The following is a 72,089-nucleotide window of genomic DNA, read 5'->3' as shown; positions in this document are numbered from 1 at the left end:
AAAGGGATAAGCAGCCTTTCCTCCTTTCTCCCTGAATTATTGGGATGAATGTGGTTCTAGATAGGTGGTTCTGCCTCGATCTGGGTCAGCTGCCTCTATACCTGGTTCTGGAGTCTGAATCTTGTAGGGTGAATTTTGAATGTTGAATATCCCTGTGCCTACCTGTCTACCCTTTAAATATCCAGAGTGACTTCATAGAATTTTTACAATGTGGGCGGAAATATCTTGGATTTACCCCCTGAATGGGATGGCCAGGCTATTGGGGTCGCCGCCTCACTCTGGGCGGATTGGTCCAAGGAGGTGACATCAGTTTAAGTGTGTGCGTTTTATGACTTGCTTTGGCTCACCACAGTTACTTTTTACCAAAATAAGTTATGCAACAAAAACCTCATATTTACAATGGTCACCATCATAAAAATCAGATAGGCAGATCCCATATTTTACAAGGAATATGCCAGTTTGAATGCCAATTCTGTGCGATGTTGCCTCACCCTTGGGCACAATTTTGCCGTTTTCAGGTGAAACATATAATAAATTCTGCAAATGGCTATACATAAGCATAATATGATTTGGCATATTTTCCCCAAGTTTAATATCTGTGCCATCTATGCATTTTTTCTGCCATTTTATTTCCCCACGTGCCAGAAAGATGCACACAGTCTTATTATGCTTGTCCACAAATTACATTAAAACTGTCATAACATCACATTACTGCTTATTCAGAATGCAGAGAAAAATGTCTGAATATGAAAAGGTTTTTAAGTCAAATGGGCTGGATTTGTCCTCAAATGTGGCCGGTCTTTCCAACCCCCCAGCCAAAATGTCTTCCCTGGGTCAGCTTGCACAAGGGTTGCTATGATTCCCCCGTTGAAGTCCTCCAGTGGATACTGGCAATGAATGGAGAGGAAATCACACTTACGGGGCAAAACACAGGGTTTTCCCACATCCTTTGTCCTTGGGAGCAGTTCTGCCTGACAGCCTGGAATAACCTGAAATTATCACACAGACAGGTCCATGGGAACAGGGCCCCTACCCTTGCACTATCAGTTCACGGGGAGGTGCGACATTTGCCTTGCTGCAAAACTGGTTTGACAGAGATTCTTGGCCTCAGCCAGGCTGCTTGAAGTCCTTTTTGGTGGGGGGGGGGGGGGTAGAGCGCAATATGAATATCTTGCAGCACCACTCCCCCAATGTACAATTGTGTTTCTGTGCGAGCTACAGTGTTTTTCCACATTTAGCTTTCCCAAGGTCATCTTCTGCTTTGCAACAACGGATTAACACATGTGCATTTTTTGCTCATGTTCATTTCACTAAATGAGTTTTTTCCCTGCACACAGCTTCCCTTTGCATTTACTTTCTAAAATGCCTTTTATAGATGATCTGGTCAGTTTCAAGAGATTTGTTTGAAAATGGTTCCTTGGTTATTGACACAAAGCAAGAGAGCATCTTTCTTTTGAATTAAAACAAGGGGGGGGTCTGGGAATCTCTCTACCAGCACGAACACAGCCCATTGACCTGTTCTTAGGTGAATAACCCCTGGGAGAGACTCTACCAAGTCTTTAGCTCACAGTCCCTTTCACAGAGAAGAAACTTCCCTGCATATCAGCCTTTGCCCTGCCCATGGGCGGTCCAGCGCCGAAATTCTAGGCAATTCTCCTCTGAACAAGAGTACCAACAGCAACCCCATACACGTGTTTCAGCCTTGTTGGGCATCATCAGTGAGGTGAAGCTGTGCCTCTCTAAGAACAGTGAGCAAGGGTTCCACGTCTGGATCGCCCTGGTAATTTAGGGTGAGACCCAAAGCTAATTTATGCAAAACAAGGGATGGGGGGGTCTTGGAATCTCTCTACCAGCACAAACACAGCCCAATGACCTGTTCTTGGGTTAATAACCCCTGGGAGAGACTCTACCAAGTCTTTAGGTCACTGTCCCTTTCACAAAGAAGATATTTCCCTGCATATCAGTCTTTGCCCTGCCCAGAAGTACTTTGCGTGTGTTCGTTTATTTCAAAAAGGCAAATCCATGCCGTGCAAACTTGAAGCAGAATTATTTTACTTTTCATGGGCCTTACTGATGAAACTATGCTGTTCTGGGAAGGATGACCTTATCTGATGGTGTTCAAAATGAAATACACGGCCATGGCTGTGTTTTAATAGAACAAAACGGTGTGATATTTGACATGAAAGCAGGCACCAGTGCGATGCTGTTTGAAATGCAGGTCATTTTCTTGTGCAGCCTTGAATGTTTAAATGACAGAACAGCAATGCACAGCCATTCTGAATTTGATTTGTTTTCTCGGGATTCACATGAATGAAACAAAATGCAGTTATTCTTGGGGTGGCTGTGTGCAACTCTCACCGCATATGTGCTCAGCAGACCAAAAGCACAGCCATTTTTTGTAACTGCTAAAATGCAGTTTTTGTTGTAGGGAATGTGTGTGGGGCTGGTAAATGTACCCCACAGACAGAGCTCGGACAAAGGTGAGCGCTGGTGTCTAATTTTCTCAAATGATGCGCGTTGGAATTCGCTGAAAAATAACGAATGCTGGCAGCTGAAGTACTGGGGCAGACATAAAGTGGCCTGGGGCCCAGAAGCGCCTTGTGAAATGTGAGTTCATGCTGGGGTGTGTTGGCGGCCTGTGACGTCAATGGAGTATACGTTCTCTGGGAGGGATGGTAAGGAGTGGGTGAAGCTCTGCAGGGGGTTATAATGAAACGCATGTCCCTGTGAGAAACCTCAAGATAAGAGCCAGCGGCCTACGACATTGGTGGTCCTTCCCACCTGACATGGATAGCATATGAAGGGTGCTTGACAGTGGTCCTGCAGACACATTGACTAAGCCGCCTCTCGCACTGGACACCAAAGATGCTGTCCCCGTATTGTGGAGTTCCCGAGTCAGTTTGAGAGCACTACAAGCGCTGGTGGCCCCCCACCGCTGCAAGGAAGGCACAGGCCCCCACAGGGTGTTGGAGTTGTGGGGTTATGCAACAGGTCACTATTGATCCTGCCTCGGATAGCTAGTGCTTAGGTGCAGCGCATATCCCGCAGGTGAGACAGGATGGACATCCAGGCCCAGCTGCAAGACATACTGGCCGAAATTAAAGTAATAGGGCAGGGGATGCAGGAAACCAACAGCGCTGTTCAAGACATCAAACGGGTCCTGCAGGAGGTGCACACCAGGCTGAATGCACAGGTGGAACACACAACTGACAATGAGCGCTTCATCAGCGCATTGGAGGACAACTATTGCATGACATCCACCGATCTTGGTGTTGCTGATGAGGGAGGTGCCGCACCTAGGGGCTTAAATGGAAGATCAGGAAAATAGGAGATAGCGTCCCAGCTAAACTAGTGAAAGATTGTGCATCTACCCTCAACCCCATCATTACCAACTTTGTCAATTGCTCCTTCAACACAAACTCAGTCCCAGCCAGCATTAAAGAAGCCTGGGTCAGCCCACTGCTAAAAAAAAACAACACTGGACCCTGCAGTACCCACCTACTATCGACCAATAACAACGGTCCCTTTTTTACTTAAACTCATAGACAAAATAGCATACACACAAATTCAATCTTAATCTCGAACAGAACCAACTCGTAGGAACCAGACAATCAGGATTCAGGCCCAATCATAGCACGGAAATGGCCGTCCTGGATCTCAAAATCCACAGGGACACTATCAGAGATTCAGGGAAATTCTGCATTCTCTTGCTGTTAGACCTATCTGCAGCATTTGACCTCGTGGGGACCACGATAAACTGTGCACATCACTAGCCAATGATTTCAACTTCTCTAATGATTCCACTATGTGGGTGAAATCTTTTCTTGCTGAACGTACCTCTAGAGTGGCTATAGGTAAGGAAGCTGCTGATATCATACCCGTACCCATAGAAGTACCCCAGGGCTCATGCCTCTCCCCAACACTCTATAATGCCTACACAAAGCACCACTTCTCTGCTCTTGATGATATGGGTGTCATCTACACCAACTTTACAGATGACACTCAGATCCTCATACCTATTTCAGGGGACTGCAACCAGGACACCTTAACCATTAACAAAATATACTCCATCATCCAAAACTGGATGGCGCTAAATAGCTTCTGTCTCAACGATGAGAAGACAGAAATTCTCATTGTGGGATCACCAACTAAAATAGCAGCCCTTCATTCGGATTACACCGCTATCAACATTGACGGCACCTTGATCCGTGCGGTATACGCCTAAAGTCAAAACATTAGGCGTATACCTAGACGCTAACCTCACGATGACTAAACATATCAGCACGCTCTCATCTTCCACAGCTTACACATCCAAACGTATAGCACTAAGTCGACAATTCCTGACCCCGACCAACTGCCTCACCTTGGCTAGAGCCTTGGTATTATCCAAGCTAGACTATTGCAACATGTTGCTACTAGGGATCGACAACATTAACCTCAGCAAAATGCAACTATTGCAAAACAAAGTGTTAAGGGCAACATTAGGGATAAAAAAAAGTCTGATTACATTTCCAAAATCAAGAAGGATGCCTACTGGCTACCCATCAAAGCCAGAATTATGTTTAAAACTCTCTGCATCACGCCTAAATGTCTGGCCAAAAAAGACCCAATCTATCTTAACAACGCCTTACAGAAAAAAAGAAAACGTTAGAACACTGAGATTTAATGACAGTCAATATTTAGGGACACCCCCGCTTTAGCAACACCAGAGCAGGGGGAAGCAGCTTTCAAGTCTAAGCCCCCAAACATTGGAACACCCTCCCAAACAATATCAAAAATCAGACATCCTTCCCCGGCTTTAAAAAGCAGCTGAAAACATGGTTGTTCAACCAAAACTAGTACATTGCTGAATCTATACTAGTGCAACCTTCATCTGCTGAATCTGTAATTATTGTTTTTAGTTCTGGAATGATCTGCTGACTGTAAATAATTTCTGTACGCTTCTTTCTTCCTCAAATGTAAATATTTTCTGTATGCTTCTTTTCTTAAATGTAATTTAAAAAGAAATTCTCAAATGTATGACTAATCACCAAGATGTCTATAACCGCGCCATGATACCCCAGGGTCTGGGTGTGTAACAAATGAAATAAATAAATAAATACGTCCCAGTGCAATAACCTTGGCTTGATGGGCCTTCCGGAACAGACCGAAGGCAGCGACCTGGAGGCATACATGTATGGCTTCCTCCAGGAACAACTCCACATGGATAACCCGAGGAAAGAGTTCACAGTGCCCCGGTTCCCAAGCCCGCTGTTGGCAAACGTCCTTGCATTATAACCATGCGCCACCTTAACTTTCAGCACAAGCTCACAATCTTGACGGTGTTCCGGCTGGTCTGACATCCGGCTGTTCAATGATTATTCTATAGTGGTCTCCCACTGCAAGAAGGGATTTAACCCCCTGTCCAACGCATTAAAGGACACGTCCTACAGATTTTATCTGAAGTTCCCAGCCATCTGGAGTATCCAACTGGATCGGCACTGGCACTCATTTTAGGATGCAGAAGAGGCCTGCCACGTCCTGAAACAGTCTGACCTTGTGGCCACCGACTTCCCGAACATGGATGGCGGGGCGGGGCGCATGCGGGCTATGTCTCGCGGCCACCGCAGTGCTAGTTGCGGCCGAAGAGAAGATTGAGGAGATGGGGCAGAGGGCTGGCGGTGCCAGATGGCCATTTTGAGAGGTCAGTTACTAGAAGTATGGAATTACTGTGCAAGGAACGTTCAATTCCGATTCGGCTCATTCCAACGGCCACAAACACTGGACACTCTGCCTGACCACTGCCCAGATGAGGGATGGTGGGGGCACCTGGAGAGCTATTCATCACAGAAGACGAGAGGCTCTTCTACCTACAGCGTGCTGATTATTGCACAGCTAATTCACCATTTTTTACCGCGATCCTTCTGCACAGGGAGGACACATGGCGCATTGCTCGCCACCCTGGGCTCCTCTGATTCTCCCTGAGGCCCATTGTGAAGCGCTGATGCACTGGTTTGGCGTGATTACCAGCGCCCCCATGGTGGGGGCGCTGAGATGTGTTGGGAAAGGAGATGGTCCATTAACCTTTCCTATTAGGCCCCAGACATGGGCTACCCACGCTGTGTATTGGGATGTAGATTCCCATTCCCAATGTTTTTTTGTTGGATTGTCAGGGGTGTTTTTCTTGTTGGGGTTCATAGTACGTGTGGTCCTGGGCTGCTCTGGAGGTCTGGGTGGAAGTATGCGTGTCCCACACCACAGCACCCATGTAATAGAGTCTGGATTAGAACGCGATGGCCACAGTCACTTTTATTACACTTAACATCCAGGGGCTAGGCCACCCCTTCAAAAGGAGGCAGATGCTTAACTTCATGCGGGATGCCCAAGGGGTCATAATATTCCTCCAAAAGACACACCTCAATGCAGCTGAATCAAGGAAGCTAAGCCGGGGCTGAGTTGCTGCTGCATAGCATTCCCCTTGTCAGGGGAAAAGAGAGGTTTCAATATTGATCAGCAAGTGCATGTACAGGCGGAAAAGGAGGGGAAATGCATCCTGCTCCAGGGCCGCATTCAGCAACATCCCATTACACTGCTCAATATATATGCGCCTAGGGCTGACACACAGTCCTTTATCTCACAGAGCCATATGGGGGCTCTGACAGTGGTTGCGGGTGATCTGAATGTCATTTTAGACCCGGAGCTAGATCGCCAACGCTCACGGATAACGTCCTGCAACGTGCCCTGTCAAATCACCACCCTAAGTGCGTTGATGGAAGATTTTAGCTTAAGGAAGCCTGGTGGTTCACACACGAGGGACGGAGGAATTGAACCTTCTTCTGTAATCCGCACTGCAGTTATTCCCTAATAGACTACTAGTTGGTGCCGTCAAACATCACCCCGCAGACCCAGAAATGTGACATTCTCCCCACGACTCTGTCAGATCATGTATCGGTTCTTCTCTGTCTATCGCTGCCAGGTATCCCACGTAAAGCACCGCCCTGGCCATTAAACCTCGGAGACCTTTATCTAATGTTTAGGGGAGGGTGCAGATGTCTTTTGGCAGACCAATCTATCCCTGGGGTGTACTGCACATGCTTGCTGGGATGTGTTCAAGCATATCTGCGTGGCAATGCATCTCTAGGTGGTCACGCAAGCTTAAGGCATGGGAAGAGGGAGGCGCAGATTAGGGATGGCATACTGGACCTTGAGAAGCACCATAAGAACACATAGGAGACTCAACTATATACTTGTCTGCTCAGCCTTTGGGCAGAGTTTAAGCAGGTGGTCATCACCCGGGCTCAAAAATCTTTTACGGGTTGGTCAGAGATGTTCCATCAAGAGAGGGGTAGGCCCTTGCACCTCATGGTGCTTGCATTGCACAACAGGCAAACGTAACAGATTATAGACTCCATCTGGGGTCAAGACAGGACCTTCTTGACGGGAGGCAGTAATATCAACTCCTGTTTCGCAGAATATTACTGTGCTTTATACAGCAATCACGACCATTATGTGGCACAGCGTACTGACAAATTCCTTGCCACAGTCACACTCCCCAAGGTCACATCACAGCAGCAGAGATAATAAGGGTCATCCAGTCCCTTGTCACAGGTAAGGCATCCGGCCCAGATGGGCTGCCAATAGATTTATATAAGGTGTTGGTAAAAAGGCTGGTGCCAGTCCTAGAGTCAGAGTTTTCTAAAGCGTGAGAATGTGGCAAGCTTCCAGCAACAATGTTGGCAGCTAATAGAGCCCTGGTTCTCTCCAGGGTGGACTACTGCAACAGCCTCTTTCTCAATATACCTGCCTACACTCTCCAACCCTCTACAACTCATCCCTAACAGGACTGCAAGACTTATCCTTGGCCTGAAGCCCAGGGACCATATCTCTCCAGCACTGGAATCTCTCCACTGGCTTCCTGTGGTTGCAAGGAAAGGAACAAGTTCAAGACCCTCTGCATCATCCACAAGGCTTTCTGGGACGGGGCCCGCACTACATCCAACTCTCTGCCAAAATACCTTCTGTTTAGAGCCCTTCGCTCTGCTACCTCCAACTCTCTAAGGGTCAGACGCTTCTCTGGACAGAGAGTGGGGCATAGATATCTCTCCTCTGCAGGTGCCTTCCTCTGGAATAGCCTCCATGCTCCACTCAGACTTGAGCTGGATCTCCTTAAGTTCTGGAAGCAGCTCAATTCCTTCCTTTTTAACCCCTGACTTCTCTCTCTCACTTCCCTGCTAACTTACCTATCTGCTGCACCGACTGGTTGCCTGGTACCCTTAGAGGCTCACTGCATACCAGTCTCCTCCTAGACCAGTCTTCCTTGCACTGCCTCCTGGCCTACCGCACACCTAGGGGCTGTAAGTTGTTACCCCAACAGCCCCCCTGACCCCTAGCACTTACCTAGAGCCGTGCTGCCCTGGCTGCACTTGCTCAGAGTCAAGCTTCCCTGTTCGCACTTCCCCTTCCCCTCTCCCTTGCACTTTTCACTCTCCCCTCCCCTTGCACTTCTCGTGTCCAACTTGCATGATCCGAATGACACAAGTCCTAGTAGGATTGTTTGTCTTGTCTTTCCTCTGTGTTCCCGCCCTTGTATTGTGGCGCCTAGAAACACTTGTTTACAGGCATACTTTAAATGCCATATCATATCAATAATGTGGTCTTCCACAAAAAGGGCTGGGACCCTGAGGCCTTAGTGTCCTCCCGACCTATCTCTTTGATCAACGCTGACGCCAAGAGCTATATATATTTTTTTTTATCTATTTGTAATGCACCAGCAGCCTGCGGGCATCGGGCAGCAGCCAATAACACAGAAGGACGGAACAGATAGAGAAAGGACAGTAATGCCTAGGAAATTGGCTGTTAGGAGCTGAATTCACTTGAATGGAAACGTTTTCAGTAATTTCCTGAATGATTTTATATCAGGTTCAAGTCTGAGTACATGTGACAGTGTGTTCCAAAATGAGGCTGCTTTGACGGAAAAAGATCTGCCTAAGCCTCTTGTGCGTTTGGCTTTTGGGCCCTGAATCTGACCTTGATGGAAGAGCGAAAGGTTCTGGTGGGCTGGTACGGGGGTACCAATGATTTGAGATAAAGACTTGGTAGAGTCTTCAAAGGAGAATGGCCTAGCATTCCGGTACTGGACTGCCCCTGGACAGGACAAAGACTGATATGCAGGGAAATATCTCCTCCTGAAATGGAGAGTGAGCTAAAAACTTGGTAGAGTCTCTCTCAGGGGCCATCCACCCAAGAACAGGTCAATGGGCTGTTTTCGTGCTGGTAGAGGGATTCCCAGAACCCCCTTGTTTTGCAAATTAAGTAACTTTGGGTCTCACCCTAAGTTACCAGAGGAATCCAGACGTGGACACTTTGCTCACTGTTCTTAGAGAGGCACAGCTCCACCTCACTGATGATACCCAACAAGGCTGAAACATGTGTATGGGATTTCTGTTGGTACTCTTGTTCAGAGGAGAATTGCCTAGCATTTCGGTGCTGGACTGCTCCTGGGCAGGACAAAGACTGATATGCAGGGAAATTTCTCCTCTGTGAAAGGGACAGTGAGCTAAAGACTTGGTAGAGTCTTTCCCAGGGGCCATCCACCCAAGAACAGGTCAATGGGCTGTGTTCCTGCTGGGAGAGGGATTCCCAGAACCCCCCTTGTTTTGCATATTAAGTAACATTGTGTCTCACCCTAATTTACCAGGGGAATACAGACATGGACTACTTGATCACGGTTATTAAAGAGGCACAGCTCCACCTCACTGATGATGCCCAACAAGGCTGAAAAACGTGTATGGGGTTGCTGTTGGTACTCTTGTTCAGAGGAAAATGGCCTAGCATTTCGGTGCTGGACTGCCCCTGGGCAGGACAAAGACTGATATGCAGGGACACTTCTCCTCTGTGAAAGGGACAGTGAGCTAAGAACTTGGTAGAGTCTCTCTCAGGAGCCATCCACCTAAGAACAGGTCAATGGGCTGTGTTCGTGCTGGGAGAGGGATTCCTAGAACCCCCCCTTGTTTTGCATATTAAGTAACTTTGGGTCTCACCCTAAGTTACATGGGGAATCCAGACGTGGACCCCTTGCTCACTGTTCTTAGAAAGGCACAGCTCCACCTCACTGATGATGCCTAACAAGGCTGAAACACGTGTATGGGGCTGATGTTGGTACTCTTGTTCAGAGGAGAATTGCCTAGCATTCCGGTGCTGGACTGCCTGTCACGGTCCATTTCCCCACACATCAGGTGCAGACCAACCTGCCCAGGATTTCCACTTCAATGAGGGCCTTTAAAGCCCCAAAGACTCTCGCAGGGGCCTCCTGGACTTGGTCTTGGCGCCGTTGGCACCAGGCTCATGCTGCCATTACCAACATGGCAAGTTTCAAACAAGGTAAAGCATGTGTGGGCCAATCTGAGGCAGGCTGAAGGGACTACTTGCCTAGGGAACTATTTACTTGGGTGTGGTTGCTGGGACTACTTTACCTGGGGACTACTTTTCTGAAGCTATATAAACCACACCTTTAGTACAGAACACGCTTCACGTTATTCTGCACTCCTGCAGCGTAACGCTCACCGTGTCTGATACCTCCAGGCCAGTCAGCTACAACGCCAGTCCAGTTCCTTCTCGAGCAACCTGCAAAGGAAGAAAAGGCATCAGGTTAGCCGCGCTGACCAAGGATCCACATCCCTACCCAGCGCTTCATTTGTACCTACCTGAGAGCTGCTCTTCCCGGCGAACCAACGAACCTCGATCCCGCGTCCGCTCCATCGTTCGCCCACCACGCCCTGTCGGACGAAAAGAAGAAACATCAGGTTAGCGCAAATTGGGAAAAACATAATTCGAAACAGTTCAGTCAGCGACATACTCACCTGAAGGCCGCTCCTACTAGCGATCCACTGATCTTCGTCACGCGGCCCTATAACACCTGCAAAATAAGAGAGCAGCAGGTCGGTCGCACAGAAGAGTCATAGCGCATATACAGACTTATCACAGAACGCTGGTGCGAACTACCTTTTCTTGGAAAAACAACTCTGCATTCTACGAACTTTCGCATCAGTAAGAAACCTACAAAGGAAAGACAACAAAGGGAAAACCTGAACAATTTGAACTCTTTGGCTAACCATTTTAATGGTAAAGACTTACTCATTGAGTCAATGTTGTCTGAGACTCGACAGGATCGGTGAAGTAACTGGATCCTAGAACTCTACGCGCCCCTGCATACAGCTGCAGGACGGAGGGCCTGCCATCCTTAAAGCAAAGGTGAGACATAGCAGAGGGGCTGTCAGAAGACCACGGGAGGCGGGTGTGGGTCTTCCGCCTCACAGTTGGATAACACTTCATTTAACCCTTTAGGCGCACCATCGTGGAGGCACAGATACAGAGAAGACACGTGAGCCATCTAACAGCAGTCCTGCCAGTCCCGATCGGTACCCCTGTGGAGACCAGGTGAGCGTAACACTGCCCCTGGGTAGGACAAACACTGGTATGCAGGGAAATGTCACCTCAGTGAAAGGGACAGTGAGCTAAAGACTTGGAAGAGTCTCTGCTAGCGGCGAGCCACCCAATAACAGGTCAATGGGCTTTGTTTGTGCTGGGAGAGGGATTCCCAGAACCCGCCTTGTTTTGCATATTAAGTGACTTTGGGTCTCACCCTAAGTTACTAGAGGAATCCAGACATGGACCCCTTGCTCACTGTTCTTAGAGAGGCACAGCTCCACCTCACTGATGATGCCCAACAAGGCTGAAACACGTGTATGGGGTTGCTGTTGGTACTCTTGTTCAGAGGAGAATTTCCTAGCATTTTGGTGCGGGACTCCCCCTGGACAGGACAAAGACTGATATGCAGGGTCATTTCTCCTATGTGAAAGGGACAGTGAGCTAAAGACTTGGTAGAGTCTTTCCCAGGGGCCATCCACCCAAGAACAGGTCAATGGGCAATGTTGGTGTTTGTAGAGGGATTCCCGGAAACATCCTTGTTTCACATATTAAGTAACTTTGGGTCTCACCCTAAATTACCAGGGGAATACAGGCGTGGACCCCTTGCTCACTGTTCTCAGATAGGCACAGCTCCACCTCTAACAAAAAAAACTCAGCATTTCGGCAAACTTATCTCACTCAAAGATCTCACACAACCATCTCTCGCACAACAACCCGCACGCACTTCGCAACACTGCAACAACACATAAGCAACACCAACAGCACACGAGGACTGGCATCGACCCAATACTCGCACCAAAGCTCAGCACCCGGCGTATACCGAGTTGAAGTTGCCAACAGAACACCACTCCTCTCACTATCCTACTCCCGCTTCACCTTCTAACCCATCCCACCTTCTCATTTACAGATCCGCCAGAGCGCCTGGGGACCAACTCCGTTGATTACGGTGCGCGGCACAAATACCTTTAACATTTAACATTTAACATATTCTGGTGTTGTACCAAGGAGGCAACGATGAACCATGGTGCCTAATTTAAAACAAATACGTTCCTGTGTAGGTAGCCAGTGGAGTTTTCTTCTGTGAGATCCTGGCGAAATGTTTTGCGCACCGAATAGAAGAGATATTGCCGCTTCGGATACAAAGGGTCCAAACAGGCTTTATCTGCCAAAGACATTCTGCTGACAATGTGCAACGTTTGTTTCATGTTATTGCCGCCGGGGGCGAAACCGGGAGATGCAATCTTAACCCTTGACGCCGAAAAGGCATTCAATAAAGTCCAATGCGGCTTTATGTTTCGCGTCCTAGACAAATATGGGTTCTAGCCCTCATTTACCCACCTAATCAAACTCTTTTACGCCAACTCAGTGGTCTCAGTGGTCAGAAACGGGATTACATCAGCTCCCTTCTCCCTTTACAATGACAAGCGTCAAGGGTGCCACCTCTCCCCTCTTCTGTATGCCCTTACTGTAGAGCTCCTAACGAGCATGCTTTGCGCTCACACAGAGTGAACGGGCTTGCAGAGGGGGGATGAGGACCACTGTGTATCCTTATATGCAGACGACTTGCTAGTCTATGTCGGGATTTGTGCAACCTCGCTCCCACGAATAAGGTGCCTGCTGCAAGAGTTTGGTACAATGGCGGGGTACACAATTAATAGGGATACATCTGAGCCCCTGCCATTATGGCTGGAAATTACATGGTATTCAGGAGGGGTCGCTCCTTTCAGGCTTCAAATGCATAGCATCAAATACTTAGGTGTCAACATCAGCGCTGCCATGGGCGAGTTGCTTGAATTAAATTACCCCCCCCCTGTTCTCTATAGAACTGAGGCAGACCTGACCAGATGGGACTCCCTATGGCTGTCCCTGATGGGTAGGATCAATACGTCCAAGAGGAATTTCTTACCTAAGCTGAACTACCTAGTCGCCATGCTCCCTGTTACTCCCACCCCACCAATGTTCAAAGAACTGGACGCACAGATTACCAAATTAATTTGACAGGGTAAGAGAACACGGCTCAAGTTGGAGGTGCTGCAGGCCGCTAAGGTGGATGGGGGTCTGGCCCTTCCCTCCTGGAAACTGTATTACCAAGCCACTCAAGTGTGCTGGGCTAAGTGGTGGCTTCATCCGGATGACAGGGCTAGTTGGAGGAGGGCAGAGCTGTCCATATTGTCTCAGACTCCTTTGTTATACTGTTTTGAGAAAGAAATGTGTTGCCATGAACTTGAACCTCTATCAAAATCAAGCAATTGACACTTGGAGTTTAGAAGAAGAGCAAACCCTGCTCCTTCTGATGAGACTGGCATATCTAATAATAGAAGATAAAATGTTTGTGTTTTTTCTCTCTGGCTAAACATTTTTTCACACCTTAGGATATTGATAGAATCTTACCTATGGGTTTTGATATATCTCTGAAATCTATCTCTAGATGTTCACACTCAAAGTGTTTGGGATGTGGAAGTTTTGAACAGCATGAACATGGGTGTAGACCTCAGCGTCCATATAGTGTTTTAAAAGAGGAGTGGCAAGAAGAAAATCAAGCAGTCTCTGAGAAAAGTAGGTCATCTGTAGACTTGTCTAAATTCAGACTGGAAGATCAATCAGGTAACATATTCTGTACTGGAGAGAAAACCAATTTAGACTACGTGGTATTTCAGGGTGAAACTATTTGGGCACAGTTAGACACTGGAAGTACATATTCTGCTATATAAGCTAGTCTTCTTCCATCTAGTAGGAAAACTATGGGATACAAAGAAATACATTGTGTACATGGTCAAATAGAGAGATATCCCTAAACCATTTATTTTATTTATTTATTTTATTTATTTATTTGCATTTTTAAAGCGCTCACACAGCCCGGGGGCATCGAGGCGCTATAACAGGATTTTTTTTGTCTTAGTTGCGTATTCATAACGTGCTTATTAACCAGCGGTTTCTAAGGGCAGTCCTGGGGATCAAACCTGTGTTGCTTCATGGCGTCTTGTTTCCAAGGCGAGCACGTTGCTGCTGAGCTATCCTCCCAGGATGTTCTCGATTGTTAGAATTCTGGGAAAGAACTGTTCAGTATTAGTGGCAGTAATAACTGATCTTCCTACATCTTTGGTTTTGGTTAGTGAAATTCCATGGTTTAATTAATGGTTTTTTTCATCAGGCACAAATGAAAATAAAAACTGAGGCAAGTCCTATCATTCACAAAAAAGGAAAGAAAAGTTTCATATTCTCCCTGTGATTTGTGGGTCTGTCGGGAATTCTTCACAATGATCCCGTCTGGGACTGGGAAGTTAGTGAACCTGCAAAGAATGCGGGGGAGGTACGAGTAGTAGAGGAACAGGGACCTGGACCGGGAGGTCAGGTCTTTAGGGGAAGGGTATGTGAAGAATCCTATGGATCCCTCACTTAGGGGCCAATTCATAGAATTCGGCGCACAAGTGGCGCACGCGGCTGGCGCACAGTGTGCGCGTGCGGTAGGCTGCGCCAGCCGCGTGCGCCGAAACACATTCAGGCGCACAGCGTATTCATGGATTCCAACATCCACAACCAGCCGTGGCGCAGAGTGGCGCAGCGACCCTGCAGCAGCGTCAGTTACGCCCCCAAGAACGCCCCTTGCGCAGGAAAAAGCCATCAAAATCCCCAATCCAGCGCAAAGGGCAGCAGCAAACGCAGTGCGGGGAGCGTGTATTTCAGGGGTGTGCGGGTGTCCCCACACGCGATAGGCCTGGGTACGTGTATTACAGGGGTGCGCGAGAAAATCTACACGCGATTGGCCTGGGTACGTGGATTTCAGGGGTGCGCGAGAAATTCTACACGCGATTAGCCTGGGTACGTGTATTACAGGGGTGCGCGAGAAAATCTACACGCGATTGGCCTGGGTACGTGGATTTCAGGGGTGCGCGAGAAAATCTACACGCGATTGGCCTGGGTACGTGGATTTCAGGGGTGCGCGAGAAAATCTACACGTGATTGGCCTGGGTACGTGGATTTCAGGGGTGCGCGAGAAATTCTACACGCGATTAGCCTGGGTACGTGTATTACAGGGGTGCGCGAGAAAATCTACACGCGATTGGCCTGGGTACGTGGATTTCAGGGGTGCGCGAGAAATTCTACACGCGATTGGCCTGGGTACGTGTATTACAGGGGTGCGCGAGAAATTCTACACGCGATTGGCCTGGGTACGTGGATTTCAGGGGTGCGCGAGAAATTCTACACGCGATTAGCCTGGGTACGTGTATTACAGGGGTGCGCGAGAAAATCTACACGCGATTGGCCTGGGTACGTGGATTTCAGGGGTGCGCGAGAAATTCTACACGCGATTAGCCTGGGTACGTGTATTACAGGGGTGCGCGAGAAATTCTACACGCGATTGGCCTGGGTACGTGGATTTCAGGGGTGCGCGAGAAATTCTACACGCGATTGGCCTGGGTACGTGGATTTCAGGGGTGCGCGAGAAATTCTACACGCGATTGTGCTGGGTACGTGGATTTCAGGGGTGCGCGAGAAATTCTACACGCGATTGGCCTGGGTACGTGGATTTCAGGGGTGCGCGAGAAAATCTACACGCGATTGGGCTGGGTACGGGGATTTCAGGGGTGCGCGAGAAAATCTACACGCGATTGGCCTGGGTACGTGGATTTCAGGGGTGCGCGAGAAAATCTACACGCGATTGGGCTGGGTACGGGGATTTCAGGGGTGTGCGAGAAATTCTACACGCGATTGGCCTGGGTACGTGGATTTCAGGGGTGCGCGAGAAATCCTACACGCGATTGGGCCTGTGCGAGTGGGGCAGTGTATTACGTAGGTGTGCGGGAAGTTGAAGAGGTGAATTGCCAGTGTGGGTCCTCCCAGGTCTCCCCTCTACCCCCTCCACGACCTCTGCAGGCAGCCCACACCACAGGGGACTACCCTGCACCCCTGGTCATGTCCCGCAGGCAGCCCATCCACCATGGGCATGCCCCCCAGCCAAGCCACATGTCCCCTTGCACCCCCACCCCCCAGCAGGCCCCCACTCATGTCCCCCTGCACCCCCACCCCCCAGCAGTGCAGGGGCAGCCTCCACCAGGCCCCCACCCATGTCTCCCACCACCCCCAGTCACCAGCCACCAGGGGCAGCCTCCACCAGGCCCCCACCCATGTCCGACTCATGTCTCCCAGCACCCCCACCCCCCAGCCACCAGGGCCAGCCTCCACCAGGCCCCCACACATCTCACAGCACCACCACCCCCCAGCCACCATGGGCAGCCTCCACCAGGCCCCCACCCATGTCTGACTCATGTCTCCCACCCCCCCCCCACCCCCCCAGCCACCAGGGGCACCCTCCACCAGGCCCCCACCCATGTCTCCCAGCACACCCACCCCCCAGCCACCAGGGGCAGCCTCCACCAGGCCCCCACCCATGTCCGACTCATGTCTCCCAGCACCCCCACCCCCCCAGCCACCAGGGGCAGCCTCCACCAGGCCCCCACCCATGTCTCCCAGCACCCCCACCCCCCAGCCACCAGGGGCAGCCTCCACCAGGCCCCCACCCATGTCTCCCAGCACACCCACCCCCCAGCCACCAGGGGCAGCCTCCACCAGGCCCCCACCCATGTCCGACTCATGTCTCCCAGCACCCCCACCCCCCCAGCCACCAGGGGCAGCCTCCACCAGGCCCCCACCCATGTCTCCCAGCACCCCCACCCCCCAGCCACCAGGGGCAGCCTCCACCAGGCCCCCACCCATGTCTCCCAGCACCACCACCCCCCAGCCACCAGGGGCATCCTCCACCAGGCCCCCACCCATGTCTCCCAGCACCCCCACCCCCCAGCCACCAGGGGCAGCCTCCACCAGGCCCCCACCCATGTCTCCCAGCACCACCACCCCCCAGCCACCAGGGGCATCCTCCACCAGGCCCCCACCCATGTCTCCCAGCACCACCACCCCCCAGCCACCAGGGGCAGCCTCCACCAGGCCCCCACACATGTCTCCCACCACCCCCACCCCCCAGCCACCAGGGGCAGCCTCCACCAGGCCCCCACACATATGTCCCCCTGCACCCCCACCCCCTAGCATCCAGGGGCACCCTCCACCTGGCACCCACACATGTCTCCCACCACCCCCACCCCCCAGCCACCAGGGGCAGCCTCCACCAGGCCCCCACCCATGTCCAGGAACAGAGACTTCCATGCTGTCATGTGTGCAATCTGCACAGGGCTCCCCATGTCACATTCAAACACATGCAACAACCATGCGGTTCACACATTACAGGTCGCACATGCATTACCATGATGTCCCTGCACACATACATGCGTACATGGCCTATGTCACACATACAGGCAGGTATCAGACAACCAGCACACTGCAACATGCCCTGTCTCACACAGCAATGCTTGGCCACTTACCGCTCAACTCCAGACGGGTCTCCCTCTCAAGGACCTGGGCGTGGAGCGCTGGGTGTATGCGTTCCAGGACCCTCAACTGGATGGAACTCATGCGGCCCCGGCCCCCCTCCACAAGGCGCCGGGCCTTCATGAGGGTCCTTGACCTCAAGTCCTCCCAGCGCTTCTTGACCTTCTGGATGGTGCGGGTTGCCACCCCCTCCGCGTCCTCTCCCGTCCTTCCCTCTTGGCGCGGGACGATCCGAAGAGGGCATCATACTGCCCCAGGACTTGCTCCACCAGGACACCAACTTCGGTGGCAGTGAAGCTGGTGCCCCTCTGCCCCTCTGCCCCTCTGGCCGGGGGTTGCAACTGGTGTCAGATGTGGATGTGCTCCACATGGCAACCCCAGGGGCAGGAGTGGGTGACCAACTGGGTCCTGGGGCTGGGCTGTGGAGCGATGTCATTTGAGTCGGGACTCTTCTGTACCAGCAGGGGTGGACACAGCAACTGGACCCCTGCAGATGGCTGATGTGCAGGCACCAAATGGCAGGGCACGGTGGCAGCAGGCAGGCAGGCAGGCAGCAGCAGATGGCATGTGGGAGGCTGCTTGGGGCACTGGGGGCCAGTGAAGTGTCCTTCTGGGCAGGAGCGTGGTCTTCCGTGCGTTTTCGCGTGGCCAGCTTCATACGGAGTGATTAGGCACGTGAAAAATCTGCACGCTGCGTGTAATGCGCGTAAGCGCGCGTGAAAAACTGCACGTCCGCGTGTAATAGGAGGAAAGGGCCCATGCATAAGCGTGCGCGCGTGAAAAACTGCACGTCCGCGTGTAATGCGCGTAATCAAACGTGAAAAAGTGCACGTCCGCATGTGACTTGACGCGCGCGTGCGTTTTCCCTCAGCACGGGTTAAAGGTGAGCGGGCCCAGCAGTTCGCTGTACGTGCCTTTCGTGGAGACCGACGTGTGTTGCTGCTTCCAGTTGTTTCGCGCGCCATCTACTTCACAGCTCTCAAGGACGTATCTCTTCTTTTGGCGGGGGTATTGGCTACGCGTGTTTTTCTGCATCGCGCTAGTCAGACGGTGAGTCGCAAACGCTCCTTTTCCCACTGCGGGTGCCCCTGTGTATCGCACCCATTTTCGATGTCATCGTAGCCTGCGTGTCCCACGCGTACGCGTTATACGTGTTACTGGGTGCCACCGCGTACTGCGGGAGGTTTAATCCACGCACGTAGGCTGCAGGGTTGCGTGCACGGTTTTACTGCAGTTTTGGGGTGCCTGAGCGTTGCGTGACCCGTCAACACATCACCGGGGTCACATACAGCCTTGCAGGTGCAGGGGGGCTGTTAACATCTTGCTTCCCACCCCCTTCACCCCAATTGCCCAGGTCAATTGTGCTGTACACCTCCCATTGGCACCACTCCATCTGTGCCAGCACTATAACATCTGTGCCATGGTAGGGAGGCTACCAAAGGTGAGGGGCGCCTCAGCTGGGCGTCCTCCTCGTGGTGGGCGTGGTCGGGGACGTGGCCGTGGTGACCAGGGAGTAGGGGGACTCCAGGGTGTCCAGGGCAGCCACAGAGGGGGAAGAGGCAGGGGTGCGCCACTTGAGCACAATGTTGTGCCATGTGTCGGTGCAGCCATGCCACCACCCCCTGTGGTTCAGGGGGATGCAGCTCCTGCATCTGGCACTGGCACCCGTATGACCCGGCAGTCCGTTCCATCGACTGCCACGGGCCCAAGGGTAGCGGTAGCTGCAGGTGCAGTTGTGGACACCGCCACCCAGGCTCAGGGTCTGCCAGCGCAGGCTGCGTTGGCACTTGAAGAGCCCTTGGTAGATCTCCAACAGGCCAGGGGGGAAACCATTGGGGCAGGCCGGGCTGCTCAGACCAAGACACGTGTCCCTGGGGCAGTCATGTCATCTGCTGCCCCGAACAGCCGGGTGTTGGCAAGTGCAGGGGCAGATGCACCCAACAGCACCCCGGTTGTGAGTCTGCCAACCAGGACCGTTGCGGTCAATGACCCTGCCACAGCTGATGTTGCTGCGCAGGGTCCATTAGTGGGCACCCAGCTGCCACTGACACAAGTCAGGCCTTTGGTCATCCCTCCACCTGCCACTCCCTCGGCTCAATCCACCCAACCCACTGGCCATACTGGTCAGGGCGGCATTAGCCAGCCAGGGTCTGCGCCACAGTCCAAGAGGAGGAAGGTTGCATCTGCAGCACAGGCTGGGACCCCACACACAGCCACGACCTCCTGCACGTCGAGGAAGAAGCCTTTCTGTAAGCAGGAACTGGACTTCCTCGTGGACTACGTGCGGGGACACAGCCGTGACATGCTAGTGGGTGCCAATAGTCAGACTACGGCTGCCCAACGTGACACCCACTGGAAGCATGTGGCGGAACATGTCAGTTCATTCGGCCATGAGGTGCGCACGGCGCAGGAGTGCAAAAAGCGCTGGAATGACATCAAGCGCAGCACTAAGGCCAAGCGTGCCTCAAATTACAACTTGACTCTGGTGACTGGCGGTGGGCCTGCACCAGAGGAGGAAGAACTCACTCCGCATGAGGCTCTCGTTGCGGAGTTCATACCACCAGAATTGGTCGAAGGTGTGGGAGAGATGCTGGACTTTGATGCCCAGTCCAGTGAGTGTTGATGCGTAGTTGTTGAGGACGTGTGTGTTTCACATGTGGGATGTGTTGTGCATGATTGCTGCTACATGTGACCTGTACATGGTTCTGATGTGTAAGTAATGCAATGCCACCGTCATGCATGTCTCCTCTGCCTGCATGCGGGACTCCATGTGGCCATGCTCCCTTGCCCCTCCTCCGCCACTCTGCACCCCAGTTCCACCTTTGCACTGGTCTGCTACATTCTTGCCAATGTGTAGTTTCATGTTCATGTGTCCTGTGTAGATGCTAACTTCCAGCTTAGAAACTGCCAGACATATGCCGTGTGGTACAGCCTTAGTACTCGATGCAGGGCATCCCACTTGTACTGTGCATGGGTCAGATGTCCCGCAGGGACATGAGTGCCCATTCATGCTCCATGTGCATTGCACACATGCCCCTATGTGTCCTTGACTGGATGATCACTGTAATATGAGTCCTTGGTTACATACATTGCCTGCCATATTATCGGCCTCCCCATGTCAACTGTGGCTCAGTCCTGCGTTGCACACATGTTTAGGCTCTGACAATCTGTGTGGCTCACAGGCCTCAGCCTGTTCAATGGCCAATGACTCTGTCCAACTCCTGTCGTGTCTTCTACACACGTGGCCGGCCTCCGGATCTTCCATCATGTGTCCTGCCCACTGTCCCAGCATCATTTGCAGTGTTGTAATTGAAATCACATTAAGCTGTTGATGCCAGTCAACACTGCTTGTCAATACACAGGTGTATGGTCAGCCTTTTGATACCATGCTAGGCATCCCTGCTTTGGTACTGGGGTGGAGGGGTGCTTGCCTTCTAGACATGGTACACATTGAATACACAATGCACGTGATGTCTGATTTTGACATTGCACTGCCTTCACATTTCCTGGCACACACCATGGAGTGCTTGTACATGTAGGTAGTGAGTGGCGTACACATTTTCTGCACTGCATAGACCCACTTCCATGCAAACTGCCACCTTTCAACAGGTCTGATCACAGAAGCTATTCTAAGTAGACCCAGCATGCATGCAAGGTCATATGTTGTGTGTCACATGTCTGCCAGATGCCTTTGCTGTCGGTGTGTGTGTGTGTGTTGTGTGCTTCTGACATGTGTACTGACCCTTTCCTCTCTATTTTTCAGGTGATGACGCAATGGATGCAGAGGATGGTGTTGTCATGCCAGACACAGGGTTGGTAAGACCACATCAACCCGGCACTAGTGGGGGTCGTGGGGTGGTAGGCCACGAAAACCCCCAAGTGCTGCAGTCCATCCTGTCTCTGGCTGTCTATGAGTCCAGCCTTGATGACGACTCTGACGTCCATGTTGAGTTGGATGACCATCAAGTCCATGTGTCAGGGGTGAGTGATTCTGATGTGGACACTCCTCTGTCTGCGACCCCTGCACTGAGGGATCAGACAGTCTTGGTTCCTCCGCCCGTGGTGGATCGGGATGCAGGGTCACCCTCCACACCAGTCACTGATGTGCCTGGGACATCACGTCGACGGGGGCATGTAGTCGTGCAGCCGCAGGCGGTGCCAACACAGCGAGGACCCCCGGTCCTTGGGTCCCGCAGGGGTCAAGCCCGGCAACGCGGTCGCCGCGCGCAACCGCTGTATACTGAGTGGGAGCAAGACATGACTGCCAATTCAGAATGGCAGGGGGCAGCAATGGAGAACATCGCTGACAGCATGGAGCGTGTGGCCCGATCTGTGCTCCCCCCTGCTCGGCAGGTGCTACTCCAGCAGCAGGCGGCACGGTCCACGGCCCGCTCACTCAGGCTGGGCATGGCGGCCTCAGACAGGGCACGCCAGGCTGAAATGTCGTCTCTGCGTCAAGCAATTGCTGCTCACGCAGAGGCGCACATGGATGCCCTGAGGGAGGAGTATGCCTCCCTCAGATCCACTCTGGGTGTCCTTATGATGTCCCAGAGGCAGCGGGCAGAGGAGAGGTTTGCACAGCTTGAGCGCACCATCTCGGCTGAGCTACAGGCTTGCCGGGAGGTGCAGCGGTTGTCCAGCCAGGCCTTGCAGGAGGAACTCCGTGTTACACGTGCTACCTTGCAAGAGGAAGCACGTGTATCACGTGAGGTCCTGCATGCAGACCTATGTAACATCGCCACACAGAACCAGGCTCACCTGTCCGGCAGACTTGCTGCCGACGAGGGGCAAGCTGCGGCTAGGCGTGGCCAGGCTACTGTGCCACGTCCTCCTTTCCAGGATGAGCCAGACTCGGACGACCATCTATCTCCCACATAGGTCGTGCTGTGAAGGCGTTGAGCCCATGGAGGTATTTTTTTTTGGCTCAGCATCATCGCATGTGGATGTTGAGCAGCACCCTGTACCTCCCCCCTCCTGGGTGCCTCCCCTCCCCCCCGGGTCGTATGTGGCCATTTTTGATTTTTCTTTTAGTTTAGTTAGTTAAGTTTCTGTTTGATAGTTAGTTTAAATAGGTAATGTAGGTTTTCCTTAGTTAGTGTAATTAGTTAATAGTTGAGTTAGTTTAAAATTTGTAGTCTATTGTGCTTACATGTGACAGTGCGGTGCCTTGTGGTTTTTGAAGGCATCCACTGTCTGTTCCAGCTGGGCCCTTCATGGTTGTCTTGTGTATGTGTTTGCTGCTTGGGTTCCTTGACTCACATATGCCACTCCTGCCTCCCTTATCCATGGGCTCGCAAGGATGGTTCGGTGTAACAGAATTTTACACAAGGGCTTTGGACTGTCATATCTGTGGCATGTCTGGTGCTTTTTGACTTGTGTTGACACCCCTAGTGGGGATGATTTAGGTGTAATTGTCCACTGTTCAGCTTTTGCTAGATGGGGCGTGTCATGATTAATGTGGACATTGATTGCTATGCATTGTGTATTATGTTTCATATCTTTCCTGTACACGTGCTTGTTGCAAATCATGCTGTAGATAGTGTTCCACACTTTGGAGGTGAAAGACGGACTGATGGTGTGATTTGTGATGTGACTCTCTGACATGGTCAAGTAATGAGATGCCTGATGAGACACACACAGATCACTTTGATGCATTAATCATGTGTTTCATGCACTTTCTGCAGGGGGATGAGGCATCAGAGCACCTTTGCCAGCAGACATGGCCCATTGGACGACCTAATTCCTGACCCGTTTGTTGGTGCCCACATGCACATGTGTGCACAAGCAGAGCCACAGTGATTGCAGACCCACATCCTAGAACTGCTGACATGTTCCAAGCAACTCCAGGCAAGGTGAGCATCACAGGGGGGCCACGAGACAGCAAAGCTTGCACCAGGCGAGTTGCACGTGCAGGCTTAGTCACAGCACTGAGGGTGAGCTTAGACAAATATTGGTGTTGAAGCACAGAATGCAGCTCAGATGTGTTTGTGGACTGATGGCTGTTGATAGTAGGGTTGTCTGGGACACATGCGGGGGCAGTGGCACATACCCTGCGGTACACCAAGGTTCATTGAGGCACTTGTATCAACCATGTAGCCTTCCAAGACATGGAAAGGGGCAGCTCACAGGGACATACAGCAAGGGACATACTCGGGTGCAGTGCATGTCTATTCCACGTACTTCATGATAAATGCACTGGCAACTTTCTTTTGGTCATGGTGGTATGCAACTTGATCTGTAGTCATGGCTTGCCATATGGGTCTGTCTGCTTACCCAGGGAACATTGCATGTTGTGTGAATTGTGACACATTGGTGTTCCATTTGCCACGCACCCACCAGCGGCTGACTTACTGCATTGACTGTGAATGACCCGTCACAGGGTTGATATTATATATGGGTACGAAGCATGGAGCACAGATTTTCTGTTTGTAGAGGTGTATGTTGTTATGGGGCATGTTTTGTGTTGTGTTTTTGTGCAATTGGCATGTACTGGTTGCTGACTGTGTCTCTCTTTGCAGCATTGCAGTGCTCCTGTAACCGGACCTGAGAGTGCGCAGGCAGGAGGCCAGCACTCAAAACCAGAGCTAAGTGTCTTGTTGTATTTTCTTACAAACTGCCCTGCATAGGCTTGCTGGGGAGTGTACTGATGCATGGATGTATGTGTGGTCCTATTTGGTATGTTTTTTACCCTAATCACCCTTGATCCTATGCAATTTCGAAACCTGTACCCTCTACCCGGTGTTCCTGCTTCCCATGCCTATCCAAGCAATGTTCCCTGACCCTCTTTCCCCACTGGGGTTGCGGATGCCTGTGTAAGCCCCGAACTTGCAGGCGCCAAAACCCTAGAGGGGGTGGTTGGTTCGTACCACTCCTGAGCCTGGACTACAGAAGGCCATGACAATGATGTCCAAGTTTGTTTGTATTGTGCATGTGTTCATGCAGGTTGTACATTTTCGTGCATTCCCTGGTTTCATGTGTCATTCCTGCTCCCCTCACCTGCCACGCATTCCAGTCATCCAGTGTGTCTACACCTGTCCAGACTGCATATCCCTGAACCTCTTTCCCCACCAGGATCTCAGGGGCCTGTGTGAGTTTGACCTTGCAGGCACCCGGGACATGGTGTGGGTGGTTGTTTCATGAGACTCCAGCGCCTGTACAGGGGATCTGTGACAGTACACATCCATTCATGGTGCATCATCCTATGTCATGTACCACACATGTCTCACATCCAGTCGTGACATTGTTTTGCTGTGCTACCTTGGTTGTTGCATCATTGTGGTAGTACTTGGCCTTTGAGACGTACTGCTATGTCAAGTCATCTACTGGAGGGTGTTTGGGTTCCTTTTCATGCCTTGGATTATGTGATTTTGGAAATGAGTGTGGATTCTGAGGGTTCAGGCATCTCTTTACACACAAGGTGGGAGATGGACACGAAGGGTAAAGGTGATCCTGTGGCCAGGTGGGAATGAGGGTTGGAGGCTCCATGACCCAGGTGCAGTTGTTCAGTGGGTCATGGTCATTTGCGAGGGGGGGGGGGTTGTTGTTGATAGTTGCGTTGCCCTGCAGTGTGATGGGAACTCTGACATTGTAATGTTGTTGTCCTATGTACATGTTGTATTCTGCTGATCAATGCCTGTTCATGTGTTGTGTTTTCCTTTCAGGTGCGAGGGGATAGTAGTGGTTTGACATGCTGGGGTGTACACATGGTGGATGTTCACATGTGATGTGTAGGGAACACTGATGGTCACTTGAGTGCACATGCATATGTGGAGTGCATGTCCTTGCAGAACCACACACTTGCACTCGGATGCACTCCATGTACTCCCACCCTTGCATATCCACGTGTACACTGTTTGCCTTCTGGTGGCCACTGTGTCCCGCCAGCACATGTTCTGTGACCGATTATGGTTCGAGTACATGCCTAATTTGATGTTTGATGTAGTCTGTCACTTAGATGTGATGCTCAGGGTGTGCATCACACGCAATGGCTGTTCACTGTGCTGTGCGCTGAGCAGTGTGATGCAGGAGTAGGACATTGCACACATGAGCTGCAGTGTTCATTTTGCAATGCATCATGTGCATATAGCCAGGCATTCATTGTGATGTTACGTCTACGACAGTTGTAATGCATTAGGAATCGACTTATTTTTGGTGGGACATTTTGTTGGTCTGTCATTTCATCGGATTCCGGGTCAGGCATCATTGTCCGATGCCACTGTACATTTAGGACATGGAAATGTGTACCTTATCGTTACTGGGTCGGTGTATGGGTATTGCTTGCCATGTCATGTTGATGTTTGGGAGGGTTTGACTGTCATGACAGTGATGGCCATGGCCTGTTTTGCAGGTGTGTGTGATGCACACCTTGCATGTCCAGGTCATCCGCTTCTCAGAGCAACTAGCTGGGGGTAGGTTTCTCTCCGCAGCAGGGCCCTCCCCCTCAAACCGACTTCCTGACTTGACCTTGAGGGGAACCATCTCCAGTTCAGGAAGCACCTCAAGACCTTCCTCTTTGCTTCTGCTTACTCTCTGCCTCTCCCTTGCAGAATTCTTCACTGGAACTGCACAGGAGCTGAAACTGGGCCACTCTCACCAACCTCGGTCCCTGGCCCAGCCACTGTCCACTTGCACTGCCACCCTGGCAACCCCTGCACTGCAGTACTGTCTCTCTATCCCTACAGCCCTCCCTTCCCAGCACTCGTCTGCACTTACCTTAGCAGTTGCCACCAGGCGACCTATGTATGATTGTTTGGCCTACTTCCCCTGTACTGGACTCCCCCCCCCCCCTTGCACTTTTCCCTTCCCCCTACCCCTGCACTTGCACAATCACAATGACACCTGGCCTAGTAGTACCATTCTCTGTGTTCCCTTGTTCCCCCCCCTGCCTCATTGTGCCTTGTAATACTTGTGTATGGCTCATGTCATGTCACATGTCATATGTGTGCAATTTGGTTGCACAGGATAGCTTGTGTTTAAGTAGCTAGGGATGCAGACAATGTGGCACTTCCATGGCAACTATCTCAGGGTGGTAGGGTTGTGACAGTTGACTGTCACTTTGTCATCATCGATTGTCACCTGGTATGTGCCAGGCCTGTGTGCACTCCGCAGGGGTGGGAGTTTAGGTGAAAAATGTGGCCACAAGCTGGGTCCGGGCTACCTCGCCACGTGCCCTGTCCCCTCCCATGGGCAGCGCCTGTGCCTGTGGTTGGGGATGTGGGGGCACCACCATGTCCACCGGGACGCCCTGCCGTGTTGCAACATTGTGCAGGACACATGCTGCCACAATGATCCTGCACACAACTGCTGGTGCATAGAGTAGTTGCCCACCAGAGCGGTCAAGGGAGCGGAAACGTGACTTGAGCACTCCGAATGTGCGCTCCACTATGCCCCTGGTTGCAATATGGGCAGCGTTGTATCTTACCTGGGGTGGTGTGGTGGGGTTCCGGATTGGCGTCATCATGTGGTTGCTCAGAGGGTAGGCACTGTCCCCTGGGGAGGTGATAATTGTTCAGATTAATGGGGTTGGTATATTTGTCTGTGTGTGACTTGCATGCATGTGCAAGGGCATTTGTACTCACCTAGGAGCCATGTGTCGCCATGCTGCCCAGCTTCCAGGGCCCGGCTCAGGGCGGACATTCTGTATATGAAACTGTCATGGGTGGAGCCAGGGTAGTTTGCATAGACAGAGGTGATGATTCCCTTTGCATCGCATACCACCTGTACATTGATGGAATGCCAGTGCTTGCGGTTTCGGTAGATGTGCTCAGTGGCCCTAGGTGGACGTAGGGCAACATGGGTGCAATCTATGGCACCGAGCACTTTGGGGAAGTGTGCCAACCTGAAAAAATCCAGGACAACGGCCTGCCTTTCTGCGGGTGTTCTGGGCATGTATATGTGCCTGCGGACTGAGGGGCGCGCTGTCATGATTGCCAGTACCTGGTGTAGGCAGCGTGACTGCGTGGCCTGTGAGACCCCCCCCACTATGGCAGTGGTCCGCTGAAACGACCCAGTGGCCAAGAAATGCAAGACATTGAGCAGCTTCTCCAAGGGGCTCAATGCTTGGGAGCAGAGGGTGGGGGATGTGAGGTCATCTTCCCACTCCCTGACCAGGTCTAGGATGATATGGGGTGGAAACCTATACCTGCCGTAGACCTGGTCGTCAGGCATCCCAAAAAGGCCTGTCCGTGGTGCAAAAATGCGTGCCCTGGCTATTCTCCTCCTCCTGCGGTGTCCCACAATCACTGCAGCAACAAATGGGGCATTCATCGTCGCTGTATATACGCGTTTGTTGTTTTCGCGCACTTTTATGCTGGGCGCGGGCGCGGGACGCCTCCGTGTGGGCGGACTCGTTGGTTTCCCGTATTCTGGTGTCATCGCGTGTGATCGGAGGGCAGCGAGCGTACATGCGATTGGCCTGGGTACGTGTGTTTCGGGGTGCGCGGGAAGTTCCACACGCGATTGGCCTGGGTACGTGTGTTTCGGGGTGTGCGGGAAGTTCCACACGCGATTGGCCGGGGTACGTGTGTTTCGGGGTCCCGTGAACTTTCACACGCGATTGGTTGGGATCCACGTGTGTACTGTCATCACGTGCAATGAGGGATACTCCCTCGCACGTCACGTCACAGACGCGCTCACGCGCTGAGGGCCTTTGGTCCAATGAAAATGCGTATGCGTGCAGACGCGCTTACGCGCTAAGGGCCTTTCCTCGAATTACACGCTGACGTGCAGAATTTTCACGTGCCTAATCACTCCGTATCAAGCTGGCCACGCGTAAGCACACGGAAGACCACGCTCCTGCCCAGAAGGCCGAACTACTGCCCCCCAGAGCCCCGAGCACGCTCCCACCTGCCATCTGCTGCTGCCTGACTGCCTGCTGCCCACGTGCCCTGCCATTTGCTGCCTGCACATCAGCCAGGGGTGCTGTTGGTGTGACCACCCCTGCTGGAACCAAAGACTCCCGACTGGGATTCCATCGCTCCACAGCCCAGCCCCAGGACCCAGTTGCCCACCCACTCCTGCCTCTGGGGTTGTCATGTCGGGGCCAACTCCATCTGTGACCACTGACAACCCCCGGCCAGAGAGGCAGAGGGGCACCAGCTTCAGTGCCACCGAAGTTGGTGTCCTGGTGGAGCAAGTCCTGGGCCAGTATGATGCCCTCTTCGGAAGTTGCCGCGCCGACAAGGAAGGACGGACTCGGATCTGGACTGACATCGTGACTGCCATCAACGCGGAGGGGGTGGCAGTCCGCGACTTCCAACATGTCAAGAAGCGCTGGGAGGACTTCAGGTCCAGGACCCTGACCAAGGCCCGGCGCCTCTTGAAGGCAGCGGATGCCAAGGGGCGCCGGGGCCACTTGTCGGAAGAACAGATGAGGGTCCTGGAACACATATCCCCAGCGCTCCACGTCCAGGTCCTTGAGAGGCAGACCCGTCTGGAGTCGAGCGGTGAGTGTACATGCATCCTGATTGTGAGCAGTGCGTGTGGTGATTGTTCAGTAGTGTGCAGGTTGCACATCTGTTTGTATGGGGTCGAGTATGGGTGCGGGTGTACAGGGCCGTGGGGCTGACACATGCGAGGGCTGTAATGTGTGAGACATGGATGGTGCCTGTGTGTGTGGGCTTGCATGCCAAATGCAGTTGTGTGGGCACACAAGTCTGTATGAATGTGTATGTGAGTAGACATGTCCGTGATGTCACGCATGTATGTTGTTTTCAGCTGATTGTATCAGCGCTGTGTACATGTGCATGTGTGTGTATTTGACAAGGGTGCAACAGTGATGCAACATGGATGCATGTGACAGCGGTATGTGGAAGCCTGATTGGCAGATGTGACATGGATGCCCGTCTGAACACTGCGACACTTAGCAGAGGTGTACACATGCATGCAAGTGTGGTGGTGTGTGTACATGTGTGGTGCACTTCCTGTGTTGCATGTGATGTCTGGCTCACCTTTGCCTGCTGATGCTGTTGTATGTGTATGGATGGTGTTGGCAGTTGCAACATGGCTGTGGTATGGCTCGTGTGTGCAAGTTGTAATGACATGTGTGTTGGGGATTGTGATGACATGTCAGAGGTTTGCCAATGCCACTCATGTACAACTGTCATGTGTGTATGTGTACATTGTACAGTGCCCTGATGCCTGTGTTTTGTTTCTCCCTGTCTGCAGCGTCAACTGATGAAGAGGGCGGAGAAGGTGCTGTGGAGCACAGCGGCGGGGATCCCACCGCCAGCCGGAGACGCAAGGCCCGGCTCCCCTCCCAGGTTGTCATCTCGTCGGGGAGTGAGGAGTCCGGTGCCGCGTCCCAGGCCGCAGCTGCCGGGGGGAGGTCCAAGAGGCGGAGGTTGCAGTTGGACTCCTCGGCAGCAGAAGGGGCAGCTGGGACCCCACAGGGCCCAACGGGGGAAGATGGCACAGAGTCATCCAGGTTGGTGGGGGGTTTGGTGGAGGAGGAGGCCGTGCAAGCACCGGAGACGGGGTCTGGGGGTGGGGATCCCACTGGTGCTAGTGGTGCAGTGCAGGACCAGGGACAGGAGGCAGCACAGGCCGCCGCGGAGGTGCCTGTGTGCAATCCTGACCCTGATCCTGTCCCTGCATCATCTTGCACCAGCAGGGATGCCCATGTCCAGACCAGTTTTCAGGCAGGGGATGAGCTGACGTCAACTGGCCTTCCCCTGCCTGCGGACGTGGCTATCCAGGCCCGGGTTGAGCCTGTCCTGGCTGGAGTGGCGTTGCGTCAACGGGCCATGCGAGGCGACCTGCAGTCTTTTCATGAAGAGACTGCAGGTCATCTCGAATGGCTCGTTGACCACGTCAGCCTGCTGGGACAGGTCACCCAGGCCGGATTCCTCCGTCTGATGGGGCTTGCCACGACCCCCTCCTCAGCTGGACCCCCTACGCGCCAGTCGTCCTCTGTGCCATCTTCCCACCCATCAGTCACCTGGGTGCCCTGTGGAGCTGCCTCTGACGGTGCGGCCAGGCTGGTGGAGGAGGCATCCCTGCCACAGTCGGGAGTCGGACGTCCAGCAGGGGTGGCCACGTCAACGACTGCACCCCAGCCGGCGGAGGATGTGCAGGCAGCAGGAGGCAGTGCAGGGGCAGAGGCACAGCAGCAGCAGCTCCATGGTGGGAGCCATGAAGGCTCGGGGCCTTCGACATCGGAGGGGCAGGCATCGGCCGGAGGGCAGGAGGACCCAGGACAAAAAGTGTCTTCCGTGTGGCAGCGGTTGGGCCACGCCATAGATGCGGAGCGGCAGCGGGCGGAAGAGGCACGGCTCTCAATGGTCAGGGCGGAGAACTCCATGCAGAGGGACCTGAGGCGGGTCGAGTGCCTCGAGGCAATCCGCAGGGCTTTGGAGGTGGACACGTCGACGGCCCTGCGGACCCTCGGGGCCATGGAGGAGGACCGCCTCCGGGACATAGAGGAGGAGTTCGATGATGCCCTGGCCCGGCACATCCAGAAGTGAGCCGTGGAACTAGCCCGCTGCCCTTGTACATAGTTATGTAGGTAGTGTTAAGTTTCATTTTTGTTTTTATTTCATTTGGACCTTTTGGACATTGGCCACATTTTTGTATATAGTTTTTTTTATTGGTTAGTGTAGTTAGTTAGGTTTCCTTTATTTTGTTGGGATGATGGACCCTGGCTTCTTGCTTTGTACATAGTTGTGGACTTGTACAAACTTTATTTTTTAAAATTATCCATGGATCAATGGCTTATGTTTTTTTTTCACATTGGATTTTGTTTGGTGGACATTGACTTTGTAGTACATTACTTTGGATTTCTATATTCTTTGATTTTTTCTTTTTTTTGGACGGACATGCTTCTTTTCATTTTTTCCATTCACATTTCAGTTTCTTCATTTTTGTTTCTATTCATCTTTCCTTTAATACATTATTTATTTGTTGCACTTCAATGTGTGGTGTCTCATTGTTTTCATGCATTTCATGTTATGTGTTTTGAGATTCACTGACACCCATTGGGTGTATGTGAGGGACATGTGTTTGTTTTGGAACTTGCAATTGGAGTTCTGTGATGTAATTGCAGAATATGAGTGGGTGGATGCAATACTCGGGTGGGTGTTTTGCATTTGGGGGCTGACCATAGAGACCAGGGATCTGGACTGTGATGACATGTTGGGTGGGGAACATGAGTTGGACATGGGTGGGGGCCTGCTGGCAGGTGCCCCACAGTGCTGGGGGGTGGGAGACATGAGTGGGGGCCTGGTGGAGGGTGCCCTGCACTGCTGGGGAGTGGGGGGGATGGGAGACATGTGTGGGGGCCTGGTGGAGGGTGCCCCTGGATGCTGGGGGTGGGGGTGCTGGGAGACATGTGTGGGGGCCTGGTGGAGGGTGCCCCTGGATGCTGGGGGTGGGGGTGCTGGGAGACATGTGTGGGGGCCTGGTGGAGGGTGCCCCTGGATGCTGGGGGGTGGGGGTGGTGGGAGACATGAGTGGGGGCCTGGTGGAGGGTGCCCTGCACTGCTGGGGAGTGGGGGTGCTGGGAGACATGGGTGGGGGCCTGGTGGAGGGTGCCCCTGGATGCTGGGGGGGTGGGGGTGGTGGGAGACATGAGTGGGGGCCTGGTGGAGGGTGCCCCTGGTGGCTGGGGGGTGGGGGTGGTGGGAGACATGAGTGGGGGCCTGGTGGAGGGTGCCCCTGGATGCTAGGGGGTGGGGGTGCTGGGAGACATGTGTGGGGGCCTGGTGGAGGGTGCCCCTGGATGCTGGGGGGGTGGGGGTGGTGGGAGACATGGGTGGGGGCCTGCTGGCAGGTGCCCCACAGTGCTGGGGGGTGGGAGACATGAGTGGGGGCCTGGTGGAGGGTGCCCCTGGATGCTGGGGGGTGGGGGTGCAGGGGGACATGCGTTGGTGGGCAGTAGTGCTAGTTGATATGTGGGTTGGCTGGTGGGCATGGCCATGGTGGATGGGGTGCCTGCAGGACATGTGCTGGGTAGGCCCCTGTGGTGTGAGCCACCTGCAGGGGCCGTGGAGGGTGTAGAGGGTACACCTGGGAGGACCCACACGTGCAATTCACGTGTGCTGCTCCCCGCGCACCCCCGAAATACACGTACCCCGCTCAATCGCGTGTGGAACTTCCCGCGCACCCCTGAAATCCACGTACCCGGCCAAATCGCGTGTGGAACTTCCCGCGCACCCCCGAAATACACGTACCCCGCTCAATCGCGTGTGGAACTTCCCGCGCACCCCTGAAATCCACGTACCCGGCCAAATCGCGTGTGGAACTTCCCGCGCACCCCTGATATCCACGTACCAGGCCGAATCGCGTGTGTCACTTCCCGCGCACCCCCGAAATACACGTACCCCGCTCAATCGCGTGTGGAACTTCCCGCGCACCCCTGAAATCCACGTACCCGGCCAAATCGCGTGTGGAACTTCCCGCGCACCCCTGATATCCACGTACCAGGCCGATTCGCGTGTGGAACTTCCCGCGCACCCCCGAAATACACGTACCCCGCTCAATCGCGTGTGGAACTTCCCGCGCACCCCTGATATCCACGTAACAGGCCGAATCGCGTGTGGAACTTCCCGCGCACCCCCGAAATACACGTACCCCGCTCAATCGCGTGTGGAACTTCCCGCGCACCCCTGATATCCACGTACCCGGCCAAATCGCGTGTGGAACTTCCCGCGCACCCCCGAAATACACGTACCCCGCTCAATCGCGTGTGTCACTTCCCGCGCACCCCCGAAATACACGTACCCCGCTCAATCGCGTGTGGAACTTCCCGCGCACCCCTGATATCCACGTACCAGGCCGAATCGCGTGTGTCACTTCCCGCGCACCCCCGAAATACACGTACCCCGCTCAATCGCGTGTGGAACTTCCCGCGCACCCCTGATATCCACGTACCAGGCCGATTCGCGTGTGGAACTTCCCGCGCACCCCTGATATCCACGTACCCGGCCAAATCGCGTGTGGAACTTCCCGCGCACCCCCGGAATACACGTACCCGGCCAAATCGCGTGTGGAACTTCCCGCGCACCCCTGATATCCACGTACCAGGCCGAATCGCATGTGGAACTTCCCGCGCACCCCTGATATCCACGTACCCGGCCAAATCGCGTGTGGAACTTCCCGCGCACCCCCGGAATACACGTACCCGGCCCAATCGCGTGTGGAACTTCCCGCGCACCCCTGATATCCACGTACCAGGCCGAATCGCGTGTGTCACTTCCCGCGCACCCCCGAAATACACGTACCCCGCTCAATCGCGTGTGGAACTTCCCGCGCACCCCTGATATCCACGTACCCGGCCAAATCGCGTGTGGAACTTCCCGCGCACCCCCGGAATACACGTACCCCGCTCATTCGCGTGTGTAACTTCCCGCGCACCCCCGGAATGCACGTACCCCGCTCAATCGCGTGTGGAACTTCCCGCGCACCCCCGGAATACACGTAGCCCGCTCATTCGCGTGTGTAACTTCCCGCGCACCCCCGGAATACAAGTACCCCGCTCAATCGCGTATTTTACTTCCCGCGGCGCCACTTTTTTGATGCGCTGGGACTCTACCGCCTGCCTTCGTGTGGCGGACGTGTTTCAGCTTGTGCGCGGCTTTGGCTGTGCGTGGGTTTGCCCTATTCCATTCCATGGATACGTGTGGTTCGTGTGCGTGTGGGCGTTACCTCTGCTTCCGTGCAGTGCATCCCCAGTTACGCCCTTATTTTCGCGTGTTGTTCCCCATTCCGCGCGTTACGCCCCATGTCCCGCCCACTTTCTGCTGTGTGCGCTGAGGTTGTGCGCTTTCACTGTGCGCGTCGCGCACCGTCGCGCACGCCTTTCGCGATGTTGCAGTGACTTGTGCGCCATGCACGGGTTTGGCGCACATCGCGCGGTGAACACGCGCAGGGACTTCCATGAATCGCACGCGTGCGCGTGCGCCTGTTTTTTTCCGCTTGCGCCTGCTTGCGCCTACTTGCGCGTAGATTTTCGGCGCACGTTTGTTCCATGAATCGGCCCCTAAAACTGTTAGGCGATCCTCTGCACACCAGGCCACGACACATCAGAACACTGCCCACATTCCCCCAACATCTCCTCCCAAGCTTCGAGGCTCAAGTGATTCGGTGAACCCACAGAACCGAAAACTCCGTACCAGTGTACGGGCTCGATTGCAACCCTTTCTGCATTGGCAACTGCCTTGGAGAACGTATAGCAGAAAGGGCGGCCTTACGTCTTCACGCCAGTCACGTGATACACTACGGCGTTCCCCATGTGATCTTGGTGGACGTCACATGATCCAGAGAAGTCACATGACCCAGGGGCGATCAGTATAAAGTTCTGAGAGACAGAACGCTCATTGCTTCTCAGCTGGCTTCGGACACTGTTTGGCGTTACAACTTGCTCCTTGTTACCTTGATCACGGAACTCTATCTCGGACTCCCTCGGACACCCCTTGGTACTTTTGCTTGGAACTGTTTACCTGTTGCCGGATTTTTGGACTGCACCTCGACTTGTCTTTGGATCATCCCTTGGTACCTTGCTGATCTTCTACGCCTTTTCCCTACTGGGGATTCAAGTCAAGCCCTGACTCCCACAGGTGGCTACTCTTCATCCACGCTGAACCTGCGGTTCTACCATTCCAGGGATCGCCGCATCTAATGAGCCTCGAACCTCCCTACTAGGTCACCTGGGTCTCCATTACACCAGATAGGTAAGACACTTTAGTTACTTGTTTACCTCATTGTATTGTGCTTGCCTGGTACTTAACCTCATTCCCTCTTGACAGCAGCATCGGTGTTCCAAGAGGCTCCGTGGATCCGAGAAGACATCTCTCACCTGTGGCCTCAAGGGTCGTACAGCGGGTTTCTATTTAGTTCCCCTGTGCGTCACTTGGGGATGGAGGTCTCATCGGTCTACACGACACTCAAGTCAGAACAGACTGAGAAGCCGTATAGTCGTGTCAGACGATGCAGGGATCCACGGATGAACCCATAGCTGCTTTGGTTCAGGCAATTACAATATTAAGGGCAGATATGGCCGCCGCAAACACTGTGATCCATCAAAGGTTAGATTCCATACAGAGTGTTCAACATGCCCTTCCTGCAGACCCTGAGTTTGGCGACACCGGCTCCTCCACTACACCCTCTCCCGTTACTGCTCCTGTAGTCCCAACTCCGATGATACTCCCAACCCCTTCCCCCTTAGCTGCTCCTGAACGCTATCAAGGGGATCCCAAGAAGTTCAGAACCTTTATTAATCAGTGCAAGTTACATTTCCTATGCAGACCTTTGGCTTTTCCCACCACCACTGCTAAAGCTGCCTTCGCCCTTTCCCATTTGGCCGTAAAAGCAGCTGCTTGGGCTAATCCCCTGTTAGAGAACAATAGCCCAGTTCTTTATGACTTTGATTTGTTGGTCCTAGAAATGGCCCGAGTATTCGATACCCGACACAAGGTACAGTCTAGGGATATGGAGTTGTTGGAATTGACTCAGGGTAAAAGGTCTCTGATAGATTACATCACCCGATTCAATCAGCTAGTTGCGGAAACATCATGGCCAGAAAACAAGAGGGCGGTGGTTTTCTATAGGGGGTTGAGTAACACCATGAAAGATGCATTAGCAGTGATCCCTTCTATGCCTACTCAGTATCAGGAATTGGTTGATCTGGTCTTGCAGGTAGATGCACGACGATCGGAGCGTAGAGCTGAATTGGGGGCCTCTTCCTCTCCCACTCTTGTTGGCACTCCTGCTTCCAGTACCGAAGAACCTATGCAAGTGGGAGGGTTACGTAGTCCTATTACAACATCTGAGAGAGAACGTAGAAGGGTGGATAATGCATGCTTTTATTGTGGTACCACTGGACATTTCGTGAAAGAGTGTCCTCGACGGCCCAGGAAGAGTCAGGTTTTTCGGACGGCTCGACCTTAGAACCGGAGAACAGGTCGAGTGTTCCGTCATCTTCTCCGGGTACCTCCCTTGCCTTTACTCGTGTTCAACCCATTTCTGTAAAGGCTACCCTATGTCCCTCTACAGGCCTTCTTCATGCAGTCAATATCATTATTGATTCAGGTGCCACTGGTAATTACATAGATATTGATTTGGCCCATTCCCTCAACCTACCTTTAGTGGTGAAAACACGACCGGAACATGTCCAAGCCGTAGACGGCTCTGCACTGGTTTCTGGTCCTGTCAGACATCAAACCGCACCCCTCTTGTTAACCATACAAGAAGTACACACCGAAACCCTGAGTTTTGATCTGATCACCACACCCCAGTTCGGCATCATCCTAGGGATTCCATGGTTACATGAACATAATCCCTTGATCAATTGGCAGTCAGGTACTGTAGTCTTTGAGTCTGATATCTGTCAGAATTATTGTCTTCCGGTCCATCAAGCCCCTGACACACCTTCTCGGGCCTTGGGGGCCTTAGCCCAACTCACACTGACTGTCGACGATCCAGAGCTTGTGCATACACATACTGTTGGGGGGTTGGTATCTGGGATTCCGCCAGAATACAGAGAATTCGAATCAGTGTTCGACCGGGGCTCGTCTGAGGTACTCCCTCCACACAGACCATATGACTGCCCAATCGAACTGCTTCCCGATTCCAATATTCCTTCGGGCAGGATCTATTCTTTGTCCCCTTCGGAGGAACTGGCGTTGAAAGACTATGTACAGAACGCCCTACGATTAGGACACATCCGCCCCTCCACTTCACCCGCGGCAAGTCCTATCTTCTTCGTACCCAAGAAGGAGGGGGATTTACGCCCTTGTGTAGATTATCGGCGTCTTAACGCTATCACTAAAAAGGATAGGTATCCCATCCCGTTAATCACTCCACTTCTAGACCATTTAACACACGCTTCCGTTTTCACTAAGCTTGACCTACGCGGCGCATACAACTTAGTACGCGTCCGCGAGGGAGACGAGTGGAAGACCGCTTTCTGCACTCGGTATGGCTTGTACAAATATCTGAAATACAATGTGAAGGTGGGCACCACAATGGTTGGGACTTTTTATATAAATAAAGTTCATTTAGAGAAAATGTGTGATGTTTTAACCTGGAGCTACCAGTCTATAAGTGATCCTGTGGCATCCGGATCGCTCTAAATACAATTGCAAGAAAAAGTAAGGTAAAAATACCGTACTTAAGACTGGTGCTTCTCAGTTGACCTTAAATAAGGTTGCTCAATCATATAAAGTTCTTGCGTGAAATACTTAAATGTCAAACAAAATATACTTCCAAATGATACAACGTTTTCCAAGAAAAATGTTTAATTCACATTCCTTGGTTTTATATTTCTGATATTACGAGGCAACTCAAAATCCATAGGTCAATTATTCACAATAGTACATATGCCAATGCATTTCGGTCTGAGACCATCTTCAGGGCTGTACTGAAGTGAGTGCAGAATCTGCATAATGTAAACATTAAACATTCATCGCAATACACATAGATATAGATACAATCGAAAATTCAAAATAAAGCAAAACACATACCCCAAATAGATCCAAAAAGATGTTGAACATGTAGGGAAAAAATATAATGATAATAAATTTAGAAATATGTCAACACACGTCATATCTCTAATCAATCATAGTGTTTTAACATCTTTGTATCCCGTGCACTGTACCTGCTAATTGTGAGTTGTCCTCCCCTGTGAAATGCGTTCGTAGAACGTCTCCAATATTCCTGTTAATTATCAGAGGGGTAATAAGTATTACTATTACTATCGCTATATCCAAGAATATAACTATTTGAGCCAGAGAGGTTCTTACCTGCTCACGTATGTTTCGCGCGCAGGACCGATCGCGCTCGCTGTGAAGGCGAAAGTGAACTGCGCGCGGCCAATAATGCTTTTAAGGGTAGTCATGGGAACCTAGGCGGGGCGTCGGGCAGCCGCACGTACGCCCGTACGCCTCGGGACCCACCGCCCTACGAAGGCGCAGGGGGGCGGGACTGTTCCCATGGCTACAAGGTGTGTGTATGTGGTGTGTTACTAATGATGGAATTAACTTGTGTGGAATGGGGAGGAGAAAGTCTAAGCAATTAGTGAAACAATACACGTGACTTCATTCTATAACCATGCACCTGTTCTGTAAATGTCAACACATATAAGTATTCAATTAGGTTAGAACCTGGTTATATGGAGTGGATCATGTGACCCATACACGTATTTTTATATATTCATTTGATAATGTGCAATTAGTGCATGTTTATGTAAAATACAGAAAACAAAACAAAAATCCGTCATCAAGCTCAATCACATATTTGCCATGTGTCCTCAGTTGTGTCTAAATATCAGTTCATAGCGCTTCTCTATCCGAAGAAACCATGAATCTAACTTTTTTAGAGAAAACACATATAATTAATCTCTTCGTTGATTCCCTTTGGTGTGAGGGAACTTAGTCTGTCTATCCAGAACGTTTCTCGTTGATCAATTCTTTTCTGTAGATCCTCATGTCTTTCTCTTCTTTGGACTCTTTCCAGGACTACAAATTTGATCTGTGCCAGATTGTGTTGTTTACTCTGCCAGTGTCTTGCTACTGCAGAGCTTGCAGTCTTGTTCCTGATGCAAGATCTGTGTTCGTTCCACCTGATCTTTGCTGTACGTTGTGTTTGTCCGACGTAGTATAAACCACAGGGACATTTAATTCCATATATAATTCCTGCCGTGTCACATGTGGCATAGCATTTCAGTTTAATTTTTTCTCCAGTATATGGATGATTTATGGTTTGTCCTTTCATGATATATCCACAGTTGCTGCAGTTGAGGCATGGAAATGTACCTATGCGGTCTGTGCTTCTCTTCTTTTGTGGGGGTCTAGTGTGGACTAATCTATCTTTCAAATTGGAACTTCTCTGGTAAGCAAATGTTGGGGGTTCTTTAAACAGGTGTTCTACCCTCTTGTCGCATGTTACAGTGTTCCAATTTTTCTTTATGATTGACTTAATCCGATTACTTTGGCGTGAATATTTCGATACAAACACCAGTGGAGGACAGATATCTTGTTTGTGTATTTTGGGTTTGAGTAGCTCTTCTCTATCCTGTGAAACCGTGCGTATTTCTGCTGATGTAACTTCCTCTGTTGAATAGCCGCGGGCCAGAAATTTCTTACCCATCTCTTTTACAGCTCTTTCGTATTCACTCTGGTTACTCACAATCCTTTTCACTCGAAGCAATTGACTGTAAGGTAAGTTCTTGATCAGACTCGGTTGATGAAAACTTAGTCTGTGTAGCAGACTGTTCCTATCTGTGCTTTTCCGATAGATAGTAGTTTGATATTCTGTTTCTGTGACAGTGATCTCAACGTCTAGAAAGTGAATGGATTCACGTGAATATTCGTATGTGAACTGTATCCGCGGGTCTATGTTATTGATATATCCAAAAAATTCTAATAGTTGTGATTCTGTGCTCTTCCAGATGCCAAAAATATCATCTATGTACCGGATCCAAATGATGAGATCTTGATTCCATAAGTTGTTTGTCAGGACATGATCTGTTTCGAACTTGTGCATGAAGGAATTTGCATATGAAGGGGCCATGGTTGCTCCCATGGCAGTGCCTGCAACCTGTAGGTAAAATTCGTCTTTGAATTGGAAGTATGAATTGTTACTAATGAATTCCAACAGTCCCATGATGAACTCTTTTTGTGCAGCTATTTCTCCTTCCCTCAGGAGCATCCACTCCACCGCTTCTCTGCCCAAGTCATGGGGAATCGATGTATATAAGCTTTTGACGTCTATTGTGAAGCAGATATTGTTGTTGTTGAATGGAACAGTTCTTAGGTATTGTAGGAAATGAGTAGAATCTTTAATATAGGAACTTGTTTTTTGAATCAAAGGTTGTAAAAAATAATCGATGTATTTACCGAGTGGTTCGAGGATGCTGTTAATTCCGGCTACTATAGGTCTTCCCGGGGGTTTCTGTGTATCCTTATGTATCTTCGGAAGAGTATAAAAATGTGGTATTTTCGGATGAGTATTTGTCAGAAATTTCTTTGTATTATGATTTATCCATTCCAATTCTTCTGCTCTTTCCAAAAGTTTGTCCAAATTGCCCCGAATCTCCTCTGTAGGATCTGTGTCTAATAACGCATAGGTGTTGATGTCCCCAAGCTGTCTATAACATTCTTCTTCATAATCGCTGGTATTGAGTAGAACTAAGCCTCCTCCTTTATCAGCAGACCGTATTGTTATCTTGTCGTCTCCATATAAGTTTTTAATGAGTTCTAACTCATGAGGTTTCATGTTCTGATTTCTCGAGTGTCTGAATTTGATTTTCTCAAGGTCTCTTGTGACCTGTTTCTGGAAGATGTCCACCGAGGGGACTGTTATTGGAGGGATAAAGTTGCTCTTTCCTCGGAATTCTTTGAAATCTGAATCTTCTATGTCTCTAGGATTCTCTTCTTCTAATTCACTAAAGAAGACTTTCAGTTTCATTTTTCGCACCAATTTATATAGTTCAATCTTAGAATCAAATAGGGTGCTGTCGTATGTAGGCACAAAACTGAGTCCCTTTTGTAATGTTTTAATTTCAGACAGGGTTAGATTTCTGGAGGACAAATTAATCACTATGTTCTCCTCTGTTGTTGTCTCGTATTCGGCTTTTGCCTTCCTTTTCCCCCTTCTTGTTCTCTTCTTCCTGATCCTAAAAAAGGCTCCCTTTCTCTATTTAATGTTTCCGTTGTGCCTGCTGTACTTGATGTTCCTGGTGTAGCTTCTTCTTCTTGATTCTGTGTTTCTCTCTCAGTATCAGTTCCAGAACTAGATGTCTCACTTGTGAAGTTTTGTTTTGGTTGCCTTAGTGGAGGACCATATTTATCCATCCATGTATAAACTTCATCTTTTAGATAATCGTAAGTATCCCGTTTGAATTTTCGGGACTTCATTCTATAACCATGCACCTGTTCTGTAAATGTCAACACATATAAGTATTCAATTAGGTTAGAACCTGGTTATATGGAGTGGATCATGTGACCCATACACGTATTTTTATATATTCATTTGATAATGTGCAATCACAGCCGAAGAGGCGAACGAAATCCTAGGTCTCATTACCGACAGTGGATTCAGTGCAACAAGTAACAAGAAACAGGATCCAACTAGCCAAATAAAACAACTAGAATATCTGATAAGAAAGGAGATCAATCGTAAACTACATGCGATAACACTGGGGAGATATCATAAAAGTCAAAGAATACCGAGAGGCCTGCGTCTACAATTAAGGCCCACCTTATGCAGAGAGAGTAAAGCTTTCGTAAAGAAATGGGAGGCTATACTAAATAAATGCTCTTTGGATCTGATTTTATTAACCATACAAGAACTGGTCAAAGACCTGAAAGATCTGGGAGAGGAGATCCTAGAACTTGAGAAGTCTTTAGTAGCTACACTAAATAGAGAAGAAGTAGATTCCATCTTGGAGGATATCAACAAAAAATTATCTGGGTACAAGACGGATTTAGAAGCCAAAAAAATCCGAAAATTCAAACGGGATACTTACGATTATCTAAAAGATGAAGTTTATACATGGATGGATAAATATGGTCCTCCACTAAGGCAACCAAAACAAAACTTCACAAGTGAGACATCTAGTTCTGGAACTGATACTGAGAGAGAAACACAGAATCAAGAAGAAGAAGCTACACCAGGAACATCAAGTACAGCAGGCACAACGGAAACATTAAATAGAGAAAGGGAGCCTTTTTTAGGATCAGGAAGAAGAGAACAAGAAGGGGGAAAAGGAAGGCAAAAGCCGAATACGAGACAACAACAGAGGAGAACATAGTGATTAATTTGTCCTCCAGAAATCTAACCCTGTCTGAAATTAAAACATTACAAAAGGGACTCAGTTTTGTGCCTACATACGACAGCACCCTATTTGATTCTAAGATTGAACTATATAAATTGGTGCGAAAAATGAAACTGAAAGTCTTCTTTAGTGAATTAGAAGAAGAGAATCCTAGAGACATAGAAGATTCAGATTTCAAAGAATTCCGAGGAAAGAGCAACTTTATCCCTCCAATAACAGTCCCCTCGGTGGACATCTTCCAGAAACAGGTCACAAGAGACCTTGAGAAAATCAAATTCAGACACTCGAGAAATCAGAACATGAAACCTCATGAGTTAGAACTCATTAAAAACTTATATGGAGACGACAAGATAACAATACGGTCTGCTGATAAAGGAGGAGGCTTAGTTCTACTCAATACCAGCGATTATGAAGAAGAATGTTATAGACAGCTTGGGGACATCAACACCTATGCGTTATTAGACACAGATCCTACAGAGGAGATTCGGGGCAATTTGGACAAACTTTTGGAAAGAGCAGAAGAATTGGAATGGATAAATCATAATACAAAGAAATTTCTGACAAATACTCATCCGAAAATACCACATTTTTATACTCTTCCGAAGATACATAAGGATACACAGAAACCCCCGGGAAGACCTATAGTAGCCGGAATTAACAGCATCCTCGAACCACTCGGTAAATACATCGATTATTTTTTACAACCTTTGATTCAAAAAACAAGTTCCTATATTAAAGATTCTACTCATTTCCTACAATACCTAAGAACTGTTCCATTCAACAACAACAATATCTGCTTCACAATAGACGTCAAAAGCTTATATACATCGATTCCCCATGACTTGGGCAGAGAAGCGGTGGAGTGGATGCTCCTGAGGGAAGGAGAAATAGCTGCACAAAAAGAGTTCATCATGGGACTGTTGGAATTCATTAGTAACAATTCATACTTCCAATTCAAAGACGAATTTTACCTACAGGTTGCAGGCACTGCCATGGGAGCAACCATGGCCCCTTCATATGCAAATTCCTTCATGCACAAGTTCGAAACAGATCATGTCCTGACAAACAACTTATGGAATCAAGATCTCATCATTTGGATCCGGTACATAGATGATATTTTTGGCATCTGGAAGAGCACAGAATCACAACTATTAGAATTTTTTGGATATATCAATAACATAGACCCGCGGATACAGTTCACATACGAATATTCACGTGAATCCATTCACTTTCTAGACGTTGAGATCACTGTCACAGAAACAGAATATCAAACTACTATCTATCGGAAAAGCACAGATAGGAACAGTCTGCTACACAGACTAAGTTTTCATCAACCGAGTCTGATCAAGAACTTACCTTACAGTCAATTGCTTCGAGTGAAAAGGATTGTGAGTAACCAGAGTGAATACGAAAGAGCTGTAAAAGAGATGGGTAAGAAATTTCTGGCCCGCGGCTATTCAACAGAGGAAGTTACATCAGCAGAAATACGCACGGTTTCACAGGATAGAGAAGAGCTACTCAAACCCAAAATACACAAACAAGATATCTGTCCTCCACTGGTGTTTGTATCGAAATATTCACGCCAAAGTAATCGGATTAAGTCAATCATAAAGAAAAATTGGAACACTGTAACATGCGACAAGAGGGTAGAACACCTGTTTAAAGAACCCCCAACATTTGCTTACCAGAGAAGTTCCAATTTGAAAGATAGATTAGTCCACACTAGACCCCCACAAAAGAAGAGAAGCACAGACCGCATAGGTACATTTCCATGCCTCAACTGCAGCAACTGTGGATATATCATGAAAGGACAAACCATAAATCATCCATATACTGGAGAAAAAATTAAACTGAAATGCTATGCCACATGTGACACGGCAGGAATTATATATGGAATTAAATGTCCCTGTGGGTTATACTACGTCGGACAAACACAACGTACAGCAAAGATCAGGTGGAACGAACACAGATCTTGCATCAGGAACAAGACTGCAAGCTCTGCAGTAGCAAGACACTGGCAGAGTAAACAACACAATCTGGCACAGATCAAATTTGTAGTCCTGGAAAGAGTCCAAAGAAGAGAAAGACATGAGGATCTACAGAAAAGAATTGATCAACGAGAAACGTTCTGGATAGACAGACTAAGTTCCCTCACACCAAAGGGAATCAACGAAGAGATTAATTATATGTGTTTTCTCTAAAAAAGTTAGATTCATGGTTTCTTCGGATAGAGAAGCGCTATGAACTGATATTTAGACACAACTGAGGACACATGGCAAATATGTGATTGAGCTTGATGACGGATTTTTGTTTTGTTTTCTGTATTTTACATAAACATGCACTAATTGCACATTATCAAATGAATATATAAAAATACGTGTATGGGTCACATGATCCACTCCATATAACCAGGTTCTAACCTAATTGAATACTTATATGTGTTGACATTTACAGAACAGGTGCATGGTTATAGAATGAAGTCACGTGTATTGTTTCACTAATTGCTTAGACTTTCTCCTCCCCATTCCACACAAGTTAATTCCATCATTAGTAACACACCACATACACACACCTTGTAGCCATGGGAACAGTCCCGCCCCCCTGCGCCTTCGTAGGGCGGTGGGTCCCGAGGCGTACGGGCGTACGTGCGGCTGCCCGACGCCCCGCCTAGGTTCCCATGACTACCCTTAAAAGCATTATTGGCCGCGCGCAGTTCACTTTCGCCTTCACAGCGAGCGCGATCGGTCCTGCGCGCGAAACATACGTGAGCAGGTAAGAACCTCTCTGGCTCAAATAGTTATATTCTTGGATATAGCGATAGTAATAGTAATACTTATTACCCCTCTGATAATTAACAGGAATATTGGAGACGTTCTACGAACGCATTTCACAGGGGAGGACAACTCACAATTAGCAGGTACAGTGCACGGGATACAAAGATGTTAAAACACTATGATTGATTAGAGATATGACGTGTGTTGACATATTTCTAAATTTATTATCATTATATTTTTTCCCTACATGTTCAACATCTTTTTGGATCTATTTGGGGTATGTGTTTTGCTTTATTTTGAATTTTCGATTGTATCTATATCTATGTGTATTGCGATGAATGTTTAATGTTTACATTATGCAGATTCTGCACTCACTTCAGTACAGCCCTGAAGATGGTCTCAGACCGAAATGCATTGGCATATGTACTATTGTGAATAATTGACCTATGGATTTTGAGTTGCCTCGTAATATCAGAAATATAAAACCAAGGAATGTGAATTAAACATTTTTCTTGGAAAACGTTGTATCATTTGGAAGTATATTTTGTTTGACATTTAAGTATTTCACGCAAGAACTTTATATGATTGAGCAACCTTATTTAAGGTCAACTGAGAAGCACCAGTCTTAAGTACGGTATTTTTACCTTACTTTTTCTTGCAATTGTACAAATATCTGGTCATGCCCTTTGGCCTATGTAACGCCCCGGCCACTTTCCAACGATTCATGAACGACATATTCAGGGATATACTGGATGTATATATGGTTGTGTACTTGGACGATATCCTAATCTTTTCTCGTGATCTTGATGAACACGTGAATCATGTCCGAGAAATATTGACCCGTTTGAGAGAACATTCCTTGTTTGCCAAACCTGAGAAATGTCAGTTCCATAAGACAACTGTTGAGTTTTTGGGTTTTCACATCACCCCTGGGGCGTTATCCATGAATGAATCTAAGGTCAAAGCAGTATTAGATTGGCCAGTACCTCAAACACTCAAATCCTTGCAGGCTTTTTTAGGATTCGCCAACTTTTACAGACGTTTCATTTCTTCCTTTTCCGCAATTGTAGCCCCGCTTACGGCCCTGACTAGTCCTCAGGTATCTTATCAATGGCAGAGAGAACAGCAGGAGGCTTTTGAGGCTTTGAAAACCGCCTTTACTACCGCACCGGTACTCCAACATCCAAATCCTGATCTTCCGTTCATAGTAGAGGCGGATGCCTCTTCCTTTGCCCTCGGTGCGGTACTATCACAAACATGTCCAAATACAGGCAAACTACATCCAGTTGCATATCATTCCCGTAAGTTTTCCAGTACTGAGTCTCATTATACCGTTACGGAGAAAGAACTCTTGGCTGTCATGGATGCTTTCCGTGTCTGGCGTCATCATCTTCTGGGGGCTAGGCATCCCATCACGGTATACTCCGATCATCGGAACCTACAGGATCTGGCTTCTTTGAAATGCATCAATAGCAGACAGGTCCGATGGCATCTTTTCTTTTCCGCCTTTGATTTCCATATCATGCACCGTCCTGGCACTTCACATGGGAAGGCGGATGCCTTGTCACGTTCTCCGGGAGGGGTCCAGTTGCCTACATTCCCCGACACTGTTCTCGGTAAGAGCCATGTGATTTGTCTCTGTACACCCTCATTGTCACTATTAGATTCGGTCCGGTCCTGGACTAGCAATCATTCTGACCAGTTACGAGAATGGGATCCTGTATATTCTGATGGTTTACCTTTCGTACATGAACGCCTGTTTCTTCCTACACCTGATACACGTAATCTAGCCCTTGAGTGGTCTCATGACGCTCCCTTTAATGCCCATCCCGGACAAGAGCGCACTTTAGATCTTCTCAAGCGTTGGTGTTGGTGGCCTTCTATGAAGCGCGATGTGGAGTGTTATGTCAGATCTTGTGCGTTATGTGCGCAGGCTAAACATCAAAGGGGTCGACCGGTTGGATTGTTGCTTCCACTTCCGGTACCTCCCAGGCCCTGGCATACGTTAACAATGGATTTCGTTACCGATCTCCCCAAGTCAAAAGGCTTTGACACCGTCTGGGTAGTGGTGGACACGTTCACTAAAATGGCCCGTTTTGTTCCTTGTAGGGGTATCCCTTCGGCCCCTGTCTTGGCGGACTTGTTTTTTGAACATGTGTTTATGCTATTCGGCCTCCCTTCGGTCATTGTTTCCGATCGAGGTTCACAGTTCACCTCTCGGTTTTGGAGGTCCTTGACGAAACTATTGGGCATTGATACGAGGTATTCTTCGGCCTATCATCCGGAGACCGATGGTCAGACCGAAAGGACGAATCAATCGATGGAACAATACCTTCGTTGCCTCATATTGCAACATCAGTCCTCTTGGTTGGCCGTTTTGCGGCTTGCGGAGTTCGCGTATAACAACGCGGCTCATTCAGCTACTGGTTATTCTCCTTTTTACGCCCTCTATGGTCAACATCCCAAGGTTTTGCCGGTCCCTGATGCCTCTGGTTCTTTGAATCCTGCGGCCACGACATGTCTTAGGGATCTTTCTGCTATTCATGCGAGTACAGTGGTTCACCTCACTGAAGCGAAGGCCTCTATGAAGGCCCGTGTGGATGGCAAGCGTCGTGCTGCTCCCCCTCTGGTGGTGGGTTCTAGGGTCTGGTTATCTTCCCGACATCTTCGCCTAGTGGGTTGCCGGAAGTTGCTGCCTCGCTTTGTCGGGCCGTATGTGATCTCACAGGTTGTTAATCCGGTGGCTTTCCGTCTAGTACTCCCCGGCTTTTGGCGTATCCATCCTGTGTTTCATGTCTCCCTCCTCAAACCCTGTCCTGACTCAGTCCGTCTTCGTACCCCTGTTGCACCGGTGTCCTTGACCTCTCCTGATGTTTTTGAGGTGTCGGCCATTTTGGGTTCTAGGTGGTTTAGAGGTAGGCTCCAGTATCTGGTGGATTGGACGGGTTACGGCCCGGAGGAGCGTTCGTGGGTTTCCGCATCTGATTTGAACGCCCCGCGGTTGGTAGCCCGCTTCCATAGGGATCATCCGTCCTGCCCACGGGGTCGTGGGCCGTTGGGGGGGGGCTATGTTAGGCGATCCTCTGCACACCAGGCCACGACACATCAGAACACTGCCCACATTCCCCCAACATCTCCTCCCAAGCTTCGAGGCTCAAGTGATTCGGTGAACCCACAGAACCGAAAACTCCGTACCAGTGTACGGGCTCGATTGCAACCCTTTCTGCATTGGCAACTGCCTTGGAGAACGTATAGCAGAAAGGGCGGCCTTACGTCTTCACGCCAGTCACGTGATACACTACGGCGTTCCCCATGTGATCTTGGTGGACGTCACATGATCCAGAGAAGTCACATGACCCAGGGGCGATCAGTATAAAGTTCTGAGAGACAGAACGCTCATTGCTTCTCAGCTGGCTTCGGACACTGTTTGGCGTTACAACTTGCTCCTTGTTACCTTGATCACGGAACTCTATCTCGGACTCCCTCGGACACCCCTTGGTACTTTTGCTTGGAACTGTTTACCTGTTGCCGGATTTTTGGACTGCACCTCGACTTGTCTTTGGATCATCCCTTGGTACCTTGCTGATCTTCTACGCCTTTTCCCTACTGGGGATTCAAGTCAAGCCCTGACTCCCACAGGTGGCTACTCTTCATCCACGCTGAACCTGCGGTTCTACCATTCCAGGGATCGCTGCATCTAATGAGCCTCGAACCTCCCTACTAGGTCACCTGGGTCTCCATTACACCAGATAGGTAAGACACTTTAGTTACTTGTTTACCTCATTGTATTGTGCTTGCCTGGTACTTAACCTCATTCCCTCTTGACAGCAGCATCGGTGTTCCAAGAGGCTCCGTGGATCCGAGAAGACATCTCTCACCTGTGGCCTCAAGGGTCGTACAGCGGGTTTCTATTTAGTTCCCCTGTGCGTCACTTGGGGACGGAGGTCTCATCGGTCTACACGACACTCAAGTCAGAACAAAAACCCTGCCTCAAGTCTTCTCCCAGGTGGCCAGAGAAAGGCAGGTGCTTCCTGATCCTGACCTTCGGGGTGGTGTACTGTGGGATGATCACCTGGGAGGAGATAGGACCCAGAATGGTGAGGAGATTCTGTGGGATGAGACTCAGTATTTTTCATCTGACGGGAAAACCTTTCCCAATGTACCTAAAGAGGTCATGGCTTATTGTCATTTTAATATCTCTAACCTCATATTAGAGTTAGGGTTGTAAACACGAAGATTGTAAAATATGAGCAACTTTCACCATAAGAAATATCTTTTCAGGTATCCCAAACTAAACACCTTCCTCAATCCCAAGGGTACAATATTAAGGAATATGGAAATGTGTTCGATAAACCACCTTCCTTTGAAACAGTTATTTCTCATAGCCCCTCGCTTAAGAACTGTAAGGGAATTAAATCTACCCTGGCAAGTAATTCAAATTTGGAGAAAAATAACTGTTGAGAGAAACTGCTAGTCTCAGGATTCCAGAAAGACTGAGACGAGGAAGAGGGCCGAGGAGACATGCAGTTGTCATGAAAGTCAGGCAATTAAGCCTAACAGCCATTTCAGTAGTCAGGCAATTAATCAATGGGTTTTTCGTGTGGCACAAATGAAAATAAGAACACGAAAGCACCTGGGTGACATAAAAAGCCCCCTCAAGTAGAGAAAGAAGAAAGGAGTGGCAGGAGGTGTATTGTTAGCTGGAGTGCAGGCTGTAGCAGCGGAAGCAGAAGGAAGGCATGAGGCTGGCAAACCACGCAGAAGTTGGAAAACAAGAGAGACGCCGGAACGTGGAGATGACACATTTCACCAGCGTGTTCTGAGAGAGCTCTGTTCACTCAAACTCTGAAGTACAGAGGCTGTGCAGCGGAAAAGGTGCACGAGAAACAGTTTCCCCCATGTGAGCCTGATTGCCGTTGTTGCTGAGCTGCTGATGTGTCAGAAACTGAGGCAAGAAGCAGTTGTCAAGTTGAAGGTCTCAGAGTATAAGGGGCTCCCAAGACGTGTGGCCGGACCGGAGACAACTGTTCAGGAGAAGGGTGCGGGTCCTCAGCGAGCCAGAAGCTTTTTACACCACTGTCTATGTTGGTTTCAACCCAGGCAGTGATTGTTTTCTCTCGTCGTAGGCACTGCAGAAGTTGTTATTTTTTTTAACTGCCAGAGGACTGAACAGGAAGTTAAACGTTCCTCTTAAATCAGAAGGATTAAGGATGAGAAGTGTTCATACTATTTTATAGTAACGTGTCATCAAGGCCAGCCCTGGGATTTGCGGTGCCATGGGCGGCAAAAGATGTGTGGGCCCCCCTAATTTGCATAAATAGTGGCATCAGTGATATCACAGAATGAGTCTTTAGTACACAAAGGTATCATGGGAAGTTAAATAAAAAACATGTTGCCGTGCATAAGGTAGTAGACAAATACACTGTGACATCCAGTATATGAATTGTCAATATTAACATTTACCTATGTGCCAATATTAGGAGTGAGGTATTTTTTGGAAGTAGCAGACAGCTGAATACCTTGTACAGATTTCTAATTTTGGTAGATAAGGCATAATGTGATAAAAGTTGCGGGCGCAGGGGAGCACCGGAGACCCAAAGTGAAAGCCAAGGCAGGCAGAAACACAACGCGGTTGTGTTTACATGCCGCGGTGTTTCTGCCTACAGCTGATTTCCCATTTGGGGCTCTCGGGCTCCCCACGGGGGGCCTGAGAGCCCCAAATGGGAAATGCTAAATGCTGCAGTGTTTCTGCCTAAATCTGATTTCCCATTTGGGGCTCTCAGGCTCCCCACAGGGGGCCCGAGAGCCCCAAATGGGAAATGCTAAATGCTGCAGTGTTTCTGCCTAAATCTGCTTTCCCATTTGGGGCTCTCGGGCCCCCCAGCCCGAGAGCCCCATATGGGAAAGCAGATTTAGGCAGAAACACAACCGCGTTGTGTTTCTGCCAGCCTTGGCTTTCACTTTGGGTCTCCGGTGCTCCCCTGGGGGAGCACCGGAGACCCAAAGTGATAGCCACAGTAGACAGAAAAACAAAGTGGTTGTGTTTGAAAATGCTGCGGTTTTTCTTTCCGAGTTTCTCAGGCTCCTCGGAGGAGCCTGAGAAACTTGGAAAGAAAAGCTGCAGCGTTTTCAAACACAACGTTGTATTTATGTTTGCGGTCGCTTCAAAAGCGACCGCAAACATAAATACAACGTTTTTAAAGCTGCAGTTTTATTTCTAAGTTTTCTGGGCTCCTCCAGTCCGGAAAACTTAGAAAAAAAAACGCAGCTAGTGCTTATTTTTAAAAAAAAATAAATAGCACTTACCGAGATTCAGCTGCAGCTTTCCTGCTCTGGTCTCCGGTCCCCGTCCTCCGCATACAGCACCAATGAAGGAAAAGCCACCCAGCGGTAGCTTTTGTTTACTACAGCTGGCTGGCTTTTCCTTCATTAGTGCCGCAAAAGCAAAAGCCAGCACAGGCAGGCATCCATTTCACAAAATGGATGCGCCCATGTGCTTGCTTTTGCAAATTTTGAGCTTGAATAGCTCAATATTTTACATAGGAAGTTTTTTTTTAAAAAAGTGCTAGTATTTTTTTTTAATGTTGCCTATCTATTTTTTAAATACATTTTTTTACTGGACTATCCCTTTAAGCAAAAAGTGTACAATTATGGCATTATAGTAAGGTACCCACTCAAATATATAAACCATTACGGAAAGATGTTAAGCAAAAAGTGTACAATTGTGGCATTATTCCCTCATCTTGACTGGGAGACTACAAATACAAGAATGCAATTCAGCAAAGTGCAAACAAATGGCCTTGGGTTTTCAAAATGCATTTTCAAGACGTCTAAGAACATATAATGTTTGAAACGGTTACCTGTTTATGTTTCAGTTTTTGTTTTGACAAATCACATTCTACCAAAAATAAACTCTTTTTGTGGCATTAAATATTAACATCTGAAAATAATGTAGCTAATTTATAACTGTTTGTATGATATATTGCAATTGACCTGGAAGAGAGTGTAGATTTAGGCAGCAAACTGGTGCTTTGTGTTTGCTTTTAGAATGAAAATGCCTATTTGCATTTCTTAACCAAGAAAAGTTATCAACATCTCCCCCAAAACAATGGTCTCTTAAATGGGCCATCCTTTGTAAATCGCCCCCACTTTAATGCTCTGCTTGAAGAAAGAAAGGGATAGGCAGTCATTAAAGGGCCTGCAGCATCTGATGGGCCGCTGGTAACGGGTGTCTCTCTCGCTTGAGAGCCACAGAAGGTTGGGAGACAACAGCGTGGACTCACGCGAGCTTCGATGCAGACACTTGTGCGTTGTGGGGCCCCTCTGAAAGCTTTTGACAGCAGGGCCCTGGGCCACCGCACAGACTGCCCGTGCCTCTGGACGGCTCTGCATGTCATTCATGATGTTCTCAGTCATGGGTAATGTAGATGTAATAACCCAACAAAGTGATACGTGGTTGAGTAGTTGCAGAATGATTTTAAATATCTATTTACATGGGTTGGAAGCCTAGCCGAATTCTGTGAAATATTTCAGTGTACATTTACGTATGAGCATTTAAAGGTGGCTTTAACATCATACTTTGAATAGCCCCTTTTGAGATAGTCATTAAGTTTCCTGTTTAAGGCACATTTGTTTCATTATCAATCAGGAGGCGGCATTAGAAGTGTGGCGTGCAAAACACCACTGGGAGGACGTTGTCATGTCAGACGTAGCATTGAGGGAAGATGAGACACATCAGTTATGGCGAAGGCACCAGGGGTCAGGTAAGTGTGTTGGCGGGGACGTGAAATGTGAGGGAGGAGACCTCAGGAGAGGTTTAAGAAATGGGCTGTGGGGGGACACTAAGCACAAACTGCTTGTAGGGGGAACCCGTTGCATAATAGGAACCAGGAGAAAGGCGGTGGTGGCACTTGACATGCAGCACTCTGTTGTTTCCAAGCTAGGTTCACACTTTATACATCCTATATACAAATACATACATAATGCTGACCGCCTTGGGGAGGGCAGAACTAGACAGAGGGCAAGCAGACCTAGATCTTTTTGTTTAGGGAAGCTAATATTCGCAGCAGAGTTATCCTGCTCCTAGTTTAGAGAGCTGTGATGAAATTACTACTGCTTTGCAGGAGTACAGGGATGAGAAGTGGATAAACTGTTTACTTGGGACTGTACAACTTCTAAACCAGCAGTGATCTCAATTATAAAGGTGAAAAAGGCACAGCCCGACAGGTATACACATATTGGCATGGTGGACTAAGGTCACGTTATACTCTGAAGGAGGGGTTTGAGCTGATACCGTTTCAACACAAATAGCAATAGTACGGTGGTACCAAGCTAAAAATAATGCTAATAACAAGCTACAAATAATACTAACAATGCAGGCAACTAAGCAAAAACACTAAAGAACCATCCCTGTAAAGGAAACACAAAGAATGGCGACTTTGAGAATCAAAGGGCACAACAGGTGCAGACAGGCTTGCAGGCAAATGGTTTGAGCAGCAAATGTCAATGTTCAAGAATATGACTTTAAAAAAGACAAAGAAGGGCGCTTAAAAGTAGCTAATGTCATTTAAGGCAGACCAGGGAGTACTGGACCTTTCCAAATACCTTTGGTTGCTTGTGTTTTAGGCTCAACAGCATTGAGCTAAGTTTCCATGTGCTTTCTAAGGTGGTGATTCGGTGTTGGGTTGGTGAGCTGGTTCACTGGCGCCAGCACGTGGTGGGGTCCAAGCAGCAATGGCCCGTGTGCACGAAGAAGCGTGGGACAGGCAGGCGATGTCCGGGTCACTCTAGCTCACAAGCAGACTGAGGGGGGAAACCAGGGCCCAGGGCTGTTCCTGGACTTCTGGGTTGCTGGGAAGCCTAGTCCAGGGTTTCCAGGGGCAAGGTGGGCTTGTGTTATGTCATCAGGTACATCTTTGTAAAAGCGTCAGCTGTTAGTTTCTGCTTTCCATGATATGTATCAGGATTTAGCGTTTCTACAGTGTGAGGAGATTTGTGGCAGGGAGATCATCACCAGACAAGGGACCTTTTTACCAATATTAGCAGAGCTACTCCAAATGGAATTAGGTACCGCTGGTGTTAACTTGTGATTCGCACATGATTATGAGATTGTATTGCTCCCTCTTCTGAAACCCCGTTGGACTTTATTGGTAAATGGTGGGAGTACCCCTAGAGGTTATACCACCAGAGGTACTTTCTCAATCAATTTTTGGAAGGTAAAACCTCCATGCTCATGCTACAGGTGTTGATGGATTCCTTATGAGTTTACTAACTCCTAAGTAGGAGCACTGAAAAACAGTAGGTAATAACATTACCTCTTTTTTCCCCAGTTACTGCCAAACCCATAATGAGGCCTAATGGCTTGACCGTGTTCCTGGAAGAGAGAGGGGTACTGACATGGAGAATCACAGCGAAATCAGCCCTGTGGAAAATGCTTGAAAGATAGCACTGTCAATCACATGCTCAACCCAGATATCTCCTTTTGGCCTGCAGGACACCCATTTGATCCTAAGGTGTGCCAACTCAGCCTTTCAACCTTACCACTTTGAAATGTTAAGTACCATTACACTGAGTAATTACATTGAATAATTACATTACTTTGAGTAATAATCATCTATACTTAAAAAGCAGAAAATCTGTTCGTTTGTGCCTTACACAATTCCACACCGTTCCACCAATCTGAAGCAACATGTTTATAGTCACCTGTTAGGACCCACCGGAAATTACTGGCTACATAACATTTGGACACCCCAGCCCGTTCCCCGGATTTCAGCCTGAAATTGCTGAAACATCAATGTGGTCATAGAAGGACCAGACAAAGCTAATTTGAGCATTTCAGCATGAGGAACAAAACAAAAAGTTCCCTATGTAGAACTTTAAAACCAAGTTTCTGAGATATTTGCACTGCAACGCACAGCACCGTGCCAGGGTGAGTAGACAGGTGGGGAGAGCGCACAGAAGGTCCCAGTATGCTGCAGCATGCCAACTTTTGCCTCCCCTCCACATCTGCTCCGGGGTATGTCAACCAACCACACGTGCCCATTCTCAGTGCTGTTTATTTTAGAGTGCAAAGCACATCAAGCGATAAGGGACACGGAACAGCGACCTACAGGATCATTGATTTTCAGCAATTGATGAGAATGTTATAATGGGCCTCATTTGGAGTTTGGAGGTAACCATGGCGCTATTAGCGCCATGGCTGCCTCCAAATCCTTACCGACTCCGCCCTGGTGAATGGAGCTATTACCGCCCATTCCAAGGTTGGCGGGGGCGGTAATTCCCCATTCACCAGGGCCCTTCCCCATTCCATTTGAGCCCCCGTAGGGCTCAATGGGAACGGGGAAGGCGCTAATAACGGTACCGCAAATTGCGGTACCGTTATTAGTGCCAAAGTTCCTTTGCGGGTCCCGTAGTTAACGCCTGGTAAAACCAGGCGTTAAGGGAGGACCCGCAAAGGGAACTCGTAATAGGGCGGTAAGGGATTACCGGTACCGATGCCCTTACCGGTAACGGTAATCCCTTACCGCCCACCTCGTAATGAGGCCCGATGTCTGTCTACAGAACCTGTGCGGAGTACGGTTCTTAAAAGTAGAAGGACTCTGGCATGAAGTGCTATATAAATAGAAATGTGATGACCCTACTGAAGGCCAGATTTAGTAACCTGTTAAGCATGCCTTGCTGCACCTTCGATTTGACCCATGTGCTTTAGCAGCCTAGCTCCATATTACAGGCCGCTCTATTAAGCAACGTGCCATTGGGTGTAAAATATTATGTGAAGCGGTAATTGTGAAACACAACCTTCACCATTCTCAGGTCTTCTTGGCACTGGCCGCTATATGCTATGGTTTGCAAACGCTTGTATTTCTTTTTGTGTAACATCCCTAACAGCTGGGATGTCTTGGAGTGTGGGATACCTATGGGGCTGTTTACATTTGCTCTGATAGGTAGATAGGGAGATAGACAGACAGACAGACGTTCCGTATTGAGGGTTTAGTACACAACTGCATCATGGTACTGAACGGTTGGGCGTTTATATGGGGATTTGGGGGGGATTTGTTCTATACATTAACATTTTAAGGGGATCTGTCTGCCAAGTGGCTAAAAAGCATAACCCTCCTCTGCCCTTTGCCCCCAGGCCAACACCCTCAACTCGACATTTCTCTGAAAAGGCAGTCATTGCTGTCTTTTCTCGCCCAGCTGCCAAAGAGGACGAGCTGAGGCTGAATAATTGCAATTATATTCAGAGTAGTTTAAATAAACAAGCGGCACAATTGCCAGCCCACGGCTCCAGTTGAGGCTCGGCTGAAGGATCTGTTTGCTCGAACGACACTCACATGGAGCCTAAACTTCAGAGACACTCAGCGGCACGGAGACAATGGTCTTTGAATGTCACAACAGTAGTTGTAGGTGTCCAAATGTTTGCACACACTTGGGTGAGTGCTCCAGGCGAGGTTTCGAAAGGGCAGTCCCTCAGATGCCCTGAGGTTGTTAAACAAGGGTACACGTGGAAGATAAGGCTGGGCTTTACTTGCCCTTTTGTGCAGGGGGATCAGAAGAGCGTGTGAGGTCGTTACAGGGAGATGCAAAACCACAACGGGATCAACCGTGCTCTGGAATTCTGATGCCCTGTTTTCGAAATGGTTACTGGTTATGCGATCTTGGACTTCAACTCCCATCAGCCCCAGCAATCACAGGCAGCATAGCCAGTGGTTAAGGAGCATGGGCGTGGTAGACAAAAACATCGGCAGGGCCTCATACTGAGTATCAATGGATAGATGTACACAAAATGATGTGTTACCTACTTAAAATTAACACGAGGTGAGGCTTTGCCAATCTGCATACTTACACCTACTCTGTCTGTATGATGTGTGCATGCCTGATGTAGTCCCCCCATAAAATGAGGTGAGGCTTTGCCAATCTGTATACTTGCACCTACTCTGTCCGTATGATGCATGCATGCATGCCTGGTGTAGCCCCCCCCCCCTTACATGAGGCGAGGCATGTCAGGGTATGCTTCCACCAACCATCACTACGCTGTACCCCTAATGTGTGTTCTTGTACCTATGAACTGTAACAAGCACTTACTGTAACTAGATGCCTCAGGGCTTTGTGCGCTGAAATAAATGCAAATAAATAAATAAATGCGGCGCCCACCTCTTAGCAGCTTCAGAGAATTCTGTGGGGTTCTGGATAGTACCTAATAAAGTTTATAGAGTGAGCACCGTGCAAGTGTTTTTTAATCACTCGGTGTGCTTCTTAATACCAGCACGTCGGGTCACACCTATAAAATAATGGCAGGCTTAAACCCTTTGGGCCAAAAGGATATGATGTCCATAGTTAGCTGGCCACAGTAATACCTACATTACCAACAAGGATGCACTATTGTTCATAGAGGTCATTGCCCCGCATGTCACCAGGGCCGCCTCTGACGTTCCGTATTTTTTTTTTTACCTTTCGTTTCTGGGATTTGTAGTTTGGTATGTTTCATAAGGAGAACAGACCAATAAGTGACAGTATTTCTCAGCATGCGGTTTGCTGCTGGCTAAACACAAAACTGGAAAAAGGTGAGCCCAAAGACTTGTGGCAAGTTGTCAGCTATGATATTTCAAGTGTTTATATTTACAGCGATATTTTTGAAGATTGGGAAGGTGGTACCGTGTTTGTACTTGTGGAGAAATTATGAAAGGTAAGTGGGTGGCCAGTGCATAGTGCTGCTTACAACCGTGTTTTAGCACACACTTGTGTGTAATTAGGAAATGGCGACATCATGTCCTTGGAAAGCTAATGCCTGAGTTTCTCCACATGCGAGAAACCAAGTATTACAAAAATAAAACACACTTTGGGCTCGATTCTCATGTGGTTGTTAAGAACCGAAAAGGTCTTAAAAAGTGTTAACAACCTTTTCGGTACTTAAGACCTATTCTGAAGGGGGGCATTCTTCTGAAGTCGGTATGAATTTGCCACTTTCGAAATATACGTGGCGGTTGCTAGGATGGGTGGCAAACCAACCTAGCAACCACCACATTTGTTACCTGCCATTTAAAACGGGTATTCTTGTGGCACTCCTCCACTTTTAAATATGCGTTAAAGTGCCACATATATGCAGTACCATTTCGGTGCCGGTATTGTGGAGGAGTGCCACAGGAAGCTGGTCGCAGTGCAGGTGGGTGACCAAACATTAGTGTTTGTGGGGGGTGGGATAGGTGGGACACTGGTTGCATTGAACCCTGTCTCTCACCTGCATACTAGCACTACCTTTGTGCTGTATTTTAGCATGACATTTTTTTTAAAGTGCAGTGTATGAGCTAGTGCTAGTATGCAGGTGAGAGAAAGGGTTCAGTGCGCTTGTAAATGTAACCAATATCCTTATGGAGACCTACACATTTGCAAATATTAACTGCTTCTTTGCTTATTGAATATGAACTGTTCTTGGCCACACTTTCATAAAATAATGATTATGTCGTTATTTAAGGAAAGTGCGGCTGAGATTTTTCCATTGCACCCGTTGTACCCAAAAACAGGCGCAATGAATGCGGTGCACTGTCGTGTACTACAAGGATGCCCAGTCCCATTTGAGAATAGTGGTAGAGATTGGGAGTTCAGATTTGGCGCAGTGTTTCATGTTCTTTAGCACGCTCACTGGGCCAACTTCAGAATCGGGCCCTGTGCCTCGTTACGCAGTAAATCAGTGATAAAAGTGATGATTTACTGCGATAATTGATTGCGGTGACCGCCACTCGGTCACATGGACTGCCCCTAGGTTACGAGTCTGGTGGTGCTATTCCCCATTTTTGGATTCCTCAGGATTTCATGGGGAATTATTTCTAAATTGACTTGAATGCTGCAGTAATTTCAGTGATTTCTGGCAGTAGGTTGGATGTGGTCCCTCCACCTCACCACCATCATTCGTAGTACCACCGTACAGTCACGCAGTGGTAACGTGGCAGTAATCGAGCTACCACTACTTTACTGCCATGTTTTACTGCACCACACAGCTGGGGCAGTGTGATGCAATGTTAACATGCTATTCATATTCCCGCACCTGATTTTTTAACTGTATAGTGTGTTTTGGTGGTCCTGATATAAAAGAAGGTATGGCACATTAACTTTCAAGCGAAAGTAAAGTCAAAAGCTACCCTTGTCATTAACGCTCTGGTAGTTTTCTTTAATAAGCAGTGGAGCTAAGGTAGCGTGTGTCGGTTAGCTCTTACAAGGAACACGAAGGAGTTGAATTATTTACAAACATAAAAAGATGCAATTTATTTGTTTATCAGAAATAACTGTTTAAAACAGCGACATATGCCATCTTAGGCACAGGAAAAAACATTGTATACAAATCTCAAGTGATTATGCATATAGGTGCGTTAGTACATGTGAAGTGACTGTAGTTTCATGTATTGCTAATATTGAGGCATCGTTGCCCTACCTAACGCTCCGGAGTCAAGCCCCCTTCAAAAAAGAGGGTTCCCTGCCCTTATCTCACACATCACCGCTCTTCTTCAGTCAAGGAAGGCCAGGAGTGGTCTCAGTGGTCAAGTCCTAAAAAAAGTGGGGGGGTCTCATTAACATACCAATTAAATGTAGAAATTAGCATATCGAGGTGCCCTCTAAAAAAAAGTGGGGGACTCTGTCTACCCGCGTGAACCCCCAACTTGAGCCCTGAGTGGTCTCCTATACAGTGCCACCTTTGCACTAAAAAGCTCCTTTCTAATGGAATATGTCTCTACCTACGAAATAGAGACTTATTTAGTGAAGACAAAAGGACTTTTTAATACTGCATGTAGATCACTACCCACTTGCCATACGCCATGCAAAAACAGCTGAGATTGTCATTATAAAGATGAACACAAGTTGCAATCATGAGTAGCAATACTGCAAATGTAGTACCAGTTTAATGCATAATGCCCAAAATGTCAATGCCACCCAAAGGTTTGGTGACCTCCTGAGGAGCCTCCTAAAACCTAGCCCTCCTCTGATTTTACAGTCACTATCTTGTCATCCTCTGTAGTACACCTTAGGATGCGCCCCAGAGGCCCCTGCGTGCGCTGCGCTATAAATGAGGGGCACAGAGCCTGGAGTAACAGGTGCTTATCTCCCTTTATTCTTTTTACATTCTGCCGAGACATGGCAAATCCCCTGTGCACATGCATAAGCATGCACACGTCTCATTGTTTTCTCCGGGCGTGACGAGGCTCCTCATCACACTGAGTTAACTGTCTGTGTGCGGGACATTACATCTCCCCATTTTCTCGGGCAGAAAGAAAAACCCCTTTACTCACAGGTGGCTTCACATCTCTTCTATTAGTCTTATAGGCCTTGTGATGCACTGATTGGGCCTCACCGACACCTCCACAGGCTGCCCCGACTCTGGCGAGGGCACATTCTCTTTCCTCGACACCACTTGAGCACCTTCCACAGCACTCTCCTCGTCCTCACACTCCTTCTCCCCCTCTCGGTAATGTTGGAATTGTGACATGTTTCGCATGTTCACTCGCCCCGGGGACCGAGCAGTCACCATAGACCCTTTGATCTGCGTGATGAGACAGAGATCAGGATCAAATCTGGACTCTGACCTCCGTTCTTCCTTCCGAACACGAGAACCTTGTCTCCTGTTTGCAGTGTCGACCACTTTTCTCCCCTCTTCTCATCAGCATACTTGTTTGTCTCCTGTTTCTTTGTTGTGTTCTCATTCTGGAGTGCCGTCATGTCAGTTTCTCAGAAATCCCTGCTGTGAGGCAATCTCGTTGTCACTTTCCTCTGAAACACCATTTCCGACGGGCACTTTCCGGTTGTTCCATGTGGTGAGTTACGATAATCTCAGAGCATGCTACAATGTGCCTGGTTCAGCGACCTCTTACTCAATGCATCCTGTTGCAGCACCTTTTTCAGACTTCCCATAAACTTTTCTATCATCCCGTTGGCTTGTGGCTACAGGGGTGTAATTTTTCTATGACGTATGCCCATGTGGTTCATGAATGGGGCAAACTCCCCACTGTTGAACAGAGGTTCGTTGTCTGACTTGAGCATCTCAGGAATGCCCCACGCTGAGAATATGACATCCAACTCAGAGATGACAGTGCTGGCTGCTGTGTATGGGATCATCTGTACCAGCATGAATCGAGAGAATTCACCCATGACCACCACCAAATGGCCCAAAGAAGTCAATCGCGATATGTGCCCATGGCGCCTTGGGCAGCTCAGACATCCTGAGTGGCTCTGGATTACTGGGCTTCGACATGCACTGGCACAGATGGCACCCTTTTCACAGTTTCTTCCAGCATGGAACCAATCCTTGGGAACCACACTAAGGGCCTCATCGCGAGTTGGGCAGTATCCCGGCGGTGTTACCGCCGGGTTACCGCCTGCGCTAATAGCATTACCGCCAACCGGTCTGACGATATTAGCACTGGATCAAGGGTTGGGTAGTAACTGTAATTCCCCATTCCGCATTGGGTCCATTGGACCCAATGTGACATTTTCGAGGCAATTAGCGCTGTGCTAGTAGCACAGCTCTAATTGCACCCAAAAATGGAAATTTTTCCAGCGCGTTTACCCCCGCTCTGAGCTGGTGGTAAAAAAGCCATACCCATGTTTGGACAGACCCTTAAATGCAGCAGTAATAGCGATAGCACCGAATTTAAGGGCTACCGCCCAAATCCTGATGAGGCCATGTGTCTCTTATCTGGGGCTTGGTGGCCACCATGCCACAATGCCTACTTGCTGTCAGAGGTCTGTGGATAAGACGATCCACCTTCCACACATCACTAGATCCTCTGCAGTGACTGACAACTTATCTTTCACTTGCTTGAAAGCCAGCATTTCTTGCCATGCAACCTCTTGATCTCTGTGTGTGCTCTAACTCAATGTCTCTCCATCTTCTCGACATAATGAGCAGACCTTCCAGGATTTTTCGGCATGAAATGGCAAATTCTGCTGCACAAACCTTTATTTATTGCAGCATTTTTGCAGGACATTTTGTATTAACTGGAGGGTGTAAGATTGCCACATTGCAGGAAATAGGCAGAGTGCAAGGCTACAAGAGAGCCAGGGTATCATTATTATGTATCTTTTGTATTAATTTAATAGGAAGAGTCCCAGATGTCTCTGTCTTGGCAGAACAGTGTTTGATTTGGCTACATATTTGGTTTAATGTGCATGCCTATTTAATAGTATTAACTAAATTGATCATTATCAGTTGTAATGCTGAAAATATTCCCCTTCCTTGTTCTCCAATCCCCCAAACACCCACACACCTCTCTCACCAACACACATCTCACCAACTCCCCATCAAAACTTGCATTCCTTAACCTCTCACTCTGTCATACAAATACTCACATGCTATGTCACACTGTCAATTCACAATTTGCACTGCCCAGCCCCTGCCACATTCCAAATCATACTCCCAACTCACACATTACACTCTACAATTCCTCCCGCAATATACAGTCCTTCATTCTTTTGTGCTGCTACTGCATCTTGCATCCTTTCTCCCATTCTATTGCACTCCTCTTCCCTCATCCTTTTTCCCAATCTGCAGCTCACCGCCTCTTTCTGGCCAACCGCTTCCTCTGTGCTTCCTGGCTCACTGACCACACGCTCCCTCTACTTTCTGTACCTCTGCTCGCTCTCAGATTTCTGGCCCACCACATCACTGCTTCCTCTGCTCTCTTGTGCAGTGCTTCCTCCTCTGACCCACTGCTCTCCCTCTGATTTCTTGCCTATCACTTCACATCTCACCCATCACTCTCCCTCTCTCTCATAGTTTAACCATTTTATTATTTTTTAAAATGTATATTTTGACCCAGATCCTCAAAAAATGGGGCATTTGAAAAAAGAACGAAGGTTATGCTATTTTTAGACAACCCATTTTTGGAAATGAGCAGGTCACCTTATTCTCAAAGGTGACCGGCGCATTTCCACAGGCTTGAGCTGTTGTGCAAATTGTGCACTGGCCAGCTGTCTTGAATGGTTTCCTGGGTTGTTTGACCGAATTGTAATTATTTGCGGCGGAATTGACCGTATTCAATTTCGATGCGAATTGATTTGCACTTCAGCCAAACAACCCAAAATGTACCTTTCACCACCACCCCACCCCCTCCCCTACTTAACTGCTTGGTCGCTGCCGCTTCCCCTGCAACCCTGCGGTGCCAGATCCGTCCCTCTAACGGGGGTCGGATCTGACTCTGCAGGGTCCCTTTTTTGTTATTTTCTTTTTTTCTGTCCCCACCTCCAATTTTAAGGAAAAGGCGGAAAAAACTTCTGCAATCACCCAAGACCAAAAATACTGAACATGGGGAGCGGGTGAAACACCCGCAACACATGTTCGGTATTTATAAAAATCGATCGAATAGTACTGGACGAAACAGGTCAAATTGTACCATTTGATCGATTTTTGTCATCAAAATGGGCAGTACCTTGAATAGAATCACTCTCCCGACAGTGTTCTGCAAGCTCCCAGTGCCTTTCACAGGGACAGGCCCCCCAAGGGCCTGCCACTGTAAAATGCGACCAAAAAATGCATTTTCATCCTGTTTGAGGAACGGAAATACAAGCGACACAGCAGCGGTTCATACCTTAAAAGAAATGCATGACAGTGTCAGGAAAGACCCTGTCATGCAATGGCAGCCTCACATCCCTTGTGCGTAAGGTTGCCTACAATTTCTGCACATTTAAAAGTGCATCTTGCTTGGAAATGAGGGATGCGCTTTTAAATTGGCAGAAACGCCACTTTATTTTATCAAGGAGGTGATAAAGGCCATCTGAATGGGCGCGCATATAAAATGTGCCCATTCATGTGTCCCTTGTGGATTGGGCTGCACTTCTTTTTTGGGGCACAAGTGATGAGATGTGTTAGCGCATTTCATTTCTTGTGTAAAAAAAAAAGTTGAGAACCTGGCACCCTGAGTATTTTTTTTTAAAGTTATTTTTTTTTAAAGATGTTGTTTTTGCATAAAATGGCAGTTTTCGCTGCATTTTGCGGGATTGCAAAATCGCTATAAGCTGGAGGGTCTGAATGGGTTCTTTTACTTTCTGCAACATCCAATCGCTCATGGTGTGGTCTCTCACCTCGCTCATCATGAGTGGCTTCTGTGGTCCTTGCTGAGTGAGGAAGTTTATGTATTCCTCCACCATGGACAACTCACGATCGTGTTTTACAAACGGGTGCCTTGACATGAAATCTGCCGGATTGTATTCCTTGCCTGGCTTGCGCATGATGGTGACATTTAAATCTTACAGTCTTAGTCCCCACCTTTCAATCCTCTGAGGCATTTTGCACTACTGGTTTCCTTAGATTGTGACCAATGCCTGCTAGACAGTCACCACCGTGAATGATTTTCCCAGGAGGAACATCTGGAAGTGCTCACACGCCCAGACGACTGCCAGCCTCTCCTTTTCCAGCTGTGAATATTTATTTTTGTCGTCTGTCAGACTCTCGGACGCATAGGAAACAATGGCCCCTGGACTGTCTCTGTCAGGCCTATGCGGTGCAATGATGGCACCCAAGCCGACCAAGCTTGCGTCCACCGTCCGCTCAGTGCACTTTGACGGGTCGAAGTAGGCCATGCACTCAGCTGATCCAATGCCTCTTGTGATACGATATGATGATACGATATGGCATTTATAACGCGCCTATACACAAGTGTTTCAAGATGCGACGAGGCAAGGGAGGCGAAACAGAAGGAGGACAGACAGCGATCCTACGAGGCCAGATGACATTGATATTGCACAAGTTCAGGGGAGAGGGAGGGGGAAAAGTGCCGGGGGAAAGAGGAGGGGACAGTGCAGTACATTGAATAACAGTAAGATAAATAAGGACAATAAATAAAGTGCGGCCAGCTGGTGGCAAGTGCAAGGGTAAATGCAGACATCAGGTGTCAAGTGCTAGTAGGGGCTGTAGGAATACAGAACAGTCCCTGAGTGCAAGGGTTGCCGGGGGCGGGGGGCAGTGCAGGTGTGCAACTGGTGGGGAGAGGACCTGGGCCCGAGATCAGACGGTAGCCAGGTAACCAGTGCAGTCTCAGATTCACCCGGGAGATCAGCAGGGGAGAGGAGGAGAGAACGCAGAAGCAAAGAGGAAGATTTTGAGGTGCTTCCGGAACCAGAGATGGTTCTATTCAAGTTTCAGAGAGGCGGGGAGGCTGTTCCAGAGGGAGGCCCCAGCAACAGAAAGAGATCTACCACCAACTCGCTTTTTGGAGAAGCGACTGACCCTGAGGAAGTTGGAGGTGGATGAGCAAAGAGCTCGAGAGGGAAGATATTTAGGAAGAGAGAGTTAAAGTTATTGAAGCCCCAGAAGGCCTTGTGGACAATGCAGAGGGTTTTGAACTTAATCCACGCAGCCACTGGGAGCCAGTGCAGAGATTTCAGTCCTGGAGAGATACGATCCCTGGGCTTGCGGTCAAGGGCAAGTCTCACAGTCCTGTTTTGGATGAGTTGTAGAGGGTGGAGAGTAGAGTCAGGCAGATTTAGAAAGAGGCTGTTGCAGTAGTCCAGCCTAGTGAGAACCAGAGCTCTGCAGACAGTTAGCTTCTGGGATAAAGATAGGAAAGGGAGAATACCTCTGAGGAGGTGCAGCTGGTAGTCTGACTTCTTAGAGTCGTCAGAGATTTGAGGAGAGAAGGAAAGTGTGGCGTCGAAGATGACCCCGAGGTTTTTAGCCTCACAGGTGGGAGCAGGAAGAGGGCCAAGAGAGGCCAGCCAGAGAGTAACAGGAAAGGAGGGAGCAGGAGTGCTGATGAGGAGAATCTCGGTCTTACTGGCATTAAGGCAGAGATCATTGGCGGCGCACCACTCGTGGATAGCGGACAGACAGTCTAGGATGAGAGAAAGGAGCAGAGATGGCAGAAGGGAGCCTGAAGATGAGCTGGGTGTCATCCGCATAGCACTGGAAGTTGGGGCAGAGGGCGGCAATGCGGTGGGCAAGAAGTGCCAGGTATTGGTTGAACAGCCAGGGAGAGAAGTTAGACCCCTGGGGAACACCACAGGTAGAGATAGAGATAGAGGAGAGAAAGGACCCAAGTTGGATACCAGGTTATAACTGAGATGGTTGAGCAGGATGGCATGGTTGACTGTGTCAACGGCAGAAGAGAGATCAAGTAAAATGAGGACACGGGGGTGTCGGAATCGAGGTTGGAGAGCAGGTCTTCGCAGATGTTCAGGAGAGCAGTTTCTGTGCTTCTGGCAGCTCTGAAGCCAGACTGACGGTCATGGAGTCAACCAACAGATTCAGTGTGAAGATTAAACTGGGAGATGGCCAGTTTTTCCAGGAGTTTGCCCAGGAAAGGAGTGATGGAGATTGGCCGATAGTTAGCTGGGCAGGAAGGGTCGGCAGAGGGTTTTTTAAGAAGAGGGTGCACAAGGGAGTCCTTCCGGGGGGAGGGAAAGACTCCAGTGGCGAAGGAGTGGTTACAGAAATCAAAAAGAGCAGGAGCCAGGATGTCAAGGTGGTTCTTGATGGCTTTGGAGGACCAGGGGTGAACCTGTTTTGACGAGAAGTTCATAGATCAGACTTGTCTAGAAACCTCGTCTGAGGAGAACAGGGGAAAGGCAGAGAAGGAGGGAGGAGAGGTGGCCGCAGAAGGGCCAGAGGAAGAGCAGGGGGTAGAGGGAGGAGGATGTCCTGAGTTTTAGAGATGAAATGAGAAGCCAGGGACGTGCAGAGGGCCTGGGAGGACACAGGAGAGATAGAGACTGCAGCAGGATTGGCCAGCTCCTTGCAGATTTTAGTTCGGCTGAGTTGTTGCATGCCACAGAGACGCATGCTTCGATGTGGGCTCTCTTCTTGGTGCAGACAGAGAGCTGGTATTGCCTGTGGAGCAGTCAGCAGGCCAGTTTGTCAGAGGATGTACCGGAAGCCCGCCATTTCCTCTCAGCCACCCTGCTCTTGCGTTTAAGGGTGACGAGGTCTGAGTCATACCAAGAGTTGCACTTGGCTTTGGGGTTCAAGCGGATCCTCATGATAGGAGCAAGAACATCGATAGTATCAGATATAGTAGAGTGGAGCATGGAAAGGGCTCTGTCAGGGTGTGAGTCGCCAGCGGTGGGAGGGGAGGTGAGAAAGTGGCGGCAAAAGCCTCAACTGACACATGCTTCAGGGGTCGGATAACCGAGAAGATAGGTGGCAGTGCTGGAGTTGGCTTGGCCTGAGGGGTAGAGAGGGTGAGCTGGGAGGAAAGGAGAAAGTGATCACTCCAGGAGAGAGGAGTGGTGAGAGGGATCAAAAGGGGAAGGTCTGAAGAGATCAGAACATCCAGAGTGTGCCCTGCAGAGTGAGTCGAGCCAGACAGGAGACTAGAGAGTGAGAGAGAGTCGCAAAAGTCAAGAAAGAGCCCAGAGGAAGGACAGGAAGCATCCAGGTGGGTGTTAAAGTCTCCAAGAAGGAGGAGTTCAGTGGTTGAGACCAGGAGGGAAGAGGAGAGGTCCGCCCACTCAGGGAGGAAAGCGGAGATCTGATCAGGTGGCCGATTGATGGGAGCCACAGTAAGGGAATGGCCAGGATAGAGAGAGAGCCTGCGAACGAGGCCTTGAAAGAAGAGTAGGCCTGCGTAGGAGTGACAGAGGCAGGAATCCACTCAGGGAAGATCAGGTCTAAACCCCCTCCGGAACAGTTGGATCTGGGAGCAGAGAGGATATTGTAGCCATCAGGGAGAGTGTCAAAGCTTGTGACAGAGCTGTCCATGAACCATGTCCATGTTTTGATTTGGCTGATTGCCCTCTCGCAGGTTTGGTCCCACTGAAAAGTATTCCCTTGCTTGGTGAGTTCTCTAAGCTGTGCACTAGAAGTGGTGAAGTCTCTCAAATACCTGCTGCAGTAGCTCGCCATTCCCAGAAATGATCTTATGTCATTCACATCTTGCGGGGGGAAATGTTTTCAATCGCAGCGACTTTCCCTGAGTCAGGGCTCATTCTTTCTTGCGAGAACATGTGTCCAAATAATTTGAGGCTCCTTTTGTGAAAAGCACACTTCTTAGCATTCAGTGTCAGCCCCGCCTGGTAGAGAGCTAGGCATACCTGGTGCAGTGGCTCGTCATATTGTTTGAGGTTTGCTCCGAAAACCAATATGTTGTTGCTATAGTTGAAACCGTTATTTATTTGCCGAATGACCTTCTGGATGCTCTCTTGGAAAATCTCAGCAGCTGACGATATCCCGAAGCTCAACCTCTTGTACCTGAACAGGCCTTTGTGCATTGCAAATGTGGTTATGTACCACGACTGCTCATCTAGCTGAATCTGATGATATCCCTTGTAGAGGTCAGGTTTCGTGAATACCTTTGCTCCGTTAAGCATGCCAATCATGTCGTTCAGATGCATGAGTGCCTTTCTCATTGAATTGCCTTGTTCGCCTGGGGCACACACAGAGCCTAATCTTTTCAAAAGACCCTTGCTTGGGTACCGCCACGACATGCAAGACTCATGGGGTGGGGCCCCGAGCTTGTTCTATAATGTCTTCCCTCAGCAGACTCTGGATCTCTTTCTCTACTTGTGGCTGCAGGTGGATGGGTATCCGCCAGGATGTTGCGCTACTGAACGTATTGACTCATCTGTGTGTAAGGTGACTGGGTCCCCTTCAAGTACCCCAGTCCTTTGAATAACTCCGGGATTTGTTGCACCACTGACACTTTGTGCTTGATGGAGTATGTCACGGCTGCAACTTCATTTCAAGGGCCGTTGGTACACCTACTAGATTATTTCCCGGCACTTCCCCTTGAAGAATGTGCGGTTCTGCCATGGTTCTTCTCCCTTTGTAGTTCAGGAGCATCAAGAACTTTGCATGATTACGAACTCTACCTCGAGCGACCCACTGAAACATCTTCAGCTCAGAGGGTTCTAACTCTGGTGGGTGTGCCATCTTGCAAAATTCAGAAATGCACATGATGTTTACCCTAGTTCCTGTGTCAATAACAAACTTGACGGGGTGCTGACCCACTTGGATGTCGATATCTCCATCTGGGGAGGTCACTACATCACTCATCATGTATGCATACTCATATGGGTCTCTCTCTCGCTCTCGCAGGAGGTGATGGTGACCGTCCAGTAATTTGCTGAACGTGACTGACCAGGTCTCTTCACGCATCAGTGTCTCTTCTGGGCCCTGGGGTGCATAAATGATACTCCTGTCTCGCTCTGCTGGGACCACTTCCTTGCGCCCTGTTAGGCGGCGCATTGCAAACCCTTGCTGTGTGGTTTTCACGTCCACAATTGGTGAACCTCTGTCCAAATTCAGGGCACCGCGTTCCTTCTTCAACTCTTCCCAGTGGTGCCATACCTTCTTGTTGGGGCGTGACCACTGCCGCCGTTTCTCCCGCCTTGAATGGCGTAGTACGCTTGCTCTTTCACCTGTCCTTTTCCAGTCTCTATCTGCGTGGGTTGTGAGTCTGCTCTCACTTCTGTCTGTGCCATCTGGAGAATGGTGGCTAGATGGAGTGGTTCCCAGAGAAGTTTCTTACTGAAGGCGGATGACAAACACCCTCTGATGATCCTTAGTCGAATGGCCTCCTCATTCGAGAATTTGTGAGGAAGTCACAGTGAGCCGCCATCTTGAGCAGTCAAGTCGCGAAGGCATCCGTGGACTCACCAGTCATTTGACAGGCCATGTTAAAAGGTTGTCTCTCGTGGCCTATGGTATGCTGGGGGTCGAAGTACGTACACAATTCCTCTTTAAGTCCTTCATACATCTTGACCTCTTCAGGCGGGAACGTGGGGATGAGATGTTCGACTTCGTCCCCAGCATGGTTGAGGAGCAGTCTTCTGCCAAACTTGTTGAGGGCCTTTTCATCATACGCGGCCATGTAGTTGTCAAACCTCCGTAGCTATCCCTCCCATCTTTGTCCTAGGGTTTGTTGATCGGCCATGTCAAATGGGCCTGGTAACTGGAAGGCAGCAGCACTGGGCCCTTCATCCTTAGAAGCGTCACTTGCCTGCCTCTGGCTGTCTCTCTCTCCATCCCTAGGGATCGTGCTGCAGGCAGGTGCTTCTCTGCTGCATACTATTGTTGAAGTGGGCAGAGTGTTCACCAGGGTTCAGTGCTTCTTGTCTCTTGATGCCTGATTTCTCTCTTTTTTATTTTTTCAAATGGGGTGCTGGAATCCCATCCGCGTCGCAAGTTACCTTGTCCACCTCTGTGGTATACCTTAGGAAGGGTCCTCTAGGCCCCTGCTCATGCACCGCTATAATTGAGGGACATGGAGCCTGGATAACAGGTGCTTATCTGCCTTGATTCTTTTTACATTCTGGCAATACACAGCAAAACCCCCGTGCGCATGCGCGTGTCTCATTGGTTCCTCCCGGCGTGACAAGGCTCCTCGTCACGGGACACGAACGTCGCCACTAAGCACATAAGGGCAGTCATAGCTTCACCATGGCCCATCAGTTCACACCTTGAATCTCTGGGTGCACCTTCACCCCTTACTCATCTGCTGCTTATCTTTGTGCCCCTTCTCTGCTGTACTCCTCCCATTTTTCTTCACCAGTGGCCTCTTATTTTTTAAGTGTTCTTTTATAACGCGCTTATTACCAGGCGTGGTTTCAGTTCGCAGAATCAGATTCGAACCTGTGTTGCGCCTCCTTGTCTTGCTTCCAAGACAAACACGTTGCCCCTGAGCTATCCTTCCTCAATGCCGTCCATCTCTGTGCCTTCCTCCTAGCGGTTGCTTCCCTGCAGCCTTTCACAACGTGCCCTTTATCTCCTGTGACGCCTCCCACTGCGTGGTTCTTCCCCACTGGCCGCCCCCCGTGCTCTTTCTCTCCTGTGAAGCATCTATCCATTCCTCCCGTCCTTCCACTGTGCTCCTGCTCCGTGCATTCCTTCCCGCTGCAGCCCTGTTCCTCCAACGCACAGAGGCGTATCACTATACAAAAGCCCAACCGACTGGCTTTGTCAATGACTGGCTGTTTGCACTGCTGCCTGACTCAAGGGAATATAACCTGTCAGAGCCGCTGCGCAACGTTGCGTAGTTCATATTCACCTCAACATTATATATCTATTAAAAAAAGATAAGATGGGCCCTACCAACGGAATTCAACAGCAGCCCCTAGCTGACAAGAACCACAACACTGTCTCCAGCTGTCAGACCTTCCGAAAACATTTCTGTGGCCTTCGCTGCCCTGTTTTCTTTTCCCCCCTCTGCTTCTCATACTCCCATTTACAGTGATTTAAAGCTGGTCTCCACTTCCCTTCCTTTCTTTTTTTGGCAAGCAATCCCCCTCCATTCCCGAGTTCGCCTGGCTAACTAGCAGACTCTTATTTCCTCATAAAAAAATTATCAGAGCTCCCATCACTACAACTAATGTTATTGGCAGGAGTAAGTAACCGTGCAGCTTACAGCAGAGATGAAACTCAGATAACGCAGCGATTACATTTCCACCACAATACAGGAGGGAAAACTCAAGTGTTCACTTAAGAAAAATGGTTTCAGGCTTGGGCCTATGGAGCGATTTAACGGCGTTCCCCGCAGGCTAGGCCGCACTGCGCAGTAAGTCATGGCTCCGTCTCCTCCCTGCGTATGAGTTACAGACGGGGAAAGGACCAGTCTCATTTCTTAAGCCCATGATTTGTTGAAAGGCATAAATATTTTTGCGCGGATGATGTCCCGGGCATAGTCTCAGCGGCCATCGCTTTGATCCTAATTTTCTGGAATACTTGAAAAGCAGTTTAAGTAAATTTAGTGACTGTGCTAAATGTGTCTTTCTCGACAGGTTCCAGGGTTTCCGTGTTTCATGCGCCCTTTTCATTTGTGTGGAAAGGCTGGCGGTGGGAATGT

This window comes from Ambystoma mexicanum, chromosome 5q, assembly GCF_040938575.1.
Source record: "Ambystoma mexicanum isolate Mex_15411 chromosome 5q, UKY_AmexF1_1, whole genome shotgun sequence".
NCBI lineage: Eukaryota > Metazoa > Chordata > Amphibia > Caudata > Ambystomatidae > Ambystoma > Ambystoma mexicanum.
The sequence above is the reverse complement of the archived record's forward strand: the minus strand, read 5'-3'. Positions refer to the sequence as shown.